General features: G+C 39.2%; 5 protein-coding genes across 6 annotated transcripts; all 5 read left to right on the forward strand.

Moving 5' to 3' along the window:
* The first annotated feature begins 4,399 nt into the window (after positions 1-4,399).
* On the forward strand, positions 4,400-17,946 carry saxo6 (stabilizer of axonemal microtubules 6). 2 transcript variants are annotated; one of them, XM_023414827.2, is made up of 16 exons: positions 4,400-4,572; positions 5,725-5,824; positions 6,002-6,151; positions 6,681-6,830; positions 7,162-7,256; positions 7,351-7,488; positions 9,005-9,166; positions 9,256-9,374; positions 9,493-9,580; positions 13,000-13,235; positions 13,485-13,667; positions 14,728-14,810; positions 14,890-14,951; positions 15,099-15,348; positions 16,216-16,278; positions 16,365-17,946. In XM_023414827.2, the coding sequence occupies exons 1-16, from the start codon at positions 4,555-4,557 to the stop codon at positions 16,472-16,474; spliced, it is 2,007 nt and encodes a 668-aa protein (XP_023270595.1). In that variant the 5' UTR covers positions 4,400-4,554; the 3' UTR covers positions 16,475-17,946. The 2 variants fall into 2 exon arrangements, with proteins under 2 accessions (XP_023270595.1, XP_023270596.1); XM_023414828.2 differs by having other exon boundaries at positions 9,538-9,580.
* Positions 17,947-20,348: 2,402 nt separating this feature from the next.
* On the forward strand, positions 20,349-23,641 carry il22 (interleukin 22). Its single transcript, XM_023414830.2, has 6 exons — positions 20,349-20,420; positions 20,512-20,752; positions 21,793-21,861; positions 22,058-22,207; positions 22,473-22,532; positions 23,172-23,641. Exons 2-6 carry the CDS (start codon positions 20,573-20,575, stop codon positions 23,292-23,294), a joined length of 582 nt encoding a protein of 193 aa, XP_023270598.1. The 5' UTR covers positions 20,349-20,420; positions 20,512-20,572; the 3' UTR covers positions 23,295-23,641.
* Positions 23,642-29,795: 6,154 nt separating this feature from the next.
* Positions 29,796-34,940, forward strand: LOC147818647 (uncharacterized). Its single transcript, XM_087176207.1, has 5 exons — positions 29,796-30,002; positions 31,563-31,625; positions 33,638-33,778; positions 33,883-33,948; positions 34,382-34,940. The coding sequence occupies exons 1-5, from the start codon at positions 29,796-29,798 to the stop codon at positions 34,472-34,474; spliced, it is 570 nt and encodes a 189-aa protein (XP_087032333.1). The 3' UTR covers positions 34,475-34,940.
* Positions 34,941-41,941: 7,001 nt separating this feature from the next.
* LOC111661331 (uncharacterized) lies at positions 41,942-45,239 on the forward strand. Its single transcript, XM_023414848.2, has 4 exons — positions 41,942-42,083; positions 42,940-43,014; positions 43,649-43,897; positions 44,991-45,239. The coding sequence occupies exons 1-4, from the start codon at positions 41,988-41,990 to the stop codon at positions 45,081-45,083; spliced, it is 513 nt and encodes a 170-aa protein (XP_023270616.2). The 5' UTR covers positions 41,942-41,987; the 3' UTR covers positions 45,084-45,239.
* A 10,174-nt stretch (positions 45,240-55,413) lies between these two features.
* LOC111661319 (interferon gamma-like) lies at positions 55,414-60,596 on the forward strand. The gene is made up of 4 exons (XM_023414835.2): positions 55,414-55,689; positions 56,188-56,259; positions 58,167-58,424; positions 59,018-60,596. The coding sequence occupies exons 1-4, from the start codon at positions 55,570-55,572 to the stop codon at positions 59,168-59,170; spliced, it is 603 nt and encodes a 200-aa protein (XP_023270603.1). The 5' UTR covers positions 55,414-55,569; the 3' UTR covers positions 59,171-60,596.
* The last annotated feature ends 5,884 nt before the right edge of the window (positions 60,597-66,480 follow it).

The following is a 66,480-nucleotide window of genomic DNA, read 5'->3' on the forward strand; positions in this document are numbered from 1 at the left end:
TAGTTTGTCAGCCACCATCTTGAAAACTTTATTAGGATTATAGCTAGGAAAAGCTAATGACGCTAAGACTTTACTTGGGAATAGTGTTGCATTCAAAAACCACCAATGAAATATTAGTATGTTGGGCGTTTTAGCAAAAATCTAAGAGTGTGTATTAGAATAATGAGTGCTGTTAGTTGTGTGCTAGCTCATTGAGCCAGTATTCATCGGAATATATTTGATATTGTGAGGGGATGCTAACAATGCTACACTCCCAAACAAAAATGAATGATAGTAGCTGATGTGAAAAGGGAGTCCTATGAGGACTTTGCTGCGGGCTAACTTGTTAGCATCACGGTGAGCTGACTTCAGATCTGCTGCTCAGGGCGGACATGTTGCCTTTAGACAGCAGACTCACACTGGTCCAGTACCTTAGCTTTGTGTGTGTTCGTGAGTGTGTGTGTTTTGTGTGTTTGTGAGTGTAAATGAACTGCATAACAACAATGAACGAGGCCAGTTTCTGTAATGACCATTTTGGCCCAGGAGGGTGTGTGTGTGTGTGTAGGGGGGGTGGGGGGTTGAGTTATATTTACTGAGCAGGACATCCAGCAAATGTTGTTTCTGTATTATTAACCATATTATTACCTGATTATTAATATCATTAACACAACACATCTGAGAAGGAAAGGTTGAAGGTCATGTTGGTCAACACTCTCTTTAACTGATGGGAATAAGTTACACTATCCACGTATGGTGGCCAAAATAGGACAAAAAAATCATAATTGACTGAAAAATTATCACCACCAGCTGTTTTTCGAATGAACCAACAGTAGTGGATGGAAACATGCACCGATTCACATTTTCTTTTGCAGAAATTCTTGAATTTCTTGAAACCCGACTAAAATGTAAAATGTTAAAGGGTTATGGATGGTTTCGCTGTCAATATTCTCATAAGTTAAAGAAGAACGTTGAACTAAAATCAGTGTTTCTTTAAAACAGTATCACAGCTGAAGTTGAAAGGGGGTTGGGCTTGAAGCGGAAGCCCCGCCTCTAATTACTGAGAGGGCGTGGCCTGTGAAGCAGCAGCCAGAGAAAGCCTTTGAATAATCTGTCTTCTGTTTGAAATGTGAGAGTGGTCAGACCAGTGACCTCTGTGAGTACTGCTGTGCACAGTGTTGTACTACCAGGAGTACTGCAGTCCGGTGTGTGATACTGCTGTCAGTGTTCTGGTTCTCCTCCAGTTCGTTCAGTCATGTAGCATGTTGATGTTTCTGTCAGTACTTAGTCTGACCTCCAGGAGGTGCTGCGACAGTTTGCATGCCAAGCAGAAGCTTTCAAGAGAAAAGTCTGTTTGTAGCCGTGGCGGGGCTTTCCTGTGAATCCCACTGTTGGTGGAGACATTGTAACGTACAGTCTAAGTAAAACGAGTAGGGAAGCCATTTTGATTTTCTGAGAAATTTAGGAAAGTAGCTGTATGAAAATACTAATCTGAAGCCTGAAGTTCACTGTTGTGTGCTTTGTTCAAAATATTTTTCTCGTACGATGTTTCTTTGCTGTACTCTTGTACGCCAAGCCATAGTGGTCTCATTACTGCCCCCCTGTGGGCAGATGGCACAAAACACCCCCTGCGTCTAGAGTTACAAGAACCACGGTGTATTCAATACTGAAAAACAATCTTGGACTAATCACACAAGGGTGAAATTTGTGCTTCATCAGAAGTGTTTGCAAATAGTTTTTTTTTTCCGGTTTCATAAGAAAAATGATAAAGATAACTGGTTTGTGGAACACGTTACTTATTTATAAGCAGTATATTAACACTTAATATATGGTTTATAACACACCATAATGTCATTTTAAACCGGTACAAGGATATTTCAAGTGTTTATTTTATTAATCAGTTTATCAACATTTGTAACTCCTCTTACAAAGTAACTATAACTGGTGTATGAGCAGTTAATGAATGATTTATAACACAGTATAACACAGCAGTAATCACATTTAATTTAATAATTTGATTACTGTATTTATTAACGATTTATTCACATGTAAAAATATGACATCATGGTTTCTTGACTTTGGAATTAATAATTTAAAAAAAAATTAATGAAAATAAAATGATAAACACTTCAAAATTTCCTGATATATCCTAATATATACAATTACTGTAGAGTGTGTTATAAACTTTTAATTAAATGTGTGTACTGTTTGTAAGGCTAAATAGGCGACGCTCAAATGAAATGTTTCCAGATTTTTACACAGTGGATGACACAGGTTTTGTGTGATGAGTTTTCCTGTGATATGATCATTGAGCCCAGGTCCGTCCCACCTGCCACAGCCAATCAAATCTACGCCTGGCCACGGCTGCAATCAAACCTTTCTGGCATCCAGAGTCATAGAGGCTGCAGCAGCATTCATCATTTGATTCCACTTCTAGAAATTCAATGTTTGACAGTTCAGGCCAAACTCTGTGATCGGATAGTTCTGTCACAGAGTTTCGGTGGATCTCGAGGCCTCAGCGTGCTTCATGACAACAAGGGTGTACGAACGTAAAGGAAAAAGTTTCTACAACTGTTTCCAAAAGGCGCAAGTCTTAACTCGAAGACGTGATAAAAAAGTGAGCTTGAGGTAAAAACTTGGCCTTACTTTTACACTTCCTGTCATCACAGCCATCACTTCTTTTGAAGCATACTGAGGCCTTTAGAGTTGTGCTAGACTGGGGTTGGTTTTTCACTTTTTAATGGAGGCAGGCTTGCAGGCAACATTTGATTTTAAATCCCCATGTTTATCATTCATAAGCAGTAGATAAACATTCAGTAAATGGTTTGTAAAATACTATCATGTAGTTGTAAGCAGCTGTAAGCTTTTATTTATGTATTTGTCAACAGCTATAACTCCTCCTGTAAGTATAGCCTGGTGTATAACCAGATAACGAATAACAATATAAGAAAACACAGGTGAAATAATATGAAATATGTCTTCATAGGAGATGTTAAAACTTTTACAAATTCAAGAAAAACACTTAAAATGTCCTTATATCTGCTTATGCTACATTATAGTGTGTTATAAACCATACTGTGCTTATAAATGCTAAAAAGGGGGACTTAGAATAAAGTGGTACTGGTGAGTAGTTTCCCTCTGCTTCCAGTCTTTATGCTAAGCTAGGCTAAACATATTGAGGACCTATCTCTGTACTGGACTCAGATCAAATTGACTGATGATCTTCCAGTCAGAGTTTCTGTAAAACGACAAAACGAAAGCATTGAAGAGACGATTGCAGCTGCAGCCAACTGGAATGATTCATTCACAACAAGAAGAAATTATTTTACCTTACTGAAACAAATCTGCTTCTTTTTCTCTGTATGGCATGATGACCAGTGAAATGTAAAAGAAACCAGTTCAGCCAGTGACATATCAGATTTTGAGATCCCAGTTCCACTCTGCTGAATCATTTCCGTTCAGCTGTGAGGGAGTTTCTAAACTGGTGTGAAATTGGTCTGAAGTGGTTTCTTACAGTACAGAAACCCACAGCAGCAGCGGGAGGTAGGGGATGGGGAGGGTGGGGGTGGTTGGGGGGGTGAAGCCAAATGTAAAGTAAAAACTAAAAAGCCTTAAATGAATAAAAGTGGTGCAATTTTGTAACAGCAAACTGCAATGTGGAGTCATTCTGGAATAGATAGATAGATAGATAGATAGATAGATAGATAGATAGATAGATAGATAGATAGATAGATAGATAGATAGATAGATAGACTGGTTATAGGTACATGTCACCCTCTGGTGGTTGAGTTTTGTAAAGTCATGCAGAAACCATATTGAATTCATTTAACTTCTTTTCTATATCTATTTATTTTTTAATATGATATTTATATAATTTAAACATAACATATGGATAAAATATCAAAATGTAAAACTGTATATAATATAGTAATTACTGTAATATATGATATTATCATTCAATTTAATGCAAAAGATGAGCAAAGCTTTGACACTGCAGTGTACATTTTTGCTGTTTTTGTGAAGATAACATCACAGCAAAGAAATAATGAGATTATTCAGATCAAAAATGTTTTTTAACCGAATTGATTTTTTTTCCTAAAACACTTTATTATTCAAAACAGTTTAAATAAGATGGAATGGAAACTAATAAGCACTGAAAATGGAAGATACAATCAATAGAAACTCCTGAAATTAGATATATAACAAAGTGGATATGGACAATACATACAAATTATAGTAAATATAAACAAATAAAATAATATGATATAATATAATATAAAATAAAATAAAAATAAATTGCAAGACATAAACAAGACATCTTTTACAAAAGAAATCCTTAAACAAGGAAATACAGTTGACGTCACTTGTCGATCAACCGTTTTCCTGCTGACGCGTCTGCGCATGACGCTAAGCTGCCATGGCAACGGAGGCAGCACCTGAAGCCGAGGGACAAGCTTAGCCGCTGGCTAGCATGCTGGTCGGGTTAGTTAACTAGTTGTACAACATTATTACAACTAGTTAACAAAACGTTCATGGTCGAGTGATGACTCGTCGTGGTTGGTCAGCGGTGAGAGCGCCATGACTGTCCGCTTCAAGGTAAACAACAGGTGTTAGCATTAGCAACAGGTTAGCCAAACAAGCTTGTGCTAACGAACGTAGCCACCTAACAGCTAACTCGCCGACTGCGCTATTTATAAACGGGTTCCGACTAAATTAGCGTCAGTTTTATCTCTAATGAACCAGTCTGGTCCCGGTTTACCGGACAGAACCCGGCACGAGACTGCAGAGTCAGGATTAATGAGATTTAATCTGATGCAATCAGATAATCCAGCTAATCAGGGTCAGATAGATTTGTTTATTTGCTTGTAGAACACTTTTGAAAACTCAATTTACAAAGTATAAAGTGCTAAAAAAGGGTTAAGGTTAGAAAATCGTACTAGTACTACTAATACTACTAGTATTACTACTATTACAGCTACAGAGGATATGATACCAACCATAACTTCATAAGTATTGAATTATCAGTATTGATTATCATATAGTTTTTATTGATCATTCATCAGTAAGACTTGTTTGATTGCAGTAATTTAAGATCTGAGAAATGCTAATGGGCATTTTCTATTATTAATGCTCAGGCTTCAACTGATGATTATTTTCATTAATGAATAAACTCTCAATTATATTGTGCTTAATTAGTTAGCTGTGCAGGCTAGTAAACGTCAGATTAAAATGCTCATCACCATTTTCTTCAGATGTTTTGTTTTGTCTGACAATCAGTTAAAACCCAATATATATTCAGATTTGAATGATTTTAAACAGAGAAATTCAAAACAGATTGACAGTAAGTGAGTTTAATGATTAATTAATCATAGGGCTGCAACTAACTTTTATTGTTAGTAACATTATATAGATTGAACTTAACACTTATGATTCAACCCTGCATTTCCCTTTCAACTCAAAACAAAATTAACCTATGATGGTGTCATATTGTGTGTACACCGTACAGATTCTGTATCAATTCGTTCCACCTTAGTGAAGCGAGATGATTCTTACAATAAGTGAAATATTCAAACATTCACAGTCAAGATTCTTTGATTTTTATGGCTGCACTGTTTCAGCAAATGGAAATATTCTATATGTCTTGCGCATATTAACACACTGTTTTATTTATTTCGAACCGTGTTTGGCCTTACAACTTGTACATTTGAAGAGCCACCAAACTCTTTCATCTTTATGTGTTTGTGTCAGTGTCAGAGTGAATACCAGAAGAGCTACGGGGTTCCCCGGTCCAGGAGTCTGCCACCTCAGCGCTGCACCCCGTTGGCCGGCCTCCGCTCCTACCAGATGGGTAAGAACCCTGAGATGAGCTCTGACTGGATTGACTTTATTCTGACAAATTCTTTAAGAGACATCTAAGCCTCCTACCTTGTTGAAGAATCAGAATCTGTGACAATGCAAATATTTTTCATTATTCCTCTTAAAGTCCAAAGTTACATGCTGTGTCTTTGACTCGTGTGTCTCTCAGGTATCAGCAGAGAACCAGGTCTCCAGCGTCGGAAGAGGCTCGGTCCTGCTGGTCTCGCTCAGTCCTGCACTTCTCTGCTCTGTCCATCAGATCCACATCAGTCCCCTGCTGAACCGATCGCTCATGCCCACATAAGAGCGCCCTCTGCAGGTAGGCTGTCCATGTCAACAATATACATATAATATAGCTGAGAAAAAAATAGTTTATGATTCCAGCTGTTGTGGGTGGTTGTAGCTCAGGAGCTAGAGCAGGTTGACCACCAAACTGAAGGTCAGTGGTTCAATCCCCAGTGTCCTTGGCAAGATACTGAATCCCTCTGAATCTGTAAAAAAAATAAATTGTTGTTAAATTTAAAAAAAAAAAAAGACTCATCATCACATTATTTAGCCCCCAAAATATCAGTAGCAGTATCAGCCTCAAAAACCCAGTATTGGACAAACTGCAGTGTACAGTTAGGATGCTAACATGCTAGCTTTTAGTATGCACTGGTATGATAATAGCTGCTAATGTAAGTATGTTAATCTGTTTTCCTTGTCTAATGTTACTTTGGTAACAGGAACAAGATTAACTTAATTTAACAGCAAGAAAATCAGTCGTTTATCAGTCACTTTGTCAGAATCTGATGTGAGTTAATTTTAAAGTGTTTTATAAATGAATTCCTTCTCCTCCACCTCTTCAGCACCAGCCTCCAGGAGTCGCTCCGCCCACAGGAAGAAGCCTTCCCTGGCCCCAAGACCTCCAACACCTCCTCCTGAATCTCGAGCAGAACCTGAATCACCTGCACAACCAAAAACTCCAGAGAGGCCACAACGTGCTGCAGGAAAATCTAGTAAATACCCATCACATACAGTCCAGAGCGTAAGTATTTGGACAGTTACATATTCGTTGTTCTTCAGGCTCTGAGCTTCAGCTCATTCAGTATGAAATAAAATAATAGAGACAACATTAAAGAGCCAAGTCTCATCTTTAATCTGAGCAGGTTTACGTTAATATAGAAAGAACAGTGTGGAGATGTAGACCTTTTAAAAAAAAAAACTTGAGCCTGAATAATTACTGTGTTAATGTCCAAATACTTATGGCCTGGACTGTAACTCGGCTTCATTATCTTCCTCTAAGAGCAGGTTCAGATTCCACTTAAGGAATATGATTTGTCTCCTCAGCAAAGCTCCACCCCTCCCAGCCTGACAGACAACCACAGCAGCCCAGCCGCCCTCCTACAGCAGCACCTGACCGACAGCAGCTCTCGGCCAATGAGGTGAGCCGATGAAAAACTGTGTCTAGTTGTGTTTTTTTAATTTTTAAAACAAGAAAATATCAGGATTAACAGGATCCTCCTCATTGTGCTGCAGGTCGAGCATGCTCTGCGGTGGAGGGCGGGGCTGAGGTCAGAAGGTCAAAGGTCGGGAGGTCAGAAATCAGAGTACCACAGACAGTTCAGCTGGAAGAAACCTACAACTGCTGCGTCACCAGTACTGACTGCAGAACAGGTACGATACCACAAAATACTGTAAATACTACTGTCAAGTACTATAGAATACTACCACACACTACAGTAATACTTCCAAATACCAAAAAATACTACCACATATTCCACTAATACTGACTGTAGAGCAGTTAAGACACACGTATTACAAAATACCATATTTTATCATGTATAGTATTGCACTGTAATTACAGGTACATTTCTACCTAATACTTCCAAATACCACTAAATACTACCACATATTTCACTAGTACTGGCTGTAGAGCAGATAAGATACTACAAAATAGTACCGAACACTGGCAAATACTATCACATATTCCAAAATACCAGCATATTTTATCACGTATAGGACTGAACTCATAGTAATTGCAGATACACTACAACCTAATACATCCAAATACTACCAAATCCTATCAAATATGATCATATACTGCACCACACTGACTTCTGAGCAGGTAAGATACTGCAAAACAGTTGTTCCCAAATTGTACCATATAACAAACCCATTCTAATTGACTTTATTGACTTTACTGACTGACAGCTACTAACAGAAACTCCCAGCTGCTTCATATGTTTTAACATTAACATATAAGGTGGAGAGTTACTACAATATGTTACTGTTTTCATCACTGTACACAAACAGAGATATGCTAGTAAATGCTAGTCAGTAGGATGCTAACTAAGAATGCTTTGGTCTGAGTCGCTGCGTTGAGCTTATTAAAGGTTTCTGGATGAGGTGACGCGTCTTCAAGGAACTACAAGAGGTCATGTCACCTTTGATTTAACTCTGCTGAATTCAAGAGGAAATAGATTTTAAACAGGTAAATCCCACTGAGACCTTAAACTACAAGTTTCAGACAGGAGAATAAACATCAGACACATGAATAAAACAGTAATACAACCAGGTGATAATGTATGAAGACTGAAATAAGATAAGAACAGAGAAAGTTAGAAAACAGTCAATATTTAGAAAACAGAGGAAATGAGTAAAACACTCATGTACCATGTGGTTTGAATTCAGTCTGGGATACTGAGCTGTTTGATTTAATTTCCTTCTGAAAACTGTTCCATGTTGCTGCAGCAGAAAACCTGAACACTTTCTTTAATATCTCAGTCAGTGCAGACACACAGAGCTATGATCTGAGTTTGAAAAGATAACAGTGGAGTTTTGTCTGGAATTACTTTTTAAATAGAAATAAACCACCGACTCAAACGATGTAAAACCGACAACAGATGAATGGATAAATAAAACACCTAAAAACTGTTTGACTGTATAAAACATCAGTTGCAGCAGAAGAAGGACCGACTCACCAGGTGTGTGCACTTCAGCTGTGTCCACCAGGTGGAGGTAGACTGTTTGATTGCTCGTCACTGATGAGTTCAGTGTTGACATGTCTAATAGTGGTTTAATGAATCATTCAGTCTCATCACTGCTCTTTGATTTTAATGATTAGTATTGAAATGACTTGTCATTGCTGCTGACCTTTGACCCCCCTCCCCCTCCCCCTCCACCACTGCAGGTGCTGTATTCCAGCAGCAGAACTGTCCCTCCCTTTAAGAAGAACTCCGTTGCCATGGAAACAGAGTATCAGCGGAGCTTCCAGGGCGTGGCCCCTCCCACCGAACCCCGCCTTCGGACACATCTGGAACATCAGCAAATCCCACTGTTCCACAAACACATGGTATATATGTCTGTGTGTAAATATGTGTGTGTGTCCTGATTGGTTGATTGATTGATTGATTGATTGATTTGAACTGTTTTCATCTCCAGACCAACAAAAAGAGGAAGGAGGAGTCACAGAAGAAGCCCCGCCCCAATAACAACGCCCCCACCCCTCAGAATGATAATGCAATGCCCCCTCCTCCTCCTCAGGTGCAGGGAGGACCCAGGTGTGTGTTTTGTGTTTGTGTGTTTGTGTGTGTTTTGTGTGTGAGTTTTTTGTGTGTGTGTGTGTGTCCGTGTTGTGTGACTCCATTGTGTTCATGAGGTCGTCTGTCTGTCTGACAGGATGTTCACAGAGTATCAGTCCAGCTTTCGTTCTCCCCTCTACAGGATCCCAGAAAAAGGCGGAGCCACGGACAGCGACGCCCCTCAGGTCAGGATTCAGTGTTATGGCTGATGGGGGGGGTGTCATACGATGAGGGGCGGGGTCAGTTATCATCTTTGCTACCTGACTCATTTAGATAAACCAGATTAATGTCACTCACCTACAAAAAAAATACTTGCAAGAGGGAATGATTGAAAAACGTGTAATTTCATATTTCAAATATTTTTGGGGGGCATTTTTAAACCTCAATTTGAGTGTAGACAGGAAATGGGACAGAGAGGAGGGGAGTGCAGCCGGGAGTCGAACCATGGATGCCCAGAGCGTTGGTACCCAAATCACTGGGCCATAAAATCACTTCAACAGCAACACAACCTCGGTGTGTGTCTGTCGTTCCCACTCTTCACTTCTCTGAACTCCTTCGTGAAGTTAAACCTGTGGAAACTTGAGGTTGTGAGTTAAGTCAACGTTAGCCTGGCGTTACGCACGCGTGTTCGAAAGCTAGCTCGCTCGTTTGTTGGTCATTTGACAAAAGGAATGTGACAGAAGGAAGAAGGATGAAAAGAACTGATAATATAATAAATCTCAAGTGTGAAACTGGTTAAAACAGTTTCTCTGATGTAGCAGATTACAGCTGTTGATGTTGATAAACTCGCATTTCTATGGGAACAAAGTCACTGTTGCTTAATTGAGTGAAACAACATGGTTTCTGTTTGTAAAAGCAGCTGCTGGAGTGGAAATGATTTGAACAGGACTTGAAGTTTACTCCACACAGCTGTTCACACAGTTTAGGAGTGTCAGGCGTGTGCCGACAAGATAAACAGCTTCATGTCATAAAAAACACCTACACACACAAAGAGAATCAGTGTTTATGGGCAAAAGGTGACACACAACGTAACTCTTTACAAACACATCATAAATATATAGTTTCGTTTTTTTAAAAGGTTCAGTAACTAAGACTGCTGCTGACCGGAGATTTAATCAAACAAACAGGAGGAAATATGTAAAGCATTTGTTGGGGATTATTTCCAGTGGCAGATTAATCGTCGGAGTCGGAGTCGTGTGACATTATCTGATGGTTTTGGCGTCTTCACGGAATTCATGACAATATTCGATTCGTCAGCATCAAAATCAGTTCAGATTAAACTCTGCAACATTTTGTCCACTCGACGATTTAAACCTGCTGAACAGCTGATTTGAATTTGATTTGTCGGGGATTTGTGCAACGTGTGTGTGTGTGTGTGTGTGTTGATAGAAAACCAGAGTGCTGAGTGTCAGCGGTGAAACCACAGAGCTTCATTTCAGGGAAACAACACACTGTTAGTCACACACACATACACAGACACACACACACACACACACACACAGGTAGGTTCCCACCAGTCGTGTGGAAAGTGTCGTTGGGGGGGGGGGGCAGATGAAACTTTTCTCTGCTGACATCAGATTAGTTGAAAACATCAAAGTCAAAATACCTCAAATATCCCCTGAAGCTGAGCAGGAAAACCCGTTTCTAAAACTGATAGTTTTACTTTTTATTTCCGAATGTTTTCAAAATAGTTTTACAGTTTATGGCCAAAAATTTGCGGACGCTGCTGTTGCATAGCGAGGCTGCAGGGCCCGGTCGGTTAAATCTTAATGCTGCAGTGTACAGTTGTATTTTAGACCACTGCACTCTTCAACTGTGTGTCTCCAGTTTGTGTGTGACTCTTCCTCATGAGCTGTGTCTCAGTTGAGGGTCCGCATCCTTCAGAGGACCTTGTCTATGAAGGTGTGGCCCATCATAGACTGAACTGAAATGAGACGGTCTGGTCTACGGAGGATTTTTGCAACCTTGACAACACGTAACTTTTTTTTCAGTAAAACTTTTTGTTTTAAGTGTCTTGGTTTGACCAGTTGCATCGTTAGCTGCTGAACTGAGCTGAGACTCAGTGTAATCCTCAGGCTGTCTGTCAGGGTTGTTTGCTGACATATTATTTTCATTATTGGGACATAAATGGGACGATGATGTCACTCCGCTGTGGCACCGTCGGTCTTCAGGTGCAGCCTGTTGACCTGCACACACCCTGACCTCCACCTTATCGAGCACCTTCAAGACAAACTGGAACACCGACTGCGAGTCAGACCTAAACCCCCCGGCATCAGTGTTGGACCTCACAACTGTCTCGTTCAGACACAAGATCATCAGCGTAACATCATTACCCATAAAGCCCTGGACTTTTGTGGGCTAAACGTCATGATTCAAGTCCACGAGCGAGTCGAGAGTCTGTGACATCAGGACAGAGACGAGTTGGAAAATGACTTAAGCAGAAAGTGTAAGTGAGTTTTATGGACGTGGACGAAACCAAATTTCACCTGCTGCTGTGACTGTAAATTTTTTCATGTCTGTGCTTTGTTAAAATCATGAAGCTGATTTGTCTTTGATGAAACTCCAGGAAGGAGGTTTTATTAATGTGTGAACTGAGGTGGTGCTGAGCTGCAGGAGGTGGCGTCATCTCTCTGCTGATTCCAGTCAGTCTGAAGTTACAACATCATTTAAACGCATCACATGTGACCTGATTTATCATATTGCAAAACCAGCTGATGACAAGCAACATTTGTATGACAAGATAAATACTGAAAACTGAACGAGAGACCTGAAGATCTGTTACTGAAACATTAAAAAGGATTTATTGTAGTGTTGCATCTGAATGCCAGCGTGCAAACAGTTCGTCTGCCGCAGCTGCTTCAATCAGACACGACAACGACTGAATAAACCAACTGAATGAAAGAGAAATCTCTGAATCCGTGGGCGGCGTGTAAGCGTCCGGTTAACTTTCCATCCTGTGGTGAAAAGACGCTGTCAGCTCACATCATCGCCTGCCTGCTCAGAGGAAACGATCAACAGATTTAGCATCGTGACAGTCAGAGACCTGCAGCGTCAGGTTTTACAGTTCGTGCTGGGGTTGAGGTTTAGTCGAGGGACAGGCTGCGGTTTGCGTTGAAAAAAGGGCAGAGGTAATCCAGGGTTTGGACTGGGGTCAGGGTCAGGTTACCGTCTGGTTTACCAGAATCGACAGGACGAGGCGCCGCAGACTAAGGACACGCCGGTGAAGACGAGATGTATAATCTAATGATTTGCCTGAAGGCTGCACAATTAATTTAAATATTATCAAAATCGCAACATGGCCAAGTTCAACATCCAAATCAAATCTGTTTTTCTCTCTTCTCTTCATATCTAAACTTTGCCTTGAAAGTTTCCCCACACTGTAGAAACAGGAAATGCAAAGAGAATATCTGCTTTGATCAAAAAGAAGAAGAACTTGAGACTGTAATTTGTTAAAATTAGATTAAAACATTTTTTCAGTTGTTTGTTTTGAACCTGGATCCAAATTTGAGGCTGTAACAAACAAAATATGTGAGTGTCGATCTGCTTCATAACCTCCCTGATGTGTGAGACACGTCTGACCACAGTCGCGTCCGTCGTCGTGCAGGTGAAGCAGCTGAAGCAGCTGAGGCAGGAGGCCTCGTCGTACCGCCGCCGCGCCTGGGGAACCAACTTCTCTAGAGATCACCTGAACCAGCTGCGGTCCGAACACAACGCTCTGTGGGAGCCGACCGACACCACGGACTCTGCCACTGACCCCCCCACCCCACGCTTGACCTTTGACCTCTGTGAGGATCCAGACAGCCGCAGCACGCCCTGTGTGGAGGCTCTGGACCTGGCCAGGTGAGAGGTTATTTTTTGTCGGTTATTTATTCGATAAATCAGTTTGTATCATGTGACAAACAAAAGCATCAATGTCTGTTTTTCACTATTTTCGTCGTTTGTTGATTAATTAATTATCAGAATAGTTTTCACTGATAGTCTCATCAATCGATAGATCGTTGCAGCTCTAAAAGCATTTAGAAGTAAACTGTGTGTGTGTGTGTGTGTGTGTGTGTGTGTGTGTGTGTGTGTGTGTGTGTGTGTTGGCAGCCGCTCCGCTGCCTCCAGTAAGAGGTCGTCTGTCGTGGGCTCAGGAGAAATAAACACAAACAAAAACACACAAACAAAAGCACAAACGTCTCAAAGTCCTTCTGCTGAAAGACCCAGCGCCTGGGAAGGAGGAGGAGAAGAAGAAGGAGAAGAAGAAGAAGGAGGAGGAGGAAATACAGACGAGTGAGTTAAATTATGATTGTGAAACTGTTCCTTTAATAATTAATAATTCATTTGATCATATGAAGAAGAAGAAAACATTATAACCTTGATTTATCTAAAAAGCAGCAACACGGTGTCTTCTTTCATGTTATTTAGTTTCCTGTTGTTATTGATCAACAGCCGAGACATGACAGGAAGTGAAACACGCAACGTCTTAAACCCAGAAGCCACGAGGAACCCGTCAGTTAGTACTTCATGAGTACTTCATAGTACTATCATGGTTCATAATGTGGAGCCGTTTGTTTACAAGTGAATCCAGTTACAAAAAAACAAACACTATGAAGAAAAATCAGTTTCCAACACGAAAAGAGACAAAAACTAAATAAAAACTGACAAAATGTGTCAGAATTCTTGTTGGTAAACGGATCAATGATCTAATTAGAACCTGTGGAAAACTGGACGAGACAGAACAACGTTCAGACAGTTTGTGTCGTGTCACACTGATTAAATCTCAGTTTCAGACTCTTTCAGTTTGAGGCCGTTAGTCGAAGCATCAACACCTGAGACACAATTTCACCTGCATCGTTTGTTTGTGGGGATTTATTTTTAGCCTAAACTGAAAATGACAGCAGTCAGCCATGTTGCGTTTATTAACTGAGGTCAAACTCGTTGGGCTCTATTTTAACGATCCAAAGCGAACGGTCTGAGGCGCATGACTGTCACTTTTCCTATTTTAATGGCGGAAAAAACATTTACAGCTCCAGGCGCACATTTCAAAAGGGTTGGACTTTTGTTTTGTGTTTATGGCGTAACGTCCAATTCACTTTAAAAGCGCCTCGGTGTATTGTTGCTGTTACCATGGCAACAGTTCACAAAAATTAAAACTCGGCTTTTTCAACCGTGTGGCTGCAAGAAAACAAAGAGCAGATCTAGAAGCTAAACTGTAAACGAACGAGCTGCTGCATCAGTCTGTGGTGGACGTCTCTGATCGATCAGGACAAACGTGTGTGTGTGTTTGTGTGTGTGTGTGTGTGTGTGTGTGTGTGTGTGTGTGTGTGTGTGCGCGCGCGTGCGTTCACAGGGAGGAGGGGAGGTTACCGACTCCCAGGCTGAAGATACGACCAGTTCAGAGAACCCACCACGACCTCACCACACCTTCTACTGGTACACACACACACACACACACACACACACACACACACACACACACACCGTCGACCTCTGACCTCTGTCTGTCCTACAGGAGGAGCTATTCTAGTGGGAAAAGTGAAGATCAGTGATGAGTCTTCTCCACTCAAGCAACAGGTGATGTCACAGGTTTTAGATTCTTCATGGAAAATGAGAGAAATAATAAAAAACCTTTTGTCGTCCTGGAAAATCATTTAGTCCTTGACATTATTTTGTGAACAGTGTGTAAACCCTGTTGTAGTAAACTGCTCTTCTTGTCCTCAGAGGTGTGGGTCAGCCGTTTCCGTGGCAGCAGGGGCGGACGCTGTGGTCGACATGCCGGTCAAACGGAAAGAGGCGTGGTCAGAGAATAAACGCCCTCCATCACCTGGCCCCTCCCCTGACCACAAACCGGCTTCTAAACCAATCAGGATGAAGCAAACGCCTCCAACCCCTGTTGCCCCACCCCCTCTGGTCCCTCCCCCACTGCACTGCATCCAGGGAACCCTGAGACACCCTGACTTCCAGCACAACGGTGAGCAGCTGCTAATTAATTAACTAATTAACTAATTAATTAATTGGATTGATGAATTAATTAGACTGATGATTAAATAACCTGCAGGAGACTGACTCATTTTCAATCCGAAAACATCAGACACCTTACCCCAAGGTGACTCAGCCCTGAGGCCAGTGTTACCATGGTAACAATCACTGACAACTGCACTGACCAGTCGCAGCCAACACCAAATTAATCAGATTTTTCCTGTTATTGTTTCACTCTCGTAACTGTTGAATTCCTTATACCCAAATATTTTCTGCTGCGGCAATTTTTATTCCTCCACGCCGCCGACAGTCAGAGGAGCCATTTTGTCTTCAGGTTGTCCGTCCGCCGTCTCGATATCTGAGTAACGCCTTGACGGAACTTCTTCATAAACTTCTTCTGTGGCACAAACATTCAGTAGGACTCAAAGATGAACTGATTAGATTGTGGTGGTCAAAGGTCAAAGGTCACGGTGACCTCAGAAAACACTTTTTAGCCATTACTCAAGACTTCACTGCAATTATGACAAAATTTGGTTCATATTTTAAATGACTCTGGATAAGCAGGGATGTAATCTGAAACTAGTCTGAGTGGAGGAAGCGGTAATTCTAATTTTTATTTTGAAAAAAAGTCTTAATTTACCCAGAATTCATTGCACCAAAGTCCGGCTTAAGATAGTGAAGAGCTAAACAGTCGATCTGAATTCTGACTGTTTGTTGTATCTAAGAGTCACAGTCCGACTCCAGGACTCACCTGGAGCGGGAGCACCGAGGGTTCCTCAGGTGTGACGGTGTGTTGTCGAGGTTGTGTGGTTGTTGGTCGTGTTGACGGGTGAATGATTGTGTTCCTGTGTCTCCTCAGGTGAGTTGGGTCTGAGGTTCAGGGAGCTGCAGTGTTCAGGACGAGGCTGCGGCTCCGATGACGGTGAATCAACCTTTATTAACAACACCACTTTTTAAACACTTAATGAAACTCCCACCTCCGTTTAAACCTGTTCTCCCGTTGCCCAGACGACCGGCTCTCGGTGATGTCGTGGCGTTCCGCGGCCTCCTGCTCCATGGCGTCCGCCGTCCTGCAGCGCGCTCAGAAGAGACGAGAAAACTTCTGGGGGAAGAGATGACCTCCGACCTCCTGACCCTAACGAGGTCCCTGCTGTCGCCATGGAAACCAGCACTGTTGTTTGTAGAGCTGAGTGGTTAGTTAATGAGTCATTGCTGTAATTAGTCAGAATCATGTATTTTTATAGATGTAAGTGATTAATTTAATTAGAGAGAATCATGTATTTTTATAGGTGAGTGTCAGTACCTGTGTCAGTGTTTACAGGTTTGTCATAGATGTTTTTATAAATCTAATTATGTAACGTTAGTCATTGTGTAGCTGCGGCTCAGTTACATCACAACCTGAAACCTGAGCTCGTCAGTTTCCTCCTGAGGGAACGAGCTCCCACTGGTTAAAGGAAATCTTCGGAGAAATGTTTGGCAGCGAGGTTCGGTTCCTGTCAGCGGTTTGGTGTCTGTTTCATCTTCCTGAACGTTTCTCACACGCTGCTGCAGCGACACTTTGACCTTTGACATCAGAGAATCCAACGCTCTGACAGCTCCGTCTTCCTCATGACAGACTCACGGTGAGAACAAACAGACTGCCCATTAATTATTTAATTTTTTTATTAGTTTGATCTATAAAACATCATGAACCTCAGGGTCAGAGGCTGCAGCCAATCCCAGCTCACATGAGGTGAGAGGCGGGACTTATCCTGCACAGATGAACAAACATTCACACCTGCAGGAAATTCACCAGTTAACCTGCAACATATAAACTCCAGGGTTCAAACCCAGAACCTCCTGGCTGTGAGGCGCCAGTGCTGATCACTGAACCACCGCGTCGCCCCGAACAACAAGTAAACACACTGAACTATTCACTTTACAAAAACAAGAATAAAGAAAAGCAGCTAATTCTCACATCTGAGAAGCAGATAATTATATTATTGTTTTTATTAAACAGGAAATTCACTGAAAAATTCCTGAAACAATTTTTTTCCCACAACTTCAAATGTTTCTGTTTGACGTCAGAGAACTGACATCACACAAACATCGCCATCACTTCCTCCGGACGGTGAGGATGGATTTACCTGGCAACTTCTCACACTGTGCAAACACACACACACACACACACACACACACACACACACACACACACACACACACACACAGGTTTAACCTGCAGATAAACCAGCTGACTGTGAATTCCCCTCATAACAATGTACAGGCCAGAACAAACAAAATGTAGATGTAAAGGTGTGTGTGTGTGTGTGTGTGTGTGTGTGTGTGTGTGTGTGTGTCTGTGTGTGTGTGTGTGTCTGTGTGATTTCCTCATACTGACAAATTTCTGCTCTAAAGTTTCATTCAAGGAAATACGACATGAATAAATCAGTCTGTGTTTAAAGTCATAAAATGATCTTGAATCTTGTGTTTTTTTGTTTCCAGTTTATTTTTTTATAAAATTTAAAAATGTAATTGCTTCATAATTAGTTGATATAAATTCCAAACCTTCATGTTTTTCACCACATGACATTAAAAATGTTTCTGTCCCGTCTCTTTGCTCTCTCCATAACAATGTTTACAAACCACAAATATGAGCCACATTGACACTGGCCAGCACAGGTGTCATTGATTGTTACCATAGTTACATTGGTCTTAGACCTGAGTCAGCCTTGGGGTGAGGAACATATTTATATATAAACACACATTTTTGATAAGTGTTTATGTTGCATCTACTCACTGATTTTGTGTAAATGAGAAAAAAACAAATCCTGGTTTACAGAAGGACGCTGTTTTCAGTTCACAGCTTGTTTCCCACGTTTGAACATTATTTTCAGTTTCAAATAAAAATAAAAGCCTTAATAGCAGGCGCATCAACCTGATACCATCATGCATCACAGTTCCTCATCGCTGAGGGTGCAAGAGCAACTTCCTGAAATATTTTTATTTTAAATGCTTAAAATGTATAGAAGCAGAGAAAGTCCGCAAATATTCTCAAATCTCAAAGTAAAAAAGCTAGTTACCCCGAGATAACGAGATATTATCAAGGGAAAACTATTTTTAAATCGCGATAACAAGATATCAAGAGAAAACTTTTTTTTTTCTGAAGATATCAGGAGAAACAATTTTTGTTATCAATGAGATATCAAGAGAAATTTTTTTTATCTTAGATATAAGGAAAAAACGATTTTTAAAAATTATTTTAATTTTTTTCTCATTATTACTCCGAGATATTGATGAACACATCAGAATATTTCAATCAAGGGCAGAAATCACATCGTTGCCATGGTTACTGAACGATGCGACAGGTGCAGATTATCTGGACAGAGTGCTACTCACAATTTAGTGTATGGGGTTCAATCAAAATAATTTTCTTTTGATTAACTTGAGATAACGGGATAAAAAATATTTGTGAGTATGACCATCCTCAGTTTATATATCTCTGAGCGTGCTCAGTAGAGTCTGGAAAATCAGACATCTCTATGAAATCCTTTTTGGAGACGTCTCAAAACTTCCCACCGCTCTGCTCAGTTCTCAGTCGCTGGTGTTCAGCTAAGGTCACTTCCCGTTCATCATTAACTGGGTGTTCCACTTCTCAGCTTCCTCACTACGCACAACATGTCGCAACGTATGATGAGCAATGTGACACAGATGTTGTAACACCTGATTCTGAGCAGAACGAGAGTAATTTAAATTCAGATTTATTTCAGTATGAGTGAATTTATTCTATTGAAGGTGTTCACATATGCAGAAACAGGTATTTTTTTCCTTTAAACACAGCAGCTGATGTCAGGCCAGGTGAAGGATGTCTGCAGCTTCTTTTGTAGCAGTGAGGCCTTTAATCCTATTACCAGTCTCTGAGGGATTAACACACCCACACTCCGCACAATAAATGGAAAAATTTTACAGAAAACTGACCCGGCCACTCGATCCGTCACTTCACAACCTGGAAATTCCTGACAGGAAAATATTGATGTGAAGAAGCAGCAGAGACAGAGGAGGGAAACTGGATTGTTTCTGTACTGGCAGCGATCAGGGAGCAGGGTGGGGGTTTCCACTGTAGGCCTCCAGGAGCAGGAGCTCATACAATGTCCCTGATTTATATAATTGATAGATATCAAACAGGACTTCCTCTGTAGAAGCAGAAGGAGCGGCCAGTTGTGATGGTCTGGAGTCCCCCAGGGATCAATCCTGGGTCCCATTTATTTCTTTGTTTTTATTCCTCCCTCCATCATCTGCAGAACCAGTGTGCTACCAGTTGATTATCCTAAAGCAAATATAACAGATGTTTTTCTAATAAAAACTTACCTAATAATAATAATAATAATAATAATAATAATAATGCATTTTATTTATAAACAACACCCAAGGACACTTTACAAAGCGAATAAAAAATTCAGAAATTCAGAATTATTGTTTCAGTTATTGCATCTTTAAAATATAGAGTGCTAGAACATTGCTTGCATGTATTGTACATTATTATATAATCATTTTGATGATACCACATTTTGAAGAGTTGCATAATATGACAAAATAAACCTTCTGTTCAAACATGTAATCTGAACAGAGCTACAGTCACAGGCCGGTCGAACTAGTTTCTTTTTTTTGTCCGTCTGAGGGAAGTTTAAACAACAATGTTGATTTCCAGCTTCTAATCCAACACACAAACACACACACACACACACACACACACACACACACACACACATACATACAGAAAAAAAGAGGAAATGATGTCACTGCAAAAACACAATTAAAATGCTCTTTTAGCAAATCGATGACAAAAGTAGCGGCAGTCGTCACACCTTCACTGACAGTTAATTTCCTCTTTGTGTAAGTGACAGTAAACACAGATTGCCCCCGCTCAGCACTGACCTGTATGTGTGTGTGTGTGTGTGTGTGTGTGTGTGTGTGTGATGGGGTTTTTTGGCTGGTTACCTGTCCTATATTTCTGCAGAGGGGGCGGAGGGTTGATGAGTATAAAGAGATTGGGTGCAGAGACGTCTTCACAACAGCATCTGCTCACAGGTGAGGACACAGGGACAGATGCAAAAGACTCATTCAGCGCTTGAGTGTTTCATCACAAAGGTTTTATTTATTTTCTCTTTCTGTCTTCCAGGTGAAAACTCTGACTTCTCCTCGCTCTGAAAGGATTAAAGATCAATTTATCTCCAGGAAAGATGAAGCTCAACATCGCCACACTCTCTCTCCTCCGTCCTGCCGCCGCCATGCTTGTCCTTCTGCCGCTGCTTCTGATTGGCTGGGCCGAGCAGGGGTCAGCGCTGCCTGTCGACCGGCCGCTCAGCCAGCCGCTGCGAAACCCGCAGACTTACCAGGCCGTCCGGGACATTTCGCAACATGTGAGTGGTTCATTTAAAATATATGTCTTATACTGTAAAGTCAAATCCTGAATTCAAATGTTTGTTTTAACGTCAGATTTGACCTTTAAATCGGCGAAAGAAAAAGTATTCGGATCATTTACCAAAATAAAAGTAGTAACACCACACTAGAAAAATAATTTACAACATGTACCTACAGTAGTATTAGTATACAGTAATATTGGACTCATACGACTTCACATCACAGCAACCTTTAACTGCTTTATGTTTTCTAAAATGTTATAAAAATGCTTCTTATTTTATAAACTCATCATATGTTCAGTATGTAAACTAACAAGGAGCAAGAAGAACAATATTTGCCTCTGAAATGTAGTAAAGTAGAAGTATAAGGTAGGATAGAGTTGTAAAGTAGAAGTACCCTAAAACTGCCATTGAGTAAGTAGTCACATTCTGAATTTAATATATACATGGTTTCAGATTTTATTATAAATTCTTTTTTTATTTAGAGAATTTATTCATTATTTTACAATTAATTTTTAACAGAACTTCAAATTTAATTTCAGAAATCGGGTTTTAAATCTCATCATTTGTTGGCACCATTTTCACTCCGTAGCTCAAACCAGTGCTTCTCTTAAAGTAAATCCAGATGTTCAATTAATACAGATACAGTTAAAAAAAAACTCAATTATATTTTAGAGGCTTATCCCAGAATATTTATTTAGACCCAATATTTCATTTGTATTTAATCTAGGCTTCATAAAACAAGGAAATAATTAAGGAACCAATATTTCTTCACCTGTACAGAAGAGCGGAGAAAGATTCCAACGCTGATTGATTTTGTTGTTTTGGCACTAATTATACTCTATTTGGATTATTGTTAGGGATCAAAACAGGAATAAATAAAGGGTTTTATACCTGACAGGCTGTAACAGGGTTTGAACCAGCGTTTAGGCTCCAAAACTGACTAAACAATTACAGGAAATGAACAGTGAAACAGTGTGAATAAATAAATGTGATGAATCCAAATAAGAAAAATCTAATCTCCCTGTCTGTGTTTTCAGGCTCAGAGTCAGCAGACAGACGACGACTCCAGCTCCAGACTGATGCCCAGAGTCACTAATACTAACCAGGTGAGGATAGATCGATTGATAGATAGATAGATAGATAGATAGATAGATAGATAGATAGATAGATAGATAGATAGATAGATAGATAGTTTAAGCTTTAAATTAAGTTTGGCAGCATGTGTTGATATAAAAATACATTGTAAAATATTGTTACAAGTTCAAGTTCATCCCCTGACCTCTGACCTCTGACCTCTCCCAGGACCACCTGAAGATCTGCTGCCTCCACGCCAACATCCTCGACTTCTACCTGAACAACATCCTGCGTCACCGCGACAACCAGCATCCCAGCATGCACCGGCTGAAGACCGACCTGTCCCGCGTCAGCGAGGACCTGAAGACTCAAGGATGTGTGAGTGTCGACCGGTTTCGAACTTTTCCTTTAACAATCAGTTCGTTGCAGAACAGTGAGACAAAGCAGCAACAGACTCTGATGTTGAGCCCAGAATAACATCATTTATGAATCTGGAGGTGGTGACGCTGTGGTTGATCTTATCTCCTGTGACAAACAGAGACTTTCTGTGGTTTCAGTCAAAGTGAACACACTTACAGATTGAAGCGATAACAGCTGCTAACCTACGCTACCTGTCTCCCTCTCTCTCCCTCTCTCTCTCCAGAATGTGACTCACTACCACGACCATCACCACGCCGTGGAGTTTCGCAGGAAGCTCGCCATGGTAAATTAATCTGAAGTTTTATCTTTAAAATCTACGTTGAACATTCATTTCCTTTGACTTTTTATTATTTCATTTTGCTAAAATTAATAATAATTGGCTTAAACTCAGGGTGTTGCTATGACAGTGAAAGAGTTTTTAGTGCTTGGCCTTTAATGAAAACACTCTGTTGTAATAACAAAAAAGGGGAGGTATGGAAGATGAAACAATGGATCAATTAGTTGATTAATAGAAAATGTATGCAAATATTTTGATCATTGATTTATTATTTAGGTCAGTTTTACCATCTTTAACCCCCCAAATTTTGTCTTTAAATCTCAAGTCAACTCTAAAAAATGTAATATACAAACGTGTCATAGCACTTCCTGGTTCCTGCTCCTCAGACGTGAGCATTTGCAGATTTTCTTTCTGACTTTTTTTTGTTGGTTCCAACTAAAAACACTTCGCAGACGTATAGTTTCATATTTAGATTTCATTAAACGAACAGGAGAAAATAGAGCACGTGTTGGGGACTATTTTCAGCGGTGGATTGATACACATTTGAAGTCTTTCCTCTTTTCGTGGGATTTGTTGACTGAGAAAAAGATAGAATATCACCAGTTTTCAGTTCTATTGTTTCTAATGTGTCTCTATTTGTTTCAGATGGGGGGCGAACAAGGTATGAACAAAGCAATGGGAGAGATCGACATCCTGTTCACCTACCTGCAGGACTTCTGCATCCTCAACAACTTCACGGACGCCAACGTGGACGCCGCCGAACAGTGATGCCCCCACCGTTTCTACTATTTCTACTGAACATATTTATCACCTTTTATACCGCATCATTTTATACCAACCACTTTTATACTTTTATTTATTTGTCTATTTAATTTGAGAACATATTTAACATTTTTATATATTTATGAAAACCTCGAGTATGGCTGATTAGTTATTAATCTATTTATTGATGAGACTGTTTCAATACATGAGCTGAGAGGATGTGGTGTTGATCCTGTTGCCATGTTGTGGCCGATTGTTTCAATATTTAATGTTTCTTGTTCCTCTCAGGCTGTTGGACACAGTGTGTTACGAGATTCACATGAAAATAAATAAAGTTTGGTTCAAATATGAAAGTTGTTTTTCTGTCTGTTTGTGAAGTAAAAGGAAACGTTCAACATTTTTTTAAATAAAGGATTTATTTAAGTGTCATTTCCCATAGTCCACAATAATTAGACAAAATAAGATTATAAGAAAATGTAAAATGTAACACTATAAAAAAAATCCACAAAAATAACAATGACGACGACAGTGTGGTTTTGTTTGGTCGGCAGGATTAAAAGCAAATATTTAGACGCATGGCAGCTGGTCATCGGTCTAAATATAGTCCAGCAACAATAGAAACAGATGCCAAAAATGGAAGCTGACTCTATTCTTAGTTCCTCAAACATCAGTATTTAACATCTTTGGTTCTGTGAGCAGGTAGAGAGGAAACGTCAGAGACAGAGTGGATGTTGTTGCCTGATAACGAGACTGAAAACGTCATTTTGGTTTTATTTTACACTGTTCATGTTTTCCATTTGGGAGGAGTTGTTATTTGATTCATTCAGTAGCAAGTGGGCAGCGATTCAGAGATGAGGAAACGGACGGTAAAAATAAAGAGGAAAAAGAAAAGAAAGATAAGTCCAACTGAAACGACATCGTAACAATCTGCTGTTAATCGCCTGCGTTTATTCTCTGAGAAAAAATCAGAACGGCGGCTTCAAGTGTTCAGACCCCTTCACTTTATTGTGTTGTAGATTTAATTCTAAATGCATACAATTGCCATTTTTGCCAATTAATTTGCAATCAATAGTCCATAATGACAAACTGAAAGTTTTTGCAAAATTATTTAAATAATCAAAAACTATTATTTATAGGCATATTTAGAACCTTTACTGTGACACTCCAAGCTGCAATCAGGTGCTTCCTGTTTGCTTTAATTATCCTTGAGATGTGTCTAGTACTTGATTGGAGTTCACCTGTGGTAAATTGAATTGAGAATAAACCCCAGGAGAACAGTGGCCTCAGTAACAGTGAAATGGACGAACTCTGGAACCAGCAGGACTCTTCTTAGAGACTCAGAACCCGGGCCAGAAGGGTCCTGGTCAGAACCAAAGAACCAAGAACCCGACGTCGCTCCAGCAGAGCTTCAGAAGTTCTCTGCAGAGATGGAGAACCTGCTGGAGGGACGAACATCTCAGCAGCTCTCCATCAATCAATCAATCAATCAATCAGACCTTTATGGTGGAGATGATAGACTGAGACACTTTGAGTTTTGTAAATGAGAGATTTCACTTTGTCAATACGGATTATTGAGAGTTAAACACTGAAGAAGAAGAAGAAGAAGAAGAAGAAGAAGAAGAAGAAGAAGAAGAGCTTGTGCAGATACAAATGAGAATAAGTATGAAACAAGGTTTAAGTCGTACTCTGAATCCAAACCTCTGCAAACTAAACAGAAACCACCTCTGTTACCGAGCGTGTTTGCGAGATGTTTGCTCGGTGATGATCAATAAAAGAAGCTAAATACAGTTTTGAGTTATTTGCACTTCATTGTTTTCATTTTCTGCTACTGCTGCTAAAAAAACAAAAGATCCTTGAAAACTGATATTTAGATGTTTAAAACTCAATTGTCATGATTGATTTTTATCAGATTAGATTTTATAAAATAATTTCTAAATTGCTGCTATTCTCTGTCTGACACTTACACCCACTGACCTATATCTTGAACTGGTGCAGAAAACCACAAGGACATGAGACCTACTTATCCACTTTCAATGGTGTAGGTTTGGTTTCAGCTCAGTGAGTGTGTATAAATGGATACTGTACAGTATGAGTGTGTTTGTGTATATAAATGTGTGTGTTGGGGGGGTGGGGAGTGCCCCCTCCCCTCAGCAAAGAACAACTTAAGGAGGGATTGTGTACAGCTTCAGACACGGAAAGGTTGCACGTAAAACTGAGTATTGACTTCAGTCATCAGTTAGTATCTTCTCTGATTCATGTTTTCACACATCAGTTAAAAATATCGTATTTTGTTTTTAAAATAATCCACTTACAGCTGAAACAGGACACTGGATCTGCCCCGAATATAGATGTGTTGGTCACTGGTCCAGGACCAATCCATCCACCAAGTTCAGCGCAAATCGGTTCAGTACCTTTTGTGTAATCCTGCTGACAAACAAACAAACAAACAGACAGACGCAGGTAAAAACATGAACGCCTCCTCGGCGGTAACGATACAAACAAACACTTTTATTGTTGGACCAATAGAAAATGATGGATGACTGTGCTGATGATGATTCAAACGTTTTCAGTTCAAACGTTACTTCGAGCCAGATTCTCCAGTGTGGCCTTGTGCTCCTCTTAGTTTCATATCATTGTGTAACCTTTGGTTTTCACTGTTGATCTGACTAAAGCGAGTGTTTGAAGATGTTACTTCAGGTCTGTCAATCAAAGACTGAGATTTTAGCAGTTAAAAAAGAATCTCTTTAAAATAAGTCCTACAAGAAGAGAGCTACCGATCCGTAGAAGTATAAGACCTAGATACAAACCTTTTCAGGATATGGACGTTGCCACGAGCAACCCCAACCAGATTTCATTATGCACACACAGCATGTGATTGGGTTTCTATCCAAGAGGCTGACACAGTGAAGTGGAGCTGTTTATCCTGATGACCTGTTGTTGTGCTTGTTGAAATATCTCAACAATTATTAGATTAGACGTTCATGTTCCCCTCAGGATGACCTGTTGTGATCCTCAAGTCAAAGCTGTGATTCAGCCAGTTCTTTGGTTCATGATCAAATACCTGTGAAACTAATGACATTTCAATCAGTTTCAGTTGCACTTTGTGTTTAGAGGTGAAACAACTAATCAATGAATCGATCAGTTTCTCTGGGATGAGGTATAATGTATACTATGTACACTCGGCCAATGGGCCACAGGAACCTTTTAGTTCCTGAAGAGAAGTTCCTGTGAAAAGAAAGTTCCAAGCACTTTTTGGGGCGAAACATGGCTATAGTTCCTCAACAGGTTCCTGGTTCCTGGTTCCTGGGGAAAGTTCCTGCAGCGGAAACGCAGCTAATTGTCTCAAAACTCTGTGTGTAAAACGCAAATCCACAAGCGTAGAGACAAGAAAATTTATTCAAAAATGTTTGTTTGAAAGTTGTAAATTTTATTTTTTGCCAGTCCAATGAGAGAGACTGAGAGGAAATGACACCGAGTTGAAGTTATAAATATAAATAATGTTATAATAAACTTCATTTAAGATTGGATTTTTTTGGGAAAACATCAGAGGCTGGGCCCCCTTGCTCCACCTGTGGACTTCATTAAGAAGAACTTCACCATTCATTTTCCTCTAAGTGGGAGGGCCGCGCCACCAGGGTTCTACCTGTGTGATGTCATCACAGGGGATTTCCCACACAGGTGACACCAGGAAGTTGAGAAACAACAGAAAACCTTTTACTCTGTGTGTGTGTGTGTGTGTGTGTGTGTGTGTGTGTGTGTGTGTGTGTGTGTGTGTGTGTGTGTGTGAAAGAGAGATAAGGATCTATATTTAGCCGAGGCCTTTGTGTTGAAACTGAACAGATCAGGTCACATGACATTGTCACGTTCAGGGGCCTCCAACACAGAACCAGTGGTGAGATATTTATAGAACCACTGCCATTAATAAAAATTCATGTCATTTTATCACTTTTTTCAGTACGTGAACATTGATAAGATATTTCTATTTCAATTTTAATTTAAATAATAGTAAATTCTTTTCGTTTTGGAACTAAAATACCCATAATTCGGGGGGGGGGCTTTGGTAGCTGTAAACCGGAAGTACTATGTTCCTAGCAACGGATTCAGTGAGATAGCTTTTAGCCACATTTTTAGGATATATTTGTTTATCTTCTGTCAAATTAACACCATTAAAAGTAGCGGAAGTATTTATAAGCAGTTCCTGTTTGCGGTGCGCTCGTGGACGTACAGACAACGATCGTTGTAAGACGGTTCAGTGATACTGAAGGAAACTTAACGTGACGATCCTCAGGCAAGTTCTGAAACGTCTTTTTTCTTTGATTTCCGAGCGGATTTTTGGACGTTTGTTCGTGACGGAGATCGGAGATAATGACATCCACGGAAAACGTAAGTCACACTGATTCTATAAATGTGTGTTTCACGCCTGAGTGTTTCGATTTAACTCGTTTATGACTCCGAGAATAAGCAGGATTTTAAAGCTAACGGTTTTACAGTAGCTAAAGTAGCTAAAGTAGCTAAAGTAGCTTAGCCTAGTGGTAAGCTAGTGTTAGCCCAGTGGGGATTCATTAGTAGGGGCAGTGCTGTTTAAGGTAATACAGTATTCCTAAATATAAATATGAATACCAATTTAAATTTGATATGTTATTTACAAGGTTAAAATAAATGCATGCAATTTAATAGGATTTATTCAGGTTCACATTAGCAAAACACAAATAAAGTACCAACATCTCCCTGATGTGAAACATTTTGAAGCAAAAACTATTATTCTGCCTCTGAGAATCGTCTGTGATCATTTTCCTCCCCTGTGTGTGAAAATCCTGATAATGATGCAATCATGGACTTTCCATTGTGCCACAAAGACAAGACGTAACGCATGATGTTTTATACTAGATTAATATTGTAGACTATTATTATATACGATAGATTAATTGTTTCATTGATCTTTCTGAAAAAAAATTACTAAATATTTTATTGTCATCAGCCTTTGTCACTGTCCTTAAACTCACTGCAACAGGCTGATAATAAAGTTAAAGGATATATTTGTAAGTTTTGCTATTGCTACATAGCTAATGTAAGCATTAACAGCTGTTTATTGACCAGAATTGCCAAGAGCTTCAGCCATCGTTATATTTATAATGCGTCCTCTGAGCATCTACGTCTTGAGGGCAGTCTGGACACTACTGTGACTCGGTATCGGAAAGCGACGAGACAGGCTGACCTGGCCAGGGCTAGCTGGTTAGCATGCTAACGTGAGTAGAAGTGTTTCTTTCCACCTCTGGAGAAAGCTCTTGCTGAGCACAGGAATGAAGTTTGATGATGAACCCAAAACGTTTCTTCTTGAGTGATCAGTAAACAGCAGTTTACAATGCTAACCTTAGATACGTAGCGATAGCAAAACTTGACAGACTCATTTTGACATAAGTACACTCCCTACACTCAACAAAACATGACCACTGAACTTAATCCAGGCAGTGTTTGCCATTAAAACTATTTTGTGGGACAAATTAGTTTTAAATTTCTGGGACGCATGGAGCTGGAGCCTTTCCCACAATGCACTGCAGGAGCTGATCAACTCTCAGTAAACCATTGGATGTTTTGCACATATCAGTCTTGTCAAATGTGCATTTTTAAACTGCAACAGTGCAGACAGACAGACAGACAGACAGACAGACAGACAGTGTGTTGTTGTCAGTGTGGCTGTTTGACCTGGTTACTGTTCTGACTTCCAGGAACATCAGCAAACACAAAAACTCTTTCACCTTAACTTTTGTTTTTGATCTTGCGATGCTCAGAAGCCGCTTGAGGTATTCTTCTTCTATGGTGCCAAGATGCATACATTCCCGCTCCGTCTCCAATCTGGGTCGGACGACGTCTCTGCGTTTTCAGTAAGTGCCCAGGTGGTAAAAAAAAAAACCCTGCTGAGTCAATGTTTCCTTCAAAGGCGCAACCTAGTTTTATCTTACCGCAAAATCTAAACACTAAAACCAGTTTTAACCCAAACGTAATCGTTAACGCCAAGAGGAAGTGAGAGGAATAGAAAAGAGACAAACGAGGAAAACGAGGAAGAGAATTGAGGAAGAAAGGAGGAGAATATACAGAAAGGAAGGAGGAGACAGAAGAGGAGAAGAGAACGGAGGAAAGAGAGCAAAGGCCAAAGTGAAGAGAGGAGGAGGAAAGAAAGAGGAGAAACAGGAGATAGGGTGGGAGAAAATAAAGGAAAAGAAGAGAGAAAACATGGGAGGACAAAACGAAAGAGGGAAAAAAGGAGAAGGAAGAGGAATAGAGGCAAGGAGAGGAAGAGAGGAGGACAAAATGCAGAATAGAGAAGAGAGGGGGAAAGGAGGAGAAGGATAAAGGAAAGAGAAAAGAAAGGAGAGGTGACATCAGCAGAGAGACTCCCTGGAAATTTGCATGAGTCAGTGATATCAGGAAATTTTTGAAACAGGGGGGGGTGATGGTTGAGTGATGGTTGAGTAGGGGAGGGGGGTAGAGGAGGAGCAGGAAGTATAAATGAAGCAGAGGGGAGTGAAGTTGCTGCACTTGAAGATGCTTCTCCTCGTCGTCAGGATGTCTGCTCCCGCTCTGCTGATCAGCCTGATCTCTGGGCTTGTTGCCATGGCGACGGCCGAGCGGGGTCTCACCTGCCAGCAGGAGATCCCTGCCGAGCTGATCCGAGACCTGTGGAGCCGGTCCATACTGCTGATCAATAAACTGCCGGTAAGATCAATGACTGATGATCAATAACTCTGAATGTATCTAAGTCTGTCAGTTTAACTCTCAGTGTGAGTTCAGTTATATCACCTATTGATTAGTCTGCTGATCAATATAACAGTTTACTGTCTACCAGTCAGTGTCAGTTCATTAAATGTCCATATCATGTTATTGATTTTTGTCAATAATCACTTTTATTGTATCTGTTCCTTGAGATAGAGAAGTGGTGATTATTGATTAACCACATAATCAATGGCAGTTTACCATCAATCAAAAGTTGTCAATCACATTGACAAGTCTGTCAATCAATACATCAGTTTACTGTCCCTTAATTGTTCCTATTGATTTGTTTGCTCAATAATAACTTTGATAAAGCTGTCAATCAATACTTCAGTTTACAATGAATTAAATATCAATAAGTTTTATTGATTTGTCTTCCAATCACTATATCAGTTTATTATCAACTAAATGCCAATAATCATTCTTATTGATTAGTCCACAAATCAGTGTTAGTTCATTAAATGTCAATAATCACTTTTATTGATTTGTCCATCAGTTAATCAATTAGCATGTGAACTTATTTTTCAGGAAGTCAATAATAATACAATAACTATAATTTATTAATTACTATCCTAGTAGTCAATAGAACATTTTACTACAAACTGATGACAGATCAAAAATCAAACAAAACAGTAAATATTGATTATTGATCAGAACAAGAGCAATAAATAATTACTATTAATTTCCTTACCAATACTAATCAACAATAAAACCTGTTAATGATTATGTGATTAATTAATGTTAATGTTTTCACTATATCGACAAGTGATCAGTTGTGTTACCTGCTCATCAATTCATCAAAATAATGTGATAGTGTCATGAATGACAGGCTGAACATCAATCAATCAATTAGCAATAATGAAGAGACGAAAATCAGTTCTTTCAAAATAAAAGTCTCATTCATGGAGTGCTTGTATTATTTTGTCTGATCTGATTGTTACAGATAAATAAACAACATCAGCTGGTAATAATTGATATTGATGAGTTACTGAGTGAAGCACCAGTTCCTCAGTCGATGATCAGGATCAGACAGGAAGTGAAAATGTGAAAAGTTGCCATTTTTGAAGCAGATCAAAGAGTTTCTGACTGAAAACACAAGACGCACGTTTTGAATTCACAGCTGAAGGAAACGTTGTTGACACACTTTGACTGATATCACTAATGTTCTCACTGCTGCTGCTGCTGCTGCTGAAGTCAATAAACAGAAGTACTTTACTTCAGTATTTCCATTTTCTGCTACTTTGCACTTTCATTTTTTATACTTTATACAGCACTTTCACTTGTAACTGTATTTTTACATAGTAGTATTGATACTTTCACTAAAGGACGTCTTCCACCACTTTTGCTACTGATGATACACAAAGTATGTTTTGTTGCAGATGGAGATAATGGAGAGTAGATACTCAAGGAAATCAAGAATAGATTTAAAAATAACATAAATAGAAGACATGTATAATTATCTGTCATGTCATTAATGTAAGTTTTTTTTAATGTTTACATCGGCAGAAAGAAGAAAACTTCTCCGGGCGATGGAGACTACTGCCCAAATTCTGCACCACATGTCCTGAGGTCAGTGAACGTATCAGACTCTAATCCCGTCTTGTCCAATCAACCGCAGAGATCAAAGTATGTTGTAGAGTAAAGTGCCGACTTTGTATCTGTAGTGAGAGTTTGTAGTTTTTTGAATGGAGTCTGGTTCTGCTAGACATGAGTGGAGGTAAATCTTTTGCTGAGGTTTCAGCTTCCAGGTGAAGGTGCTCACTTTGTGTACCTCAACCACAACCACACACTTAAACTTCATCTACACAGAACCATGTTTAACCCCAACACTGAAACACAACACCACTTCTCTTTGGAATTTCTTCCCTCAAACATTAACACGTCAAACCTGCGATTTTTACAGGTGTTTCCAAACAAGTTGTAGCTGACATACCTGTTCAGTGGAGTGTACAGTTTGGACTTCAAGGAGGAAGTGCAGCTGGAGTCAGAAGTTTACATGCACCATAGACAAACACACTTAAAGTCAGTTTTGCACAATTCCTGACATTCAATCCTTACAAACATCAGTTGTCTCAGGTAGGTTAGGGTCACTACTTCATTTTTTTTTTTTTTTTTGTGCGTTTATTGGACAGGATAGTAGAGAGAGACAGGAAATGGGTAGGCAGAGAGAAAGGGAATGACATGCAGCAAAGGCCGTCCGATGCGGGACTCGAACCGGGGCCAACTGCAGCGAGGACTGTAGCCTCTACAAATGGGGCGCCTGCTTAGACCACTACGCCACACGACAACCTACTACTTCATTTTAAGTATGTGAAATGTCAGTAATAATAGTACAGAGCGTGATTTATTTCAACTTTAGTTTCTTTCATTTCATTCCCAGTTGGTCAGAAGTTTTTAGTATTTGGAAACACTGCTTTTAAATTAACTTGGTTCATATGTCTCGGTTAGCCGCCACCCCCGAGCTTCACGGTTGCTATGGTGCTTTTTGACTTGGCAGCCTCATCCTTTTTACTCCAAACAGACAATTTTCGTGAATGACGAGCAGTTCAATTTTAGTTTCATCATGTATATTGCTGTATTGAAAAGTAAAAGCATCTCGTCATGTTACCAGCATTTTATTGGTTTCGGGTCGTCCGTGCATCCATCTGTCCGTCTGTCTCATTCTCGTGGACATGATATCTCGCTAACATCGTGACGGAACTTCTTCAAATTTGCCACAAACATTCACTTGGACTCAAAGATGAACTGATCAGATTTTGGTCGTCAAAGGTCAAAGTTCAAGGTCAGTGTGACCAAACAAAACACCTTCTTAGCCATTACTCAAGACTTCACAAAAATGGTTGGTATTAAATATGACTCTGGATAAACAGGGATGTGACCTGAAACTAGTCTGAGTGGAGGAGGGATATAACCACGAGGAGGTGATTCTAGGTTTCTTGTTGGTTATAAGGTAATGGAGGTCTTAAGTGCATCTGTTCTGAGAGATGGAGAAGTGGTGGATATCTGTCTGTGGATTTCTCTTAAGAGTCGATAGTAATGCTTCCAGGTCTGTGTCTGTAATGCTCATTGTAAAGAAAAACAGATTTTATCAGTAGTGTTTTATCATGTTGTAAGCAAGATTTGTGAGGCAATGTTATATTAAAGCCATGCTAGTGGCACGGCTAAAACGTATAATGTCAGTCCACAGCTTTCGGTATCTGTCGGTATCTATATATCTCTATAAATATGAGACGGATTGCCTTGAAATTTGGTTCATGTTCTCCTCAGGATGAATTACTATAACTTTAATGATCCTCTGACTTTTCATCTAGCACAATCATTAGTTCAAAATTGGTCCATTACTTTGGTTTATGACCAAATACCCGAAAAAATTACATCAGCTTTTTGCTAACATGCTAAACTAATATGGTAAACATGGTAATCATTGAACCTAATAAACGTTATCATGTTAGCATGAGAAATTTCAGTCAGTAACTGACTAACATTGTCACCCATAGAGCTGGTGCTAGCTGTTGTTAGCCGCTGCTAGCTGCTGATAACAAATAGGACCTTCATATGACAAACTACTCTCTCCTCCTCAGCACACGATTGGCTGGCAGGAGATTGGAGAAATTATTGACATCTACCAGAGGAGAGTGTTCAGCAGTGAGGTCGTCCAGAAGCTCCTCCCCCTCCACTACAACGACCTGCTGTACCGACTCCAACACACACTGCACCACTGCGTGAGTACACAACTGTGAACACACACACACACAAACACACACAAACACACACAAACACACACACACACACTCACACACTGACTAATCTTTGTATTTGTGTTCAGGTTTCTTCGTCCAAACCTTCAAAATGGTCCAAAATCATCAAGAAACTGGAGAGAAAAATCAAAAAGGTAAATATGACAGTTTGTACTACAACTATGAATACTGCTGCTCCTTTCTCCTACTGCTACTACTGCTGTTGCTATGACAACCGTTACTGCTTCTGCTACTACTACTACTTCGCCATCTACATCCAATCCAATCCATCCAATTCTGTAACTGCACCTATTACAATCGTAGCTACTGCTATTATTACTACTTCTTACATAATGTGTGTACTTTACCTGCAATTAAATAACATGTGGAATATTATTACAATCTGCCACCTATAACTGGCTGTTTAAAATGTTATTATTCATCCATCCATCAATTACCTCATCACATTCTGGGTCATAGGTATCAATAAAACATACATTATTTAATTAGTTATTTTTAATACAGTGTAATGCTTGAATTCTCAGTATGAATACACAAATGATACAAACTGAACCTGTGTCTCTGCAGAAGAGGAGAGATGAAGTTGCACTGAAAGCCGTCAGAGAGTTCACCTTCATCCTCAGATGGATTGATGAGCTGGCACAGCACCACATCCTGTAGAGCATCATCATCATCATCATCAATGCTTAACATTTACAGGTTTTCATTTCAAAAATCAGAGTAGATTTTTTTTTTTTGTGACCTTAAATCCACTTTGACATCTGTCAAAACTGGTATTTTTACGTCACAATAGGTAAAAAAACTGAAAACAGTGAGTCTTAACCATTATCAGCATCTTTATCACCCACACCTGTTTGGCTGGAGGTTCCTGGAAAGTGCTTGAATCTTTTTTTAAAATATTGATTTAATGTTTTTCAAATGTTTTAAAGTAAATTTGTAGCTTTATTTACAAAATAAGTTATTTTCAGATAATATTTATTATATTTGAGTATTTACTGAATCCAAGTACTTAAAAATTTTATATATTGTTCAAAATTTAAGATATTTTTATATGAATTATTGTAGCTGTATTTATATGAATTTGTCAATCAAACTCTGAATGAAATAAACTAAATTCTTATCTTCATCACTGGTGTCGGGTTCTGATTGATGAACTGTGAGTTTTAAGTGTTGTCTCCCTCTGCTGGTCAAAATCTGGTAATACAACGTGAGAGTGACGTGTTGTATTTCTTTATGTCTTCAAAGGGAAAGAAAAGAGAAAAAAAAAAGGAAGGGGAGGATAAAAATGGGGGGTATGTAGTGAAAGTAGGAAGGGAAGAGAAACAGAATGGAGAGAAGAATAAGAAGCGAAAAATAAAAGGAAACAAAAGAAAGGAACTGATGGTTAAAAAAGGAGTAAAAAATCAAAATTTGAGCGTGAAAAAGGGAGGAGGAAGAGAGAAAAGGCAGAGAAAGGAAACGAGTAGGTAAGGAAACACATTTAGCGTCCTAAATTTAAACACTTGGAAGAAGATTTGAATTTTGAGGTTTGATTTAATGGAAAGATTAAATGAAAAGTTCACCCAAAAGAGAAACTGAGTCACGATCCTCTCCCTTCCCTGGCGGTGGAAACCCAAGGTTGTCGGGACGACCACCGAAACCCACAACGAAACCCCACACGGTGACACAGCACTGAACTGAACACATCATCATCATCATCATTATCATCATTATCATCATCATCATCATCATCATCTCTTTTTCTGTGCAGAGGAACTTCAATGCAGCAGAGTCATTCCTTGTTCAGGATTAGAAACCTGCTTCCTAAAGGCGTTAAACATCATTATCAGGCTTTTTAGCCTGTTTTAGCTCCTAACATTAGCGCTCTAATTAGCCTTGTGTTCAAGACACAACACAATCTTCATCATCTTAAATGGCATTTAAATGTTGATCAGTAAATTCCCAGAGGTTTTGCTGCTTTGGCCGTACTTGGTTTGGTTTGACCAATGGTGGGTTCCATTTTAAGTGGGAAGTCTGAATATCCGAGATCCTGATCACTCTGAGTTTGTTTCGAAGGCTGAAAGGGACCATGTGTGAAAACACCCTTTGTACACGGATGCAGAGCAACTACAAAGAGATGCAAAACTACCACTGATGCAAAAACAACTACAAAAAGACATAAAACAAGTACAGAGAGACTTAACTAAAAATAGACGTCAACAAACTACAAAGAAATGCAAAACAACCACTGATTCAAAAACAACTACAAAGGGACGTAATACAACTGCAAAGGGACATACAACTATAGAGAAATGCCAAAGAACTACCAAATGATGTAAAACAATGACAAAAAGACGTTATACAACTTCCAAGAGATGAAACAACTACAGAGATGCACAGCGAGAAGCAAAATGTCGAGACTGACCATACAGAGATGCAAAAGAAAAACTACAAAGAAATACAAAACAGCTACAAAGAGACAAAAAATTGTCCGCAAAAAGATATAAATAATAATTTGAATATGGTTAAAGGCATGTCAACTGCACACAGCTGATGAGCAAACATCTACACAGTCACAATGAGTAAATATACAGTTTAATTGAGTGAACCTTTTTAGAATAAAATATTTGCTTTTTTTTCTCCATACAGAGGCTGAAATATTGATCAGCGTAGATCAAACTGATGGTGAAGGATCTTCATGTGTGTCAGCATGCTGCCTCTGCAGGGTCAGAGGGTAAGGGTGAGTAAGGCAGGTGGCATGGAAACGTCAATCCTCCAACTCATACAAAAGGATGTGGTGTGTGTGTGTGTTAATGTTTGTGTGTGTTTATATTGGCAGTTGGCCCACAGGGAAAAAAAGCACTGTCTGGTTTAGACTTCTAGGTAACATACACAAATGAAACAACCAGTTAATTCCAGTTAATTAACATTTACCTTGAAACTTCAAGAGTGTGTGTTTGTCAGACTGCATGCACAAATTCTTGTGGTTTACCAAAGGAAAAAAATGCTACGAGAGAATTTCTTCTTACTAGAGAGTTTTTCCATTATAAAATCATTTAGCGAATCTTTATCAAAGGACTTTCAATTCCTGCAGGAGATTAATTGTTTGGTTGTAACGTTTGCTCATGTTGTTTCTCTGATAACTTAAGATCCAGATGTCCGATGACTAAAATCCTTAATCTGGTTAAAATATATAGTTAAAAACAACCAAGATCTAAAAAGCGTATCGTAAAAATGTGACTTAAAACTGGATAAAAACCTATTGTAACTGCTTCTGGCAGACAAACACAAAACTGTCACATAGGGGATATGACGCCATTGTCAGGTGATCAAATGACACTATAAAACTATGAAATCAAAATTTTTCTGTGTTTGAAAATTGCTGGAAGCATTGGGGATAATGCAAGTACACAACTCAACAAAATATATACCAGGTCTAGTCTAGTCAACCAGTCATTTGTACCAATCCTCCAAGACGATCCATAAGAATGTCTCCCGAAGTAGTGCCTCTATGGTGGCAGGCGTACTGGACTTTGGTTGTCATGGTTACAATAATAAACATGCAGAGACCGTCAGTGGCGTAGCCATCCCTTTGTCGCCTTGGTTACATTAATAAACCGTCATGGCTTCGTTTAGGTTTTGGCACAATAAACTACTTGGTTACGTTTAGGAAAACATCATGGTTTGAGTTCAAATAGATACTGTCTTAATATTACACAATCTCTGTTGTCATGACTACAATAATAACAACGTTTTAATGCAAAGTCTTATTTAATAACTTGCGTTCTTCTGCAGAATCACACTTTGTATGCTCGATAAGTACAACAGTATGCACAGTTAAAATTATTAAAATTCGACTAATGTTCCTCTGACAAAAAACTAAACTAACTTATAGCTTAACTAAAACATCTTTAGTCTTCGTTAACGAAAGCTAACAACAATCAAATGATTAAAATGCGACTAAGCTTAAGGTACATTGTGGTCAAAAGACTAACCAAAAAATCAGGTTTCAAAATGAACTCTTTTATCCACCTACTCTTATTTCATCGCCTAATATTTCACATTATGCAGATGATGTACAATTCTACATATCTGTTTATCCAGATGTGCTGAGGTTGTTCATGCTTATGGCCTTTTTCATCAACATTTATATTTTAAGGATTAAACATTTTGTCAAACTAAACCAGTCAGGTGAGACACTACACTCTGCTTTACATTTTACTTTATATAGCATTGTACCTTTAGGTAGGCAGAATTAAAAGTAGATTTAGCCAACAGTCATTTAATGGCCCATAGTCTATAATAAATATATACATTTATATAATCTATATAAAACATTAAGGCTGCAGTTTCAGGCCAGCTTTTTATTTACAAACTGATTTCTTGGAAAATGGGTGAAAATGTGTCATATATAATTCAGGGAACTTTGATACCAGAAATCTGACATGACATGACATACATGAACTTCTCCAGTATATTCTTAGTGTGGTTCCTGTCTTTTGTTACCATGGTCACTCAATAACAGTGATGAGTCATGAAATCTCAAGACTTATCAACTCATGGTGTAGCAGAATTTGCAGCAGTAACAGTGAATTGTGTAGTTGTATTCGGCCAGAAAATATAAATATTAAAATTGAATTTGACATGCATTGAATGCAAAATAAGTTTATTGGGGAGCCCCTAGAAATTATTATACTACTTATAGTAATGACATTTTTACCTGCAGTGATGATTCAGGTTTCGTTTCCACCAGCAGTGGTGATGAATCGGCCTGAAACAACAGCGCAACTTCCTGCTGCAGTGATATGACTTTCAGCTGAAACTTTTAGCTCCAGTGATGATATTTCCATCTGTGCAGTGGCATCTCTACCCACTAGGAGGAACACATTTCTTTTTCCGCCGCAGTGATGCTTTAACCTGTGGCGGCCTCTTGATATTATCCATGTATGCGGACACGGGAACATTACACCCGTATGTAATGATATACAGCTGTAACAGCCTCAACTCTTATTGTTTCGGTCAAACACTGATGTTGGCGATAAGGTCTGTTGGTGATACAGTTCAGCCCAAAGGTGCTGGGTAAGGTTGAGGTCAGGGTTCGATGCAGACCAGTCATGTTCTTCCACATCAAACTAGGAAAATCATTTCTTTATAGATGTAGGTTCATGCCATTGTCACGTTGAAACCGGAAACACAAACCTGTTTACAGAAAGGTGGAAACAAACTTTTAAATGAAACATTTACTCTGTGTTTTTGTATTGTGAAGAATTTATGCTTGTGACCTCAGCAAAGGTTGAATTTGCCTTTTTATTGTGGCGTTCAATGGAAAAATTAATTCCCCTACTCAGACTGTGCCATTTTAACACAAGTAACTTGAATTTGGTTTCCTCTTTTTTCTGATCCCTCGGTATTCATTAGCGACTTCTTTCAGTGTCCTGACCCCCCCAGGTTGGAAACCGGTGGATTAAAGAGACTGTCCTTTCAAAAAATTAGCCCATAGGTCGTCTGTGCAGCAGGTCATTATGACCCATAATCAAATTTTGTTGCTAGGTGACATCTAGTGGTCATAGTGATTATGACAAGAGCAAAGGGCAAAGTGCGGTGACGTAGTTTAAAGAGAGACAAAGTTTGTGTTTGGAGGAGGTTCCGGTGGATAGATGAATATGACACAGGAGAGCTGTGTTCGATTCCCATGTGAAACTAGCTGTTTATATCGTAACCATGACAACACAGACCATGTAATGTTGAGGAAGTACTTACTTTAACATAAATCACAACCTTCTCGTACACCTAACCAAGGAGTTTTAGTGCCTGAGGCTAACCAAGCCATGATGACAATTGTAGGTACGCCGCTGACGGTACAGTCTGCGTGTTTGTTATTGTAACCATGACAACTAAGGTCTGGTACACCTGCAAGAAACCATTTCTTTATGAACATGCCTTTGTGCTGGAGTTCATGTTTAAAAGTATCATTATGCTGTTATGTAGAAAGGGATGTCTGCACAGTTTTGCTCATATAGTGCATCAGCAATAATTAGATTTCCTTTTAATAAAAAGTGGAGTTAAGACCTTTACGAAAAACCTAGTATGAAAAACCTAAAACCGAATTGATATTAGAGTTAATTGACAAGATTGGTGTCAGTTTAATCTCTATCTGTCCAGTACAAAGAAGTCCAGGATGTGTTTAGCCTAGCTTAGCACAAAGTCTAAAAAAAGACTAAAAAAATAAGCCTGTCAACAACTTGTTTACTGAGCAGGAGTAGAAACAGAACTGTAAGTAGGGCCTTTCGTCTGGTTAACATTCCACGAATAAAACATTTAAAGATCACAGCTCCTAGGGTCCGCACACCTACAGAGTGAAAGTAAACAGCCTATTTGACCTTTACATAACATCCACAGGCTGGGCTGTGTCTTCCCCCTCTTCCTACATGACATAGTATCGTATAGAGATGACTATCTTTGACGATGTGACGCACTTTAGTCTTTTGTGAAACGGAGTGGTGAGCTGTGGCCCTGGTGAATTTGTTTCAGATGGCATCGTGCATAATCACGGATGCAGTTTAATGCACCTAAAACAAATGATCAGAAACGCATGTAAAGAACAACGAGGGTCACTGAGAGCAACAGCACATTATAGCAGTGATGGCATTATCACTTAGTTGTTTTATTAATCATGCACCGTCTCTCAGAGCAGGGAGATTACATCTTTTCTGATTTGCTCAATCGAAATTGAAACAGCACAGCGTTTATAGGAATGTTTTATCATATTTAATTACAAGTTAGCTCCATGTGCTTTGCCTTAACGTGCATAAAACAACAAGTAAAATGAGTCACAATAAAAGCTAACTAATACCAGAAGTGGCAATCCCCAAGAGGCTATACTCTCCACTGCACACACCATCTCCTCCCACGTCTTTGCACAAATTTCAGAAAAACTAATTGTCCAACATTTATTAGCTCCAACTTGCACATGATCTGCTCAGTTAGAATTGTTATTTTTTGAGGTTGCATAGAAACCCCACCACAACTGGTGATTTGACAGTGTAATTAGGGACACACCAGCAAACAAGTATAAATGCTCACAATGCTGTAGGCTTGGCGTAGATCCTATGCAAAAGTAAACACAGTCAGACACACACATATAGTAACTAGTAAAAGCAAAAGTAAAATCACCCTCATCAGATCTGGATATTATTTTATGTTCATTTAGAAAACCGTGACCTGATGCCTGAGAGCTCTTACTGGACTCATCGAATTTTGTGTTGCACATGGAGCCATTGAAGTGATTTAAGTACTTAAGTATAACGTTTGGCTTTGCGTGTGCACATGAGGACATTATTTCAAAAGCTTTTTCCTCGTAGACTATGAAAAGCAGAAATAATAACTGCAGTCCACATGTTTTTGTGTGCAGGTGAATCTCTTATAGCACTGCCTGCTAAAATATAGATTTGAAACACTTGACACTCTATATTTTCAGTTGCAAATGATCTCTCTGTCGATTCTTTTCTTGTATGATCTATTTGTCATTTGTTCGACAAAATTTCCCCCTAGTGTAAGGTGTCGATTTAAAAAGACATATTTTGTCATATGATTTCATGCACTGTGACGCCTTTAACTGTTGAAGGACCTGCACATGTAAACAGTTTAATGCAAACAAGCTTGCAAAGGTCTACAAAGTTTCATAAAGCTTACATGAGGTTTTATGCACTCTTTGAACCACTAATACACACACACATATCAGGTGAAGCTTACTGTGCACTGCTACACACAGGCTTCTAGGTAAATTGATGACTGGGCTTCCTCCAGTTAAACCACTATGACCAGGGAGTCTCCTCAATCGGTCGTGTGTGTGTTCAGTGGATGGAAGTGAATGGAAACCTGACCAGGGAGTCTCCTCTGCGTGTATGTTTAGCAGCAGCAGAATGAGTTTTAGAGGAAAACATGTGTATGCTGCTGTTTCTGGTACTGCTGCTGCAAGCCCACAGACCACAGACATGCACGAACATGCACACTCACAGACACACAATGCGACAGACAGGGATACAGACAGCAATATATATAGACCCACAGGTCAACAGATAGCATCAGTGACTAAAGAGCTCATCACCCCTCACTAACTTCATCAGCCTCACTCTTCAAAGACTCTTTTCACTGCATAATTGGAGGTAGTTTGTATTGAAGATAGTGGTCTAATATGTCTTCCTTCTGTGGTTCAGTGTGTCTACTGGTCTTACTGGGAGCTGTGTTGGCATTTGGAAAACCTCTGCAGGAGTCCATGTCAAATCTGCTGGTGAGTTTTACCTGTGGCGTTCTGCAGGGCATGATTTTAGATCCTTTATAGTTTTCCTTTCAGCTTTGCCTCTGCTTGTGATTATAAGGTTTAATGGCTATAATTAAGGTTTAGTGAAGGAATCTGTCGTTTGAGATTACACAGAGGATGAAATCTGACGTCATATTAAGGGATGTGTGCATTAGGCATTTTTAAGATGTTTTAAAGTGATGGTTACCCTCTGTTGCAAGGCCTCTTCTATCTCCTACTAATGATTCACATTGGATTCAACAGACATCAGTTCCTCTGCAGAGAGGAATGTTTTTGCTTTCATGTTTTGCTTTTAAGATGGCTTTATTTTTTTAACCATTTATTATGGAGTGAAAATTGAGTGCAGCTATTCCTTTTTCCTTTTTTCCTATTGTTAACTAAGAGGTTTACTGTAGAGATGAAGTTGTTGCAAAAATTTTCAAGAACAAGTAGCAAGTTTTTACAAAATTATGATAAGGTGTTTTTCTTTTAAGGCCTCTTGTATATTTTGAAAGGATATACAAGCTACAAGACTTTTCTTGCAAGAAAGTGATAGTTTTCTTGTAAAAGCAAAAATTGAGGCTGTTTAGTATGGATACAGAAGTCATTCACTTTTATGCCTCTGTTTAAGTTTCATTACAAGAACCAAAATTTTTATATATTTTTTGGAGTGGCTTCTGGACATCTACAAGGATGAGCGTAAAATACTGAATAAAACTAAAACACTAAAGAATTGAGTAAGCAAGACTTAAATGTCAAGAGTTTGTATCAGTGAGTGTTTATGTTGCTTGTTGGTATTGTTATATAACAGAAAGACTCAAATATTATTTGTCTTTGAATGTTTTAGAAGCTGAAGGAGACAGAGATTGGTTCTGAACCTCTCTTTGATTCTGTCACCAGGAGCATCAACACGTCCTGCCAGGTACAGAAAACCTGCAAACATACTGTACAAACACTTCACTGTCACTCTACTGTGCCATTCAAATGTACTATCGCTGCCGTCCTGTGAAAAACCACCTATTGTCGTGAATTTTCCAGATAAACTGCGGGATGATTTAACATTCCTGTATGGGTTTTGTAAAGCATGTTTTGGAGATACATGGTTTTCATAGGACAGTCACAATAATGTGAAGTCACACTAAGACAAGCAGCAAAGGAAAAGTATTATGATGCCATGAGGAATCATGTACTAGGAAAATTACAGAGGTACTAAAATGGAGCCTTGAGGAACTCCAACCTGACGAGAAACTGGTCAGCTGCTCAAGTTAGAAAAACTGTTATAAAGACAATAACGCGGCAGGAATGATTTTTCTTTTTGACTTATCCTGAGAATTAAACAGCTGAAAAATCATATTAAAACACAATAAAACTATGAAACAGTAGTAATTCTCATGTTTGCTTACAATGGCATCATAAACCCAGAGATATTTAAGAAAAAAAGCCTCCACAGTACAGGTCGTATGCCTGACCTGAACATTTTCTCCCACAAAAATGTTTTGTGTTATTCTTTTATCTTTATTAAACCCTGGACCCATTTCATCCCCCCCCCCCCACAGAAGAAAGAAGACATCATGCTGATAAATGCCACTCTGGGAGTCTACATGAGCATCTTCTCCAGCATCCTGCAGCACAGCCATGACCACACCGGGACCTCCACCCTGCTGGGCCAGGTGCCTGTCTCTGACAGGAGCACGGTGAAGTCGTGGGTGGAGAAGCTCCAGGAGAAGACGAAGGTTCTGAGGAGAGACTTAGTCGAGGTGAACAACAACCAGGAGGACATGCTCCGCGAGCTGACCAAAATCAAGGTAACTTTCTCCACCTGCATGCGCAAGAATGTGCAAGAACAGGCAGGACATTAAAAACTTACTTCAACAAAGTCGTAGACAGACGTGAAAACAATCTTAATGAGCCTCTCCAGAGTCCACCTTAATGCTGGTTTCTGATTGGCTTACGGGCGCATGTTAAAACAAGTTAATGAGGTATAATGATGTAGTTTGGCTCAGTAACGTCATAATTTACCTCACAACCAGTTCTGGGACATTCATGGCGATGCTGAGTTAAACTGATAAAAATTGTTGAGTATTTCTTTGTTAACCTTCTAGTGCAAAGAAGATCAGAAGTTCACACACTGTAGTTTATTCTGACCCCGTCCCACACACACTGTCCTGCTGCCCCAAATACTCACTTGAGCACCAAATGTGGATTCATCCACAGTTGAAAATAGACCCTAATAAATGTATTGATAAAAGCTTTAAGCTTTAAAAATTACTGACCTTTTTCTTAAAATAAAACATTATGTCTTTTCATTTATTGACTAAAAATATATATATATATGTGTATATATATGTGTGGGTAGATACTGTCTCATGCTGACAGATGTAAAGATACTGCCCTGTTGTGACTGTACTTTCTTTTCTGTCTAAATGACAACAGGAAATAAACCAACTTGCTCTAATCAGTTAAAAGTTCACAGACAGTGTGACTGATAGTGTGGGCAGGAAATGGAGCCAGAACTTTACGTTAATATGGTGCTACTCCTGATTTAGTTGTAGTTTCTGTTCCACATTAAACATCTGGAGAGGATACTGTCAAAATGTTGGAAAAGTTATTTGTTATTTCATCACAACAGGTTCGTAGCTGAGGAGACTGTGGGCATTTCTGTTTTATTTTATTTTATTTTATCTATTTATTTATATAGTGAATTTAAGATTTCCATTTCAGTATTTTATAGTCAGTTTAAGTCCTTACCTACCGTACTCCAGATGTTACACATACACGTTCAAGACTCAATTTCATTGAGTTAACTGACTAAATAAAAAAATAATAGCCTTATTAAAAATGTGGATGTTTTTAGCCATTTTTCATTTGAAAATCAACAGTTATTTTCTCTCTCTTCAGGTCGATGACCCCATTGATCAGCGAAGGGCTCTGGCTGAGTTCCAAACGGTGTACCGCGCAGCTTCCCTGCTGGGAAGTTCTCACCCTCGTTAACATCATCTAATTAGTTTAGTAGATTTTTACATGTTTATCTCGATCAGCAAATGTAGCTTTTCTTTCTCATGTTTTGTGTTTTTATTTATAACTGAGTTAAGCTGTTTTTATTTAAGGTGTTACTTTAGGTCATTTCTCAATCCAATGTTCCACTTAGCTGAGTTATATTTATTTTTGTGATAATTTAATGTATTTTATTTATCATTGATTTATTTACTTAATTTATTTTTCTTGTGGGTTTTATCTTGTTTGTTTGAATAAAACCAGAAATCAGCATCAACTAAAAGCTTAATCTTGCCTTTTTTAAAAAAAAAAAAAAAAAAAAAACCTTTTAAACTAAAACTACTACAAATAAAGCTTTGTTCAGTTTGGAGTCTGGAGTTGTCAGCAGTAAATAGGATTTCCCAAAAGCAACTTGATGCACAGTTTATCACGTTTCACACCAAATCATCAGTAGGTTTTGTGCTGGCTGATATTTTGTGGTTTCCGATTGTAAATCTGAAACGCTACATGATAAAGATGTTGATGAACGTCACTGAATTTCTACAGAAAGAGAAAGTCAAACTACGTGGACTGCAATGAGACGGAAAGACAGACCGATGTGTGATTTTACTGATTAAAAATATACCATGTCGCCAAACATTACACCCACATGTGAAAGCTGAACATGTGATGTTGCCACCATGTTCACTAATGTGCTGCTCGAACAGCCGCCTCCTCTGGTTTCAGTCCTTCCAGCAGATGTTGAACCTGCATTCAGTCAGCCAGCTCAAGTGCAGTGGGTCATAACCACAGCGCTGTATAAAGGTTTCGGGACTAAAATAAAGTGAGGATGCTTTCAAAAAAAATGTCGTGAATAGTCCCTCTTATTTTTAATCTCATACAGAAAGATTTTCACGAACTTGTTCTGTGAGATTGTACAAGTCCAGATAGTAATCCGAACCTGACAGACTTGTGTAGGATTGTTTGGCCTTGGCGGAGCTATGCGCTCTACTGAGTCCCGTTCTAGTTATGAACCGATTTGCATCAAACTGGGTGGAGGGATGGCACAGGCCAGTGACGAACACACTACATTTTGTTGTGGATCCAGGAAACTCAAACTTGCAAGGCATTTTTTGCCATTTTCCTCATTTTCAATATTTCACCTCAGTGGAGGTATGCGCACTACTGAGTGAAGTTGTATTTGCATATGGTATGTCTGCAAGTTTTTCACAATAAATCTAAAAGAGTTACAGGAAGTTTGTATTAATGTGTAATTCAGTAACTAGGGAAGGGAATTAGAAATGAAGGTCTGTTGCCTTCACAGATTAGGTAAATAAAGGACCTGGTCACAATTGAAGGAAACACTGTATATGTACTATATATAAATAGCTTCTGCAGGGTTTCACACACACACACACACACACACACACACACACACACACACACACACACACACACACACACACACACAAATAGTATCTGCAAACTGCTGTTGAATGAGGAAAAAACAAATCTGTACACTCTTGAATAAAGAAAAGAACGAATGAAAGTGAGACTTCCCTTGTTTCCGGGTGGAATTGTCGTAGTATTCCTGTGACATCACTCTGACATCACTGTGTTCCCCAGCTCCTGCACCAATCACACGGAGGGATTTCCCCTCCACGTCATGATGTAATGAAACCCTTTAAGGAAACACTCACAGGATGGATCAGTGGTTACAGCGCTGGTTATCCACACCTACAGGTAGGCCTACGTTAACCTGCCTCGTAGGTTGTCACCACTGATTCAGACCCAACATTTCAGAGCCATGTCGTCAATATTGCCGAAACTTTGTATCATTTAAAGAGCACATCTAAAGGGAAAGTTTTCTTGTGTCAGGCAGATGGAGAAAAAAATGTCAACCTTAAGGACCACTAGGTTGTTTATCCCAAACCCTCTGATACAACTATAGTAAAGGTTTGGTTTGGTTTAGGTACAAAACAACTTGATCAGGTTCAGGTAAGGATCAGGGTTTGGGTTAAAGTAAGTGCTTAGTCCAATGTTTTGATGACCTATCCATCCACAGCCACTAGTGGGCACCTTCACTTGAACAGAAACATGTTGTTTTTGCTTCATTTAGTGAAAAGACTCGCAACTGTGGGTCGCAACCACTAAAAACCTATGGAGGTCATTCTTTTATGGGAGGACAATCTTCGAAAAATGTATATATACACTTATTTGTTGACAGTTTATTTTAAGGTAAACACAAGAAACTTGTGCTACAGAAAATGGACCAGACTCAGTGAATAGCTCCCTAAGCTTAACATCCTAAGTCCTATGATAACTATTAATTTAGCTATACAGACTAATGAGCAGTGATTACTAACAACCTCCTTTCACCTGTGTTTCGTCTAGTTGGTCCCACGACACTTCCAGGAGGCTAGACAGTGATCACTGGCGTCCCAGAGTCACTCCCCTAATGCCAGCCATCACTGCTCCTCACACCACAACTATTTTCTCCTTTATCTTTCCTATGCTACCACAAACAACACTATCATCAACTGGGACAAAACACACTAGCAGATTCAGCAAACAAAAACTCCCCTAAACAGTTCTGTTCTGTTGTGTAGGACTAGATTTTTTTTTTTTTGGGAAGTGGCGGCCATTTTGAATGAGGGAGGTAGAGTCAGGGAGAGATGCCTTGTTAAGCTAAACTCTCCCCTGCCGGATTAGGCTGTGCTCTACCTCCCCCTACTCCCCCACTCTCCAAGACAATACTACTCACCCAAACCAACAAACTCACCTAAACAGTTAAAGACACACTACAAACCAATTCAAAGCAATACAAACAAACAATACAGGCCACCTTACCTGGACTAACCGCATGGTCTCAAAGAGGCTCACACAGGCCACACCCCCCACTTAAAAACACTTCCTCTTCCTGGATTTCTTCCTTGCTTCTCCTAAGAGTCTGTCTATCCTAAGTGCTCCCCCTGCTGGGCCCCCAGCTACCATTACTTCTTCTCATCCAAATCCACTGACTGGATCTTGCTGCCTCATCTGACATGTCCTTTACAATTTTCCTCACACTCTGTCCACTTCCTCCTAACTCCCTCACCAAAGAGACAACAGACCTTGCTACAAATCCTCTACATCCTACTTCCACTGGACAAAATCCTAACTTTCCATCCTCGCTGCTCTGGTTCTGCCCCAAACTCTACAAGAATTATAGCATTATAGTTGAATTATAGCAGGACCCTCCTCACTGGTCTGCGAACTTTACAAGACTGTGAGTGGCTAACATCGCTGCCAGAATCCTAACTAGAAAAGGCTAATTTAATTGCATCACGCTTGTTCTCACATCTTTGCATTGGCTACCAGTAACTTTAAGAACTGACTACAAATTTTACACCTTGTCTTTAAAGCTCTAAACGTGTCCACAGTGTGACCCACCTGTTCAGTATGAAGCTATCTGAACCCATGAACTCTTCAGTCTTATTGCTCAGGCCTTCCAGTTGTTCCAAGAGTTAAAACCATTAGAGGTTGTTGTTGTCCCAGCTGCTGGAACACCTCACCAGATTGTGTTAGATGAGCTCCAACATTAACAGCGTTTAGAAGCAGACTGAAAACCTTTAGTTTTCCAGTGCATTTGATTGATTTTATTGTGGTGGATTGATTTCATGTGTTTGACATGTTTTTGTTTGGTTTTGTTTTTAATGTGAAGCACAATGAATTTCTCCCTGGAATGAAATGTGGGAAGATATATAAAGGGGAAGAATACATATTGTAGATAATGGTGTTATTTAATGTGTTATTTTGCACAGCCTCATATTTTTTATATCTTTTATTCATATGTCATCTGTGGAAACTTTCAAATTGATCTCTATTTATATTTAACCATGCAATGTTTCTCTGTTCTGTTTGTGTTCTTCTCCATATAAATATGGGGATTCATTCTCAACATTGAGGTCACGTCGGTAGTAAATATTTTAATCATAAGGTTTAGCTTTTCCTAGAGCTTTCAAAGGTTTTCCATGGCCTTCTTCAGCAGAAGAAACTTGCTCAGGTTCTTATGTTTAGCTGAAAATGTAAAAGTTGCCCAATAATAAAATATGTAGTATTTTACATAACAAACAGACAAATCAGAAAACAAATGAACAAAACAGAAAATTGAAAATATGAAATACATTGTTTGTTGTGTTTTCTGTTGTATGATTCTTTTTTATTTTTCTTATGAGATGTTGTGATCTTGCTTTTATTTCTTAAATGTGGTTTGTTTTTTCAAGTTTCGGAGGTAACATGTATTTCTGAAAACTTACCACAAGAGATGATAAAGTTTTGATCTCCAGATAACAAAACTGAAAAAGTAACTATTATTGATCACAGCTTCTGTACCTTATTAAAGTTACCTTAAATCTTTATCTTAACTTAACAACATATATACCTGTAACACATTTTTTTTTCAATGGATTTATATAATAATATGTAAATGACACAGTTTTTGATTTAGGTGTTGTGTGATGTGTGAAGGGGTTTCCCCTCACACTCAGTGAGAAGATGGGACTTTTCTGACTCAGAGGAGAGACAAGGTGACTTCTGTTGAAGAAAAAAGTATAGTTTAGAAAAACTGAATCATCCTCCTTGAAGATGAACATGGTCAGTGTGGAATTTAGAAAAATCTATTTGTCCTTCCCCTTTGAGTCAAAATGCATTCCTCTCTACTTCACGCCTAGCAACTAAAAAATTAAAAAGAAAACCATGTTTAGTCCAATAAGTCAAAACACCATTTCCCAAAAGTGACATCCAGAGTAACTGTGCATGTGTGTGACATAATTTATGTTTTTGTTTCTAAAATAGACTCAGTAGTTTCCTAAAATAGCTGTTCACTGTAAATTCATATCAAACAAACAGGAATCCACAATTGGTGCTCTAGTGAGTATTTGGGTCAGCAGGACGATGTGATGCTACAGTGTGGCTCATTGATGTGTTATAATAGTTTTGGGACAATGAAGCCAAGGGCGTAATATCTACTGGGGATAGCCCCAGAGCTTCACCTATCAGGCTTAACAAAGGCTGCCTCACCTGATTAGTTAATCCTGGTGAAGGGGTTAATACAGTTTGAAGAGAATAGCTCAAACTCTGAACACTGAGCACTGAACTCAAAGGTATTGTCAACAACAATAATAGTAGTAATGACACACTACTGTTCAAAAGTTTTAGAACATCCCCATTGTTCCAGTTTATATTGAAATTTCAGCAAAATCCAGTGGAAAACTTTAAATAGTACAAAAGTTAACAGTAAACTTACCAAGCTAAGAAATTAAAAAGTTTGTCAGAACGACTTTCCTGCTAAATACTTTGAAAACCTTGTGCAGATGTACCAAGAACTTGTGCTGTTTTAAAGGTAGCCCAGCTGGCAGCCGAAGTCAATGGATTCTAACGCCTGATTTAGGTTGAAAAAGAAAATCAGGTTGATGTCCAAACCCAGCGTTGGCTAATTGACGATTTGGTGTTTGATAGTTGACATTGGGTTTTGCTCACAACCAGGATGTCAGTATTACCATGTTCCAGTACAACAAGTCGGAAGCTTGTTATTGTTGTTGCTTGTTGTCGCTATTGTTAGCAATACTTGTTGATGACAATGCATTACACAGTAGTTTGCGCTTACAAACACCATAGCAACACAAACAGAAGTTGATCAGTACCCTGTGTATGAGTGATTTAAGGACTGCTATTACTATGCCTTCACTTGTTGATGTACGAAGTGGCCATCTTGGATTTTGAGGTTGGGGTTGGTGAGGTTCTTCCGACTTTCCGAGATGGAAATCCAACTTCAGTGGAGGTTCCCGTTGAAATTTACAACTGGGAACTCGGAAATTATATGTGTGCCTCCACCGAACCAAGTGTACTAATTACTCAAAAAAGTATGAGCTTGAACTTGTATCGAAGGATTGACAATATTTTGTGGGGTCTCATTTCCCTCTTTCAAGCAATTACGTGGGTTCTCAGCAGAACCAACATTGCTGCTTCTTTTACACTATGTTTAACTGTAGACTGAAGTGTAGACAGTTGCAGGAAGAATTGTATTGCAATGGAAATAGTTTTAGTTAGTTAGTTAGTTAGTTAGTTAGTTAGTTAGTTACTAAATCACAAATTCTCATGTTTACTTACATGTGCATTATCTAACATTCTCAGTCAAAGTTCATAATCAAAAAGGGAGATTATTTTGAAGTTGATGATCAGGAATCCTAACAGACTTTCAGAAATTCTGCAGAAATTAAGTCAAAGATCATTCAAGTTCATGATGATATCTACAAAGAAACGTCTGTTAATTCCTCAAAACAGAAACAAACTCTACCTGTGAAACCTCTTCCTGTTTGTGAGTGAATAGGGGATACCCATGTGCTGCACATTTATTCTTTAACACCTGAACGTCAAAAACAACTCTACTCATCTCTCTTCCTGTTTCCTGCGTTTCTTTCATGCTGAGCTCAGCACTTGATGTGACTTCCCCACTGAGCTCAGCCCTGAATCCAGCTGTGTTTCTGCAGCATTCCTGAAAGAGTGAATGATGATGATAGGTAATGGAGAAACGTTACTTAACACTAAACCTAATAAGCAGACTTTTTCATGTGAAATGTGTTGGATCTGCAAGTCCAGTAACCTCAAGAATGACACTCAGTTTGTTTTTTGGGCTGTGACTGAGTTGCGTTGCTCGGATGAGTCTTGCTGGCACAGCTTATATGCAAATCATAATTGATGGCAGCTCTATGTCTCACAAACAATTGCTGCTTGCAAATTGGAGATAATTTTGTTAGGCTTTAACACACCCATGGGTCAAAAGTCAGTAGTTTGTTTTGAATGTGAAACATTGAATCCACAAGCATCTGTGTTGCACAGTGGATTATGCAAAGTAACTGGGAAATGCCAGGGTAAAGAAAAGTCTGATTTAACTGTATGGTTAAATAGAGCTGGTCAGCACAGCTTGTTATCAATCAACGACATTTAAGTTAAACTGTGTGCACACTAAATTGTTTCATTTCAAGCAATTTCATTGAAACTTAGCATATTGAAGTTGTTTGCTGTAGTTATTAAGAAAAAAAAACTAGACTAGGTTTTAACTAGAATCCCCACCCGTGGTTGAACCCTTACGCCAACTAGACAAGTTGCAGGAAATATGTTCACAATCTCCTTCCTGAGTTACAGCATTGAATAATGGCCATAAGTGATTTTGCACTTCATCATTTTATCCTATTACATATTTGTGTTAAGTTGATCTTTGACCTTTAATGTCCAAAATGTAATCTGTTTTTGAGTCAAGTTGAAATTTGTACCAGATCTAATGAGATTTCCTCCAGACATTCCTGATATATGGCATTCACAAAAATGTGAGGTCACCGTGACCTTGAACCTTTTTTCAATCTCCAAAATTGAATCATTTCATCTTTGAGTCCAAGTGAAGGTTTGTGCAGAATCTTAAGAAATTCCCCCGGATGGTCAATGTGTTTTATGAGGTCACAGTGACAATCACCTTTGACATTTCAGCTTTAAAATTGAATCAGTTCATCTTTGAATTCAAGTGAACATTTTTCCAAAATTGAAGAAATTCCCTCAAAGCGTTCCTGAGATTTACCTTCACAAGGATCGGATGTTCAGACGGAAGAACAACCAATAGCGTTTGGCTGTTGCTGCTGCAGAGGCATGAAAAAAGGCCAAAATAAAGTAGATGTCACTGGTCAGATGGTTGAATTTATCCACTTCATTCCCATTTAGCTCATGAGCATCAGTTCAGCTTCTTCTCATTTACAGTAAAACATTTTCTCTGAAGCTCTGATGCTCATCTGGTTTTCACTTAGCTTTTTCTTGCTTTTCTTTGATGCAGCTTCCTGAAGGTTTATTCCAATCTCCTGTTTACTCTGTTGATATTTTCAGTGGTACTTCTGCTCAGGAACACATTTCTATTAGTTTTTATATAATTATCTAAGTGTTTGTGTATGTTCATTTCACTATTTTTCTGTGGACCAAGAGGCTTACTGTACTTGTGGGGTCCACAAAGCTGTCGGACCCCACAAGTTTAAATGGCTGTTTGAGGGTTAAGACTTGGTTTTAGGGTTCCGGTTAGACTCAGGTCTAGGTTAGGGTAAGGGTCAGGCATGCAGATGTAATGGTTAAGGTTGGATAAAGGGTTAGGGAATGTATAATGTCAATAACGGGTCCCCACCAATATAGCAAGACAAGGATGTGTGTGTGTGTCTGTACATATATAAAAATAGGTGTGTAGCTGACAAGAAAAGCCCTGTAATATGTCAGTTTCCTTTAAACTGAATCAGACACTCGTAACTCGGTGCATTACTCAGTAGAATCACCTCACACCTTCTGGGGGTAACTGCTTCATGACATAATTTCCTGTCCTCGTCTTGCCTGTCAGTCTCTGGTTACATCATATTATACAATATTACCCAGAATACTATGCAAAAACTTCACCGTTGTTCCTTGTTAATAATTTGATAATTTGACTTTAATACTATTAAAAGTGCAAACTGTTACAGTATAATTTAATATCATCAACATACAACTGTTCATCCATTACCCTTAGCTCATAGTTGATCTGTTTATCTGTTATTTATGTTTGTCCATGTATTACAAGTGTTCATCCAGTACTTTTAACCAACATGTGGCTTCATCTGCTCAGTAGATTACAGAAATAATTTGGCGATAGAGGCCATTGAAGACAGTAGTTTTAATATTTGATGTGCAGCTGGCAGCCATGTTATAAACAGCTGCTTGTGTTTCACTCTCAAACCTTTCAGTCCACACCACATTAAAATCGGCACAGTCATGTCGTATTGTTAGATGGCTAACCACAGTAACCAGCGCTGTCTTTATTATGAACACATGCGATTAGCACACCAAACCAACCCAGAAATCTAAGTGTGGTCATGGACTCAGACCTAAAGTTTAACATCCACATTAAGACAATTACATTACCCCTTAAGGTTGTATCAAGAATTAAAAGACTCATATCTCAGCAGGATTTACATTAAAAAGTCTACTTGTCTCTACTCTCCACTTGATTTGAAAATACTACTCATCTGTTGATCTGTTCTGAACCTCTCAGACGATCTGAGACAAGTTCGCTTTCAGTCCAAACTAAACCTGGAGAACCAGCGTTCAGTTTTCATGCCCCACATATCTGAAACAACCTCTCAGAAAACTCGGTCAGTTCTTTTAAATCAGATATTAAGACTTCTTTCTTTGCTGCTGTGTTTGTCGAGCTGTACTTGGACGGCCTGGTTCATTCACTACTGAACTGTATTTCTGTTCCCCTGGTTTGTTGAGTTTTTATCTTCTCTTTTGAAACCCATTTGTTTTGGGTTGTATTGTTTTGTATCTTTTATATTGTCTTGTCAAAATAAAAAATGAATGAAAAAGTCCTGTTTGCAACAAGATGCACTTGATGATATAAAAGCACTGATTAATGCAGTGATATTGATAAAGGATTCACAGGCTGTGGCCCAGCGGTTTCCATTTGAATGCTAGTAGAACCTCCCACTGGCTTCGGATGATGCTCCAGTGGTTTCTAGTAGCTTCGATTAAAGTCATCAAACCTTTAGAGTCTCGGTAAAACCACAAATGCAGACATTGTAGATATATATAGTTCAGCCATGTTGGTTTATTTCACCTCAATCCCACTTAAAACCTGTATTCGAGCACCAAATCTGGATTAATCTGCCACTGGTTGAGTGAGCCGCTCGTACTACAAGTCTATTTTACACCTTTAGAAGAAACCAACGAGCTGGTGAAAATGGTTGCCAATAGGTTTAATATGCCTCAGTTTCAATTACACCACCACCAGAAACCTTTCCCAATAAAACCACAGGTGCAATAGATTGCTCAGGGGTTCGTAAGGGTTTCCATTACATTCTACTGGATTCTAATGATTTCCGACGCGGGCCGCAGACTACGCATCTCAGATAGCGCAGTTTCCAATGGTTTCTACTTGAATCTCAATATGCTCCATTTGGCTCAAGTACAGGCCTCTGTCAGAAACCATTAGAGCTCCGGTTATGACCAGTAAATATATTAATTCCAATAAATTCATTGGGTGATGTGGATTTGTGCAGCGAGCATGCTTTGTGTCTGACATGCATGAGTGGGAGACCCCTCACCCACTTCTATGAAGTTTGGTGATTTAAAGGAAACTGCACAACCACAGTTTTCACACCTAGATCATCGCTGCATCACATTCTCTCTCTCTCTCCCCTATTCATGTCTGTGTCTCTCTGCCCCTTTGCCTTGCTCTCTCTCTCTGTGATATAAATATAAGCTTTCAACACAAGTCAAACAGTTTGAGCCAACTTCATGGTAAGAGACACACGACTGTCAGTCAGACACATCAACAGTCAGAGAGGTGTTCGCTCGTCGCTTGGACAAGGATTGAAAACCAGCGCTCACAATAGGCCGGGACAGGCTTGGGATTCAATCGACAACCAGCGGGAAAGGGTTTATTACAAGAAGTGATACGATGGTTACAACGGCGAGGGCAATGGTCTGTCTGACCCTCTGGTTTTCTGTGTGCCAGGTCAGAGCCTTCCACATCCCTCCAAAGATGAACAAAACCATCCAAGAACTAATGAATCACTATGTGAGTACTTCAGATACCGCTTCTGTAGATATTGCTGATGCTTGTGCTTGTGTGTCAGTCTCTGTGGCACCACAGAGACTGGTGCTCGCTCTCTGTTTCATCCTCTTGATTCTCTCTCACCACAAACACACACATGCGCAAACACACCCTTTTTATTCTGCACTTGCTGAGAGTTCAAAGGCCTATTCTGGTGTGTGTGTGTGTGTATTAATCCATCAACACACACAAAGAGTTTACTGCAACATTATTTATCATTATTATTTAAATCAAATTAATGTAAATTCTATTATACTCATATGGTAATGCAATGAACAGCAGGGCCGATGTATTTGATGATACATTCAGGGAATCATTTTATTATTATTTCATTAATTAAAGCTTTGTGACACACGCCTCTGAACTTTAGCTGTCTGATTGTTCTTGAATTCATCAATGCATGCATGAATGCATTTATGTGAGATGTTAACTAAAAAACGTGTCTCTTTGTCTTTTTTGCAGGACGTTTCAGCTAAGCTGATTTTTAGCGGGAAGCCCATCTTCTCCAAGGAGGCGCTGAATGGCAAAATGGAGGTAAATAAAAGTCCAGTTCAGCTTGTACTCATCCACAAATAGCAACGTAAACTCTCTGTGGTCAGTTTGTGTTAGGTTGTGGTTTTATACACAATTCATCTGCTCTCTGCTTTTTAACCTCATAGTCTCCGCTTTTAAAACATCCAAGGAAATACCTAGAAAACATTGCAGGCAGAGTACGGGCCTCAAAGGCAAAGTTTCCTGTGGGGAGTGTGGGAAGTTCAGGCGTGCCATTTTCTCTGGTGTTGCACAAATCAAAACTCCAACGATGTTCTTAACCACAACCTTAAAGCAACAGTAGTCAGCCCAGTTTGGCTTTGTCCTGCGTTAAAGAACACACCTGAAAACACCTGCACCGCTCACTAATGAACACATTGTATTTTGTGCATTCAATCCTTACACAAACAGAAATATAGAAATAAAAACTGTGGATTCGGGGGGAGATGATGCACACTGGGTAGTTTCTACTTAACCAATAAGTTCTGCTGTGCAGCATCTCCAGCCATAGAACAGGTTTCTGGACCTTAAAGGCACCGAACCTGACAACCTCACCGATAATAAGCTATACACAGTCACTGTAGTAACAGCATATAAGTTTCCTTAAACTCACACTTAGCGTACGTTTTGATTAACATTTATATGTCTAGGTTGTGTTGAGGTTTTTGTGGGTTATTTTTTTGTTCTGCTGGCTCTGCACTGTGCAACCTTTGTGCAACTTTTCTCAGACTCCACATGAAACTTTCACTCTTCACCTGCAGTGACACAAAGCCATTTCAATTTGGTTTCATGTAGCAAGTTTCGACTCAGCAGTGTCTAACAGATTAACACCAAGCTGTGAGTCTTTACATGTTACAGGCTGCATTGTTTCACTTGGTTGTTTTTGTGAAGTCCTGTGTGGTTTGCCATAGAACATCTAGGGAAGATGAGCTCGAGGGACAGCTAGCTAGTTCATATGAAAATAAACATCGAATGAAGATTGAAATTTGCTTCAGATTTACATTTGATGATAGTTTTAGAAACTAAACTTTTTAAAGTAAAATATTGTCAGTCACGAAGGACCTACACTCCAAGAAAGTGCCAGGTATTCGGTTGAGTCAGGCCGATAACAGCTGTGCTCTGAGCACTTGGATCAGCTTTGGCCCAGTGTTGGCACTGGAATCAGGAATATGATTGTTATATCGGCCCAAACATGGCCTGGATCTGGCATGGCTGGACATGGATGTTGTCATTATGAATTTGTATCTAAAGTATTAATGGCAGGGAACAGGTTGTTGTACAGACATTGGTGTTTAGCATAGACTTAACACACACTCCCCTCTGGGCTTTCCCATTTTTTTTTTCCCTCACCACAACAGTGTTTGATTAAACTTCAGAGGTTTCGAATGTGTTCCAGCCGAAACACCTCATGACTCATCTGAGGTGTTTTAGCAAACAACTGGCAACAATTAAGAAACTGAATTGTGTTGAAAACACAGTTTCAGAAGGATTGGTCACGGATTGGTCAGTTCTTTTCTAATCAGTCAGACCTTTTTACCTTTGACCTGAGTTCTTGTTTCCAAATGAGCTTCAGACCTGTTGGACATGGCATTTGTGTTTCACTGTCAATGAGTGACATTTCCCTTTAAGGCCTACTCTAAGCTTTATTTAACCTATGTGGGAAACCACAGAGTTTTTCCACTGTGTGAAACATTTTCAATGCACCAAGGCTGGTAATGAGTTTGTCAAGCCAGAGCAGATCAGCTTATTTTTAATGTAAATAACTCTTCCACTGCTTTTATGTTTTATTAATGTGTCTTTTCATATTTAATTTCCTATCTTTTTAAGGCAGGTTTTGGTTTGAAATTAGTTAAAAATCCACCATCAGAAACAATAGCTTACTTGATTACCTCTTCATTTCTCCCTTTCAGACAAAAAGGGTGTTTTTGGGCGGCGTTTTGGAGGCCTATGAAAAGATCATTGGCCAGATGTTGAAGGAGCTGCCTACCCCGAGCCCTCAGACAGTCACCGCTGCCCCCAGCAACAACGCTGACACCAGGTTGCAAGGGGGCGAGGATGTCAGGGTGCAGCTGAGCTACATCCTGAAGAAGGTCCAGGAGCTGAGGAAACACCATTACCAGGAGCAGGACATGTTCCTGCAGAGGCTGCAGGCCCTCAAACACATCAAGGTAGAGACACATAGACTCACAGAGAGAGAGAGAGAGAGAGAGAGAGAGAGAGAGAGAGAGACATGGACTTAATCAATCAGGCTTTATGATCTGGATAGAAATGATACTGTATCAGGTTTAAGGAGGGTTTCTTTAGGGCTTAAGAAAGGCTTATCAAGGATGCCTGATGCATGACAGGAAATAATTCTTAAGGAAGGTTTATGTAAGGCTTCATCAAGGTCTGCTTACAGAGCACTTGACACTTGATGGATCTCTTAAAGGCCTTGAAGTAAGTTCGAGAAGGTCTTAGGTGGCAAGTAGGGCTTTATAAAGGATTATGTAGGTTTTTGGGGGCTTAAATTTAGGCTTATCAAAGGTTTTTATTGGGCCAATGAAGATCTTATCCAGGCTCAAAATAAGGCTTTTAAAAAGAGCGTTTTGTTGGGCATACGTAGAGTTTATATTATAAGTAAAACTTTTCTAAAGGTTGTACAGGACTTTTAATGGGTCTATGTGATGTTACTGTTATTGTTACTGTACTAAACTAATTCTACCTATTGGTTATGGTCATTGTGATTAATGTCAAATTTCCCTCTCCGTCTTTGTCTTCCCAGATGGATGACCTCATCATCCAGAACAAAGCGCTGTTTGAGCTGCCGTTTCTGTACGCGGAGGCCAGTTCCCTGCCCGACAGCATGAAGATGCAGATGAGGCAGCGGCGGCGTCGGCGGCAAGCACGGAGGGTCAAAACTAGTCAGAGAGCCTGAGATGTGAGGAACCAATGACGGCAAGAAAGCTTAAAGGCAAAAACAACAATAATAGTAGAACAAGGACGGAGAATATTTAATGACATATTTTAAAATAGATAAAATAACATGAGAAACAAAACCAAACAAATATCCAAACTTAAATCAGCGTGCCTATTTTTTCTTTTTCTGTTTTAGGAGGTGATTACAGGGATGATTTTATAGATATTTATTATACTGAACCAGCAGCCTAAGCCTAATAAATATTGCAGTTTTGTAAAATGTATGTATTTTTTAGTAGTTCGATGTTCGATACTTGAAAGCAGTATGGTGATTTGATCCAGAGAGCTGATATAATAATGCAATAATAATGCAAATAACATTCAATATGGAGTTTCACTCACTTGTAATAATCATGTCAATCAATATTGCCTTGAAACACTTGATTGCTCAATTGTTTTTTATTTGTTTTTGTTAAAAATCTTTTTAATTGATGTAAAAACTGCAGATTTAATGCTCAAAGATCAACCAGATAGAATTAAGATTAAGGTCATTCTAGTAATTTTTATGGTAAATTACATGTAATTATTTTGTTTTATTTTCATTTTTTAGAAATGATAAAAGCAGGTGACAAAAATTAAAGGAAAAGGATCAAGTGCTACAAGGCAAAAAATTTAGAATTTATTTTTTGATTGAGTGAAACTCCTACTTGATGCACTCGGATTGGTGGTGGAGAGGTGGGCGGTGCCAGACTGATGAGAAAGTCCTGATTGAGTGAAATTTATGTTTTGACATGTGAAATATGGCCTTTATGATATTTCACATGTCAAATGTCTTTAAAGTTTTCACCTTAGATCTCCAAATATACAGAACATACAGCTATACGTTAATTTATCAAATGTGAAATGTTACATTTGCAACTGAAATGTCCAAAACGAACGTGATAAAACCTCTACAAAGCTCTGAAAATTCAGTCTGCCATAAACTGCCTAGCAACCGGATTTAAAGCTGATATCTCTGCCAAAGTTTAAGAGTTGTACATTTTAGACATTTTATAAATTAAGCAGAATTTCTCGTAAACAGGACTGTCACTGCCATAGCCTGCCACCATCAGCTCCATTGTACTGCCTAAGAGAACTGATGATGTTTACAGTACAAAATACACCAGAGTTTATTGCTGATGTACTTAAATGTACCACAAGTCCTCTGAACATTCAGCCCCAGCACTGAAGTACTTCACTGCGGTAAAAATACTGTAATAGAAGTACAATACTCTTCAGGGATTTTTGTTTTTTTCTGACATGTAATTTTCTATATTTATTTTCATATTTAAGGTGTTTATTTAATACTGAAAAATGTTGTTATGAGTGATTGGTTGATTATTTATTATGTATTTATTGATTGGCACATGCAGACAAATGCACTGAATAAAACAGAATGAACTTCAGCTTTTCTATTGTCTGATTCTTGCCATGATTTTTAGGATTCTAGTATCTAACTATCTTGTAGCAGTTTGTAATTGATTTTACGTGACTGTTGAACTTTAGGTCAGAGTCCACGATCACAGATTTCTGACTAGGTTTTTGGTTTTTAAAGACTGAGAGTCAACAGTTATTTCAGTTTTGTCGCTATTTAGAAGAAGGAATGTAGGGCATTCATTCATTAATCATTAATTTGACAAAACAATGTCACCTAGAAGTCCATTTGGTAGCTGCTCTGGAGCTTTTGATCATGCTACATGATCATCATCAGCCAAGGGACTGTAATTGTTTATTTTTCCACTCATATGACCTCTCATTCTTAAAGCCGACATAGACAAGAGGTCCTTAAATATAATTTAAAGATTGCATAAGAAGTGGAAATTTGAACATCCCACAACTGGCCAGTTCATGTGATATGATTGAAAGCTCCGGAACAATTACTTGGACCTTGAGTTGAGACTGTTTCGTCAAGTGTGTCTAGGGTCAAGAATCAACTTTGAAACATGGTCACTGATTTGTTTGATTCACAGGACTGCAGTCACTCGGCAAACCTAAAATGTACATTTTGGTGTCATCTGCATAAAATATGATCAAGTTGATTTGTATCATTAACAGTATAAATGTAGAGTTTTTTTTGCTTAATGGAAATATAAAAATATAGGAGGCCCTATGATTGAGCTGTGGGTTACTCCACACATTATTTTGGTCAACTTGGATTGAGTTGTTGAGTACAACAAAGTAACTCCTCTGACAAGAAATGAAGCATATTTCTGCTTACTGTAAATCTTCTTGAGCTTTCATGGTCTTCATCAGTAAGAAGTCCACAAATTTTTGCTGAAACGCTTGAATTTCCACTAAGTTGACCTTGTTTTACATTTTATTTAACCACATGACTATTTCCAAAGTCAATAATGAAACTTCAAACTCAAATTCATTCCTGTCGCGGACATTAGATGCCAGATACATTAAGGCCATAAGAATCCACTTTTTAGTCTGTCTTGTGCAAAAGCATTATGAGCTAAATGTATATAGAATGTGTTAGTTATCAACCTAGGGCTTGGGCCCCTTTAAGGAGTCATGAAATCTGAGGGGGTTATGAAAATAAAGAAGAAAATAATGTTCTGATACCCATGTTTTTGTATTTTTCTGTAATATTTTCAGTTTATTGTGAAATATTGGTAAGTCTGACCTCTTTGGGTCTCAAAACAGTTTTTTAAAATCAAAATCATGTGAGAAGTCACGAGGGGGAATGTGTCTCCATGCAGACTCCTGCGCGTACAAACTAGGCTGACAGGCCCTTTTGGCTGGTAAAGACAAACACATGAATACAGGACAGTTAATCTAGCATGTAACCGTAAATACTTCAACACAGAAAACAAGTTACTGCAACAAAAAAAATCAGTCACACAAACTGTTGTTATTGTGTGTTGAAGCTCAAAGACCACGCTGCCCTGCAGGCAGGCAGGGGAGGCAGGGTATTTCTGCAGCTACAAAAGCTGCAAAAGCCCACCCTCCCTCCAACCCGCAGCCGTCATGTCACTTCCTGTGACATCACTTCTGGTAAATGACAGGTAGCTTTCTTTTACAGTAACTGCAGCTTACCCATAGTGCACCCTGCTCAGTGTGAGGCTGTGAATTCTAAGAACCAGAGCTGTGCTTCCCCACAGCAGCTGGGAGATATGCTGCTGTGTTTGTGTCTTTGTGTGTGTGTGTGTCAATAAAAAGTCTTAAAGGGAACTCACAACTGCTATGCACATTGTATAAAAAGGACAGAGACAAATAGTTATATTTTTAATCATTTTTTCAAAGGAGTAGTTAATCCTGGGTTCACCCTTACACCAGGGTGGTGATGTTAAGACATTTCAGGTCAGACCAAAATGTATATTTTATGTAAATCTGATCTTATGTAAGACTTTATGACTGTGGCTGTATGTGTGCGTTTGTTGTCCTGCTGCAGAACGGACCTGGGACCGATCAGACGCCTCCTGATGGTTTCGTGTAATCGGCAAGAATCTAAATATCTAAAGTGTCTAGAATGTTTGCACAGTCCTTTGTACAGATCTGGTTTGCAAGAGAGACCAAAAGAAACAGAAAACAAAGACACAAACAGACAAACAAACAGCATCATAAAATCACAAACCTCTCTCTAACAGTGCAATGGCTCTTTTTGCATTTGTTGCACAATCATTTCTGTCACTTCTCATGTTAACAACTCAGGGCAAAACTATGAATGAATCTGGTAATGTGCTCTGTTATCCCCTTACTTACACAATATCACATCTCCCCTCTCTCTATGACTACTGGCTTTTCACAGTTCACGTACACTGTGGTTTTCTGATGTAGCTCTGACTGTCCTTTAGACTCGATTTAGAAATGTATTTCCTTAGAAATTGATGAAAAAGTCGAAAATGTACCCTACTACAGTATCTCACAAAGTTCGGGAAGGTGAAAAAAAAATCCTGGATCTGCCATCAGTAAACCAAGTTTGGTGCAAATTGGTTCCGCACTTTTTGCGTAATCTAGCTAACAAACAAACAAACAACCCAACAAAGAGACATGGGTAAAGACATAACTTTCTTGGCGGAGATACAGACCCTAAAAAATAAAATGGAGACACAGGATGATAATGCCCCCATCCACAGGGCAAGAGGGGTCACTGATGGTTTAAGTATGAAAATAATGTGAATTATATGCTATGGCCTTCACAGATCAGACACTCGGAGAATCAATGACAAGGTGGAAAGGGTGCGTTTGTCGCTGACTTTTTTCAGCGTTGGCAATGGCCTGATACAAGTATATATATATATATATATATATAAAAGCGGCATGAAATGATATAAATAAATAAGACTGTGGGTGTTAGATGAGGTGGCAGCTACAAATGAGAAGTTACATGAGCAGATAATGAGGCTGGCACACGGTCTGGACTTCACTTTGTCTTTAACCACATGTTTCTGCTGTTTCTGTTAGGTGGGAGTTGGGGTGAAGGGTGTTGAGGACAACTGCAATGGTAAAGGGCACTTCAGCAGGAAAGCAATGGAAACCATGACTACACCGAGAGAAACACACTGGGAGTCAGCTTTTAACCCCCCACCACTTATTTCTGTGGTTTGTGTGTTCATGTGTGTGCGCTCATGTGTGTGTTTCAGTGTGAGTCAACATGTTGCAAAAGCTATTGCAGGAGAGAGCACTTGAGTTTTTGCATGACAGATGATTCAGAATTCAGTCACAGCTCTGCAAACAGTCTGCTAGGCGACATGATGGAGAGTGGATGCATCAGTAAGCACACACTGGACTTAACTGGTCTCAGATCAGTTCCTTCTGGTTTATGTAGCTGGTAGCATCCTGTTTAATTATGACAGTGTATGTTGAAAAGATCAGGTGCTGTTAAATAAGCCGGGCTCAAAAAATTAATGTGTCAAGTTTGTCTTGTGGGGAAAAAAAACCTGAAATGAAACACATCGGTAGCAAGAGAAATGAGGAAGAGTAGCAGACTCTAGCACTGATAGCAGGCGCAGACGGTTTTTGAGCTAAATGCTAACTCACAATGACAATGCTAACACGGTGATGTTTAACAAGTATTAGCCCTTTTCTACTGCATGGTGTCAGCTCAACGTGACTTGACTTGACTCACCTTTTTTAGAATCGGGCAAAACTTGTCAGTAGTACCTGGTACTTCCTTCGGTATCACCTCAGCCGTGGTTCGATTCCCATAATGTGATGTGAAGACATTGCACACTACTAACTGGTCAGAAAGAAGCAACATCCGCCATTTTAAAACAGTAAAGCGACTGTGCGCCGCTCCCTGTAGCCTGTTACATTTCTGTTAGTTGTTGGTCTATACTTTTAGTACGACAACCTGTAAAACCAACTGAGGAGGAGCAGATGTTTCTCTGTTTGGTTTCCCTTTGATACCCCTCCATTGTTTATGTGCTTGATGTCACAATATACTATATAATACTATCCGCATTGGAAAAAAAAGTTCCTAGTACCAAAAGCGGGTTGAGTCAGTACCTTGTGCTGGAAATACGCTATATGAGTGTACAGCCCTGATAGTAGCTCTGTGAGTCTAAACGCTAACAGTCTCACAATGACAATGCTGAGCGGTTATTGGAAGTATGTTTACTGTGCTCACCATCTTCTTTTAGCTTGTTAGTATGCTAACATTTGCTAATTAACTAGTAAATACAAACTACAGAGGCTGATGGGAATGTCATTATCTTACCAAAGTATTGACAAATTATCATTTGACCTGATGATGTCGCTGGATGGAGGCCTGTAGTTCACGTCATGGTAATAGCTGTTGAGCTATTTCAGTTCAGGCCAAAGTAATGGAATTACTAACTTACACTGTCATTGCCAGCATGCCAGTTGAATGTCAAAACGAAAGAACTGCTGACAGTGTTTTTGTTCCTCTGTGTCTGCAGCTGCAGAGACAATAAGACACGTTAAAGCTGCCCTGTATTTTATGAGATATGCTGATTATGATTGACTTTTAGCCATGCTAGCAGTGGCTCTATGGGGGGAAAGTCATTGCTCCACGACTTTGGTCCATAATTAAATATTGCAACAACAACGAGAGTTTTTTTCTGTGTGTGTTCAGAATCAGAAGGAAATGCTTGTCTTGCCCACAGACACATGCATGCACAGTCACAGATCTCTATCTTAACCACTGAAACAAGATGAAATGATCAGGAGATAAAGTGAGAAACAGAAATACTTGAGAAGTAACACAGAATGAAAAACAGGAGTTAGATATAGAGTTCTCAGTTGAGGTGTCGGCGATGCTGCTGGATCACTAATAAACTCTTCATAGTTGTCTTAATAAAAGTTGACTCCATTTTGGACTCTCTTTCACCTCAAGGATCAATAGTGAACGTTGAACTCGTCATGAAAAATTTAGCAGATTTACTTCTGTAGAGATTCCATTGGATTTAATTAATTTCACTATGAATTTTTTTTAACTGCTAGTGTGAATGTGCAGAACATATGACACATTAAAGGCCTGGTCACACTACCATTTAAAACAGCTGACAGTTTGATAAGCAGTTAGGAAGCTCATTATTACTCTCGTGCAGGAGTTCATCATTACTCATAGAGGTCATTTCCCACTTCAGTAACTGTTCATAGAGAGAAATAATAAAAGAAGATGTCAGGGAGGAGTAAACAGCATAGGGAAGGTTAAATAATTGTACAAAGACTTCAAAATTATCATCTTTTTAGTGAAACTCTCATGCATTCAAAATCCAGACTGCAGACTGTTTAGTGGAGCTGGATGTCAAAGTCCCGAATCATGATTCAGATATATAGGATAAATACAGACGCTGCATAAAGATCTTCTCAGAATTGACTCAAATTTCTTCTGCTTTCAACAAGTGAGCAACTCAGTAACCCACAAGGACTCTGACAGAGATGCTAATGAGTTTTTTGAATTTGACTTCATCTTGCATTGAGCAGAATATTCAAATTTCACTCATGAGTCTTCTAGGTTATTTAGGGTGAACTGGCCCTTTAAGGAAGCTGGAGTTTTATATGAAAGTTTGCGCTTTTGTGTTTGTGCATAAAAAAGATAATCACTTTCTTTTTTAAGTACATTATTTATCACATAAAGTTTCATGGTTTCAGTGAAAAGTGCTGACTGTTCAAAATAGAAAAAAACATTATGGCTTAGTTTCATTAAACACAGACACACACACACACACACACACACACACACACACACAGTTACAGCTCATTAACATATTAGACAGAAACTCACTGTGGCATTTCCATGAAGTTATGTGTTGTTTCCTGTTGAAAAGGAAGTTCTCAGTGGGTTCACAGCAACACCCCCCACCCCCCACCCCCACC

The sequence above is a fragment of the Seriola lalandi genome, unplaced genomic scaffold (assembly GCF_002814215.2).
Source record: "Seriola lalandi dorsalis isolate HSWRI2012SDOR001 ecotype SW California unplaced genomic scaffold, Sedor1 jcf7180002054543, whole genome shotgun sequence".
NCBI lineage: Eukaryota > Metazoa > Chordata > Actinopteri > Carangiformes > Carangidae > Seriola > Seriola lalandi.

Coding starts and splice junctions, on each gene's coding strand:
- saxo6 (XM_023414827.2), top strand. Junction 9,167..9,255: donor CACTGTTCCACAAACACATG/GTATATATGTCT, acceptor TTTCATCTCCAG/ACCAACAAAAAGAGGAAGGA. Junction 16,279..16,364: donor AGGCTGCGGCTCCGATGACG/GTGAATCAACCT, acceptor CCCGTTGCCCAG/ACGACCGGCTCTCGGTGATG.
- il22 (XM_023414830.2), top strand. CDS start 20,573: ATGAAGCTCAACATCGCCACACTCTCTCTCCTCCGTCCTGCCGCCGCC. Junction 20,753..21,792: donor TCCGGGACATTTCGCAACAT/GTGAGTGGTTCA, acceptor CTGTGTTTTCAG/GCTCAGAGTCAGCAGACAGA. Junction 21,862..22,057: donor GAGTCACTAATACTAACCAG/GTGAGGATAGAT, acceptor GACCTCTCCCAG/GACCACCTGAAGATCTGCTG.
- LOC147818647 (XM_087176207.1), top strand. CDS start 29,796: ATGAAGCAGAGGGGAGTGAAGTTGCTGCACTTGAAGATGCTTCTCCTC. Junction 30,003..31,562: donor TGCTGATCAATAAACTGCCG/GTAAGATCAATG, acceptor TTACATCGGCAG/AAAGAAGAAAACTTCTCCGG. Junction 31,626..33,637: donor TCTGCACCACATGTCCTGAG/GTCAGTGAACGT, acceptor TCTCCTCCTCAG/CACACGATTGGCTGGCAGGA.
- LOC111661331 (XM_023414848.2), top strand. CDS start 41,988: ATGTCTTCCTTCTGTGGTTCAGTGTGTCTACTGGTCTTACTGGGAGCT. Junction 42,084..42,939: donor AGTCCATGTCAAATCTGCTG/GTGAGTTTTACC, acceptor TGAATGTTTTAG/AAGCTGAAGGAGACAGAGAT. Junction 43,015..43,648: donor GCATCAACACGTCCTGCCAG/GTACAGAAAACC, acceptor CCCCCCCCACAG/AAGAAAGAAGACATCATGCT.
- LOC111661319 (XM_023414835.2), top strand. CDS start 55,570: ATGGTTACAACGGCGAGGGCAATGGTCTGTCTGACCCTCTGGTTTTCT. Junction 55,690..56,187: donor AAGAACTAATGAATCACTAT/GTGAGTACTTCA, acceptor TCTTTTTTGCAG/GACGTTTCAGCTAAGCTGAT. Junction 58,425..59,017: donor AGGCCCTCAAACACATCAAG/GTAGAGACACAT, acceptor TTGTCTTCCCAG/ATGGATGACCTCATCATCCA.